At 39.9% G+C, this 72089-nt stretch overlaps 1 protein-coding gene and 1 long non-coding RNA gene across 3 annotated transcripts; one reads left to right on the top strand and one right to left on the bottom strand.

Moving 5' to 3' along the window:
* Positions 1 to 29678: 29678 nt before the first annotated feature.
* On the bottom strand, positions 29679 to 47090 carry CXCL13 (C-X-C motif chemokine ligand 13; the record flags this gene model as incomplete). The annotated part of the gene is made up of 4 exons (XM_047092266.1): positions 29679 to 30513; positions 31040 to 31120; positions 34648 to 34780; positions 47057 to 47090. Coding segments are annotated over 4 exons (273 nt in total), but the record flags the coding sequence as incomplete, so codon positions are not given.
* A 3002-nt stretch (positions 47091 to 50092) lies between these two features.
* On the top strand, positions 50093 to 68360 carry LOC124520616 (uncharacterized). Of its 2 annotated transcripts, none has more exons than XR_006964347.1 (3): positions 50093 to 50223; positions 54070 to 54150; positions 66692 to 68360. It is a non-coding gene; the product is annotated as an uncharacterized LOC124520616 (long non-coding RNA). The 2 variants fall into 2 exon arrangements; XR_006964346.1 differs by having other exon boundaries at positions 66607 to 68360.
* Positions 68361 to 72089: the final 3729 nt, after the last annotated feature.

Here is a 72089-nt window from a genome sequence, read left to right as displayed (position 1 = left end):
TACAGAGTTTCAGTAATGTAGCTAAGGTCATAGAGCTGTTGAGTGGCAGAGCTGATATTTGAGGCCCAGTTTTTCTGGGGAAGCAAAGTGGCCCCCAAACCTATGACATTCTTCCACATCAAACATGAGTAAGACAGTTCCTTTCCTCAAGAGCTATGTCTGCCCTTCAACCCAGGAACCAGTGAAATGCTTGTGGGTTTGTAAAATATTGTCCTGATGGGCCTTTCCCCACAGCAACCCTATCACACCCATCCATACTATCTCCCAGTGCTATCTCATATACTCCATACCAAGAATATTATTATCACAAGGAATCATTATCTCATGGCCTCAAACTGTGCTGCTTTATTCCAACAATCTTCTTGGGTCCATTTCTATTATTATTCACAAACATAATTTAGCCTTTCTCCCCATCAATAGAAATAACCCATATGGCTCCGTATGATCTCTGTTGCCAACGATGGCAATGTTCCTCTTGTAACCTCTACACTACTGGCAGTCCACTTTTAGGCTAATGGCTTCTGAGATGTTTTACCTGATGGTGTTCTCTAGCTGCAGGAGCTTCCTCAGCCTATATACAGAGAAGGAAGAAAGTGCGGGAGTGTTAAAACCCCCAGAATAACCCCAGTGAAGGGTAAGAGTTGGTGGATAAATACTCTGACCAGTTTCTCAATGGAAAAATTCTGAGGCATGTTCAATATAGTCTCTGAGAGGGACCCTCAGGAGACGGAGCCCTAGTTGTCCGCAGTAGTAATGTGCTTGTCAGTACAACTTCCTTCCCTGTTCTTTGCAGGTTGGGACCCCCAGGAAACTGACTCTGAGAAGATTAGTGTCAAGGAGATTTACTAGAAAGTGCTCTCAGGATTAATCAGTGTAAAGAGAAGGGAAGGCAGGAGGGCAGGTTGGACCAAGAGAGAAATTGAACAGTAATGTAATTATATAAAAAGCATCAACTGACTCCACAAGGGGATCTGAAGCTGGGATGGCTCATCATAGTTATCTGAGCTGGGACAAGGGGCTAGGCCATAATATCCCTGCACTGACAAGTTATTATCAAATTCAGTCTGTCCTTGGGAAAGAGGAGTAGTTTTGTGAGGTAGATCTCTTCTTACACTGAAGGCAATATTTGCAGATGGCTAAGGGCAAAACAGATCTGGGGGCGGAGGGGGAAGGTGCAGTGTTCAGCAGCACTCCTAGCACCTCATTTAGCCATGGAGAGGGATCTGAGCAGTGCATCAAAGCATTCACTACACCTATCCTGGGGACTGTCCATTATAAGTTAATGGCTTGCTCTGCCCTTGCTCCACTCAGATTCACTTTATCTAAGTTGTAGAGCAGCTCTTCCAGGATTCTAATGGGCCTCTTTTCCTAGGGTAAATTTATAAGAGGAAAGTTAGAGGGATGAACCACAGCCCCTATAGTGCTAATATCAAGGCCATGAATGATGCCCGTTTTCTCTTTCCTCTACTCTCCATTGTGGTTTTTCTCATTCTTGAGGGCTCTTAGCCTGTTCGCCATTCTGTTCTCAAGCTATAGCTATCGCAGTTGTTTATTTATAGGCAAAATTGGGCAAAGGAATACCAAGAAATGCCTAAGTGAATTGATTGGGTGTCAGAAATATTTCTAATATGCCTCTTTGCATGTGTAAAGGAACCCTGACTTCTCTGACTCCCTTCACCCCTACCTCCCCAAGATAGTGACTCTTCTTGCTTGCTTGTCCTTTGAAATGAGTATTTTAAAGATCCCAGAAGTTGCCATAGCTGAAATCTAATTCTATTCCTGCTTTATCCCCAAGTAGAAACATTTTTCTTTTGGGGAACCATTATATCTAAACACACAGGGCATAGAGATGCAAGAATGGGAAGCAAAACATCCCTAAGAGGGTCACAGGGAATAATGATAAGTAGCACCCTGCCTACTCCTACCCTTTGGTTTCTAGAACCAGATATACTCTTAATGCTGGAGACACAGCACCATATAGTGGTAATATACTTAGGCTGTGTACTGAATCCTTGAGTGTGCCTCATTCTCAGAGTCTGTTGTCTCTGAGCAGCATCTCAGATGTGCTGTCAAAGGCCTTCTATCACTGTATTAGACTAGCAGCATCTATGTGGCATGATATGGGATGGTACTAATAGATCCAGTGGTCATGCATTCAATGCCACATCTTGTTTTTTATAAAGGAGGCTCCTTATTCTGATGCAATGTTATGTGGATCACATATTCTATAATTCCTTGTTAGTGGTGCTGGTTAAGTCCCCATGGGCAGTAAAGGAGAAGCCTCACCAAAATAAGTGTTGATTCCAGTCAAAATGAATTTCTGCCTCTTCTAGGATAGAGAGGGTCAAATGTAGTTACTTTGGCACCATGCAGCTTCTCAAGGGATGGCGTTGAATCAGGAGTTCAAGATTGGTTTTTGTTGCTGTTGGGATAGTCATTTGGTAGCAGCAATATCTATATCAGCATTGTTGAATGGGAGGCCAGGCCATTGATCCCATGGAGATTATGCCAGTTCCTTCATGTACTCACTGTGCCAGCACTCAAGTGGCCAATGACAGAAGATGGATGATGTCATCTGACTAAATCATTCCATGTACTTGGTTGTTTAGTGCCTCTCCTGTAGTGGATGTGCTTTGATGGGTATTAACATGTGATGCAGAGTTCTTCACTGTCTGTGCTCACTCCCATAGATCTACATGCTCCAAACCCAGACCTTCATGTATCCTGTCTTCTACTTTTCTCCTTCCCGACCTCTGACAAACTGTTAAACCAGTCATCATGAGTCCATGTCATAGTTCAGGCTGCTATGACAAAATACAATAGATTGTCTTAACAACAAACATTTATTTCTCACAGTTCTAGAGGCTAGGAAATCCAAGATCAAAGTGCCAGCAGATTTGCAGTCGGGTGAAGGCCCTCTGCCTGGTTTACAGATGTCTGTTGTCTTGTAACATGGCCTTTCTTGATGTGTGCATGTGGAGGGGGATGGTGGGGGGAAGGAGGGAGAGAGGGATCTTGTGTCTCTTCCTCCTTTTATAAGGGCATTCATCCCATCAAGAGGGCCCCACCCTCATGACCATTGTGTGCCAGTCTCAGCCTATTGATAACCCTATTGATAACCAATGTTGTGGTTGTTCCAGCTCTTGTAGTTCCTGTTAGGATTGCAAGACACCCTTCAACAATAACCTTTAGGAAATTGAAAAAATACATGTTTATTACTGGACCTGGAAACTACACAGCACACCTGGACCCACACAGTGAGGTTGCAGGGAGAGAGAGAGAGAGAGAGAGAGAGAGAGAGAGAGAGATGGTGCTGTGGGGGCTTGGGATTCTGTTTTTGATGGGGTTGAGGGTGGGGGACCTAGGGTTTCTTGAGCAAAAGAACAACAAAACAAAAAACAAAAACCCCATAAAACAACTGTCAGGGTTAATGTGACAATGGCCAAATCTAGTGTTTATTACTTCCCAAAGGCCCATATCCAAATACCATCACATTGGAGACTAGGGCCTCACCATATTAATTGTGGGTGGACATATTCAGTCCACATATATTCTAACTTTGGGCTACTTTTCCTTCCACATGAAGTGAATGATCAAGGACACCATTCAAAACTCTGTTCACTGGGACATTGGGAGGCTTTCCCTTTATTCCTGTCTTTCAAGGCCACCGATGGACGGAGCTATAGTGCAGCCCCTGTCAATTTTCGGCATATTTAGTTGACATATGTATGAAGCAACTTCAGCTTTTATCTTCCTCCATAAGTTGTTTATGAGGAATCTCCCTCAACCCATACATGAACACCCAGACATGGCCATAGGTGTGAGTTGAGGGAGAGGTACTGGTGCAATATCAGTGGATAACAAGAGGGCCTGGGACACCTGATTATGTAGCTTCTCCCCTCCAAGCTCTGCTCATGCCTGGTCTTGGATGTGCCACTCCCATCTTATAATGGATTGCTTCTGGTCTTCCTTGACCTTACAATGTATGTGTCTGACAGAACCTAACTAATGATGGTAGCTCTGGCCGCATGGTTACTTGTTTTGCTCCATTGCTAACAGGGTTCCAATGCATTTCAGGAATTTTTTTTTTTCAAAAGTATATAATTTTCTACTGCAGATGGCATGACCTTGCTCCTGAACTTGCCTATACGTCTACATTATGATCACCTGTGAAGGCTTGCCATAAACTCCATAAGGTATTTTTTTCCACTACAGATACCACTAACACCATAAAGTCTTCTGGGTCATATGGGTCACATGTATTGCCGTTGTTGAATGTATTCATGCTCAGCTGACATCCATCCATTCAACTAATATATTGGCTGGAGTGATGTTCTCAGATATGGAATATTCTCCGCCCAGAGACCTTAGAAGCCCACTTAGAAGCATTGCTCTTCCTTCTTCATGGTGGGAAGTGCATGATGCAATCTTTATCCTTTACTTTGGAGAAGTGCTGGCATGTCCCAGACCACAGGATTACTAAACATTTCATTGGTAAGGTTGACTCCTAAATCTCCATGTTTTGTCTTACCCTTTCTGGAGCACATGTGTCTTAGTAAGGTTTTTAACATATTTGCCACTTGTCACTCATTTAGTCAGATTAGCATGACGTCATTAATATAGTGGGCCAGGGCAAAATTCTAGGGGAATGTTAGATTATATTATGACAGAGGATGGGAAAGTAAACCTAGTACTGAAGCTAATTTATAAATATAGTATTTATAGTATATGGTAGTCTGTTCCAAGTGAATGCTGTTTCTGAATCTCCTTTCTGTTGGGAATGGAAAAGAAACAATTCATCAGATTAATGACTGTATACCATGTGGCTGAGGCCTTGTTAATCTGCTGTCAGAGATACCACACCTGGCCCAGTGTACAATTAGTGTAAATATTTGAGCAAACTTGCAGAAGCTATTTTAAGGACCCATCTGGCTTCTGTATAGGCCAGATTGGTGAAGGAAATGAAGATATGAGGGGCTATAACTCCTGCATCCTTTAGGTCTTTAAAAGTGGTACCAATCTTGCTTCCAATTCTGTCTCTCTCTCTCTCTGCCCCTCTCCTGCTTGTGCTCTGTCTCTCAAAAAATAGACGTTAAGTTAAAAAAAAAGAGTGGTACTAATCTTTAATATTTTCCTCATGATGCTGTACTTTTTGATTTATTGTATTGCTGGATTGTATTAGGTGGGGATAGTAGGGGAGTTTCCACTTGATCTTTCATGCTATAATAGCCCTTATACCACAGGCCAAGGAACCAATGTGGGGATTTTGCCAACCTCCAAGTATGTCTGTTTCAATTATATATTTAGTAACTGGGAAAATAACTACTGGGTAGGTCTGTAAACTCAGTGAACTCACTGACTGGATCTGGGCCGTGATGGTGTTTCACATGCCTGGGTATCAATGCCACTCCCGGTATCTAAGAGTTCCCCAAATATGTGGGTGTTATTCTTCCTCCTGTATACAGTTTTCTTAGTAAATGGTCTGTTTGGAGTCCTCTTGGGAAAATCATTTCCATGTGCACATCTTATGATGTTGCTGCGTCTTTTTCCCTGGGGAAATGACCTTCTTCGGCCAGCAATTCATGGGGCCAAAAATGGGCTCAGAGCCAAAAACTGGGCAAGAGATTATAACTCTTTATTGTGACATCTGACCTGAGCCCCCTGTCTGTCCTTCTTGATTTTTTTTTTTTGTAATATAGATTGAACAATACCTTTGTTGGCAGCCCATCTATCGTGCCCATATGAATGACATGTTCTATGAACTATCTCCTTAGGTCCTATAATTCAGCCCCGAGGGCACAACAGTGTCCTTACTGCATGTTATAACTTTGCCCTCCTTGTTTCTGGTGGTTAAGTGCTACCACCTCACTTCTATTATTTCTGAAAGCTATCATCCCTGTTTTTTGTCAGGGAGCCCAGTTCTGTCACAGCCTCTGTTACAAGTGCCTGGCCTACAGTGCAGAGAATCTCAGGGATGCTAGAGGCCTTCTCAGCTGCATCCCTTACTGTTTTCATAAACTGAACACTCTCCAGCCCTCCCACCACACATAACTGTGAGGCAGGGTTTCCTGTATTACAGTGTATCCAGTCTAGCATGGCCACCTTTCCAAAACATTTGATCCCTTCTTGCATTGTCTGCCACAGCTTATTTAGCAGTTCTACTTCATTTAGGAGTTAGAGAAAGTGACAACCCAGACTCAAAACCATCCAGAAATGTGCCTGCCTTGGGGTCTTTGCCATGGTGTTAAATCCTTTATCTCAAGAAAGCGTTTCCATATAGATAAACTCTGCCTTATTTCACTTTATGTCCTACCAGCCCTTGATCTGACACTTTCAGAATTTACTTTCATATATGCTCTCTCATGTTTTAATGGCACATGTTAACTAGGTCCTGCAGGTCCTCCAGGGTATAGTTCCTTTTCTCCCTTAGCAAACCTTACATCTGTGTTGTGATCTATTCTAGCTACTGATCTGGTCCAAGAAGAAGTGGTGGGGCAGAGACCAAAGGAGGCACACATTATCTTGCAAAGCCAGGAGAATATGATGATTCCAACAGTGCTATCCATCTCTGCAGGTTCAAGACCCCAGTATATTCTGAGGATTTAATGTTTCAAGCACATCAACCCTAAAGTTCCCATCTCAATTTTTAGGATCCCATTATTGCAGGCTCCATGTTGCTAGATTGAGAGTTCAACTTTCTCTGGAATTCTGCTATTATGATTAAGTCCTGGACTGGGTCCTCAGATTTCCCTACTGTTTGCCAGCAGGGCAGGAGAATCTCTTAATGTGCTCCAAAAAGGCCTTCTGGTTTTCTTATCTAAACTTTAATTGCTGGTAATCATTTTGTGCCTTCTGTCAACTTTTTCCAAGTCATCTAATGCTTCCAGCAATAGCCATCCAATTCCATTTGTCTTAGAACTATGAATCCCCTCTTATTTCTTAAGTGCCTGATATATTGCACTTCCTAGTTCATATTCTTTAACCATTTTGCCAGCTGTTGGTGATGAGAAGTATTCACAGTTCCGTTACTACCTTGTTCAGGGGCTGGTGGGTTCCCTGTGTGACCAGTAATGTGATTTTCATTGACAGATGGCTGGACATGATTCAGCTCTAGAATCTCTTTTTTAGACTCCACTTCTAACAACTTCTGGCACCTACCTTTGCAGATCAGGCTCCCTGGCTAAGTATACTGATAGGGAGATTAGAAAGCAGAACATTTATTTGGGAGTATTTTGGGATTTAAACCTAAAGGGGAAGAGAAGTGAGTAGGATTATCAGAGGGTGAAGTTGAATGGGAGGCAGTTGCAGCAAAGGTGTCCATGACCCCATAGGAAGTTCTGAAGCTGGGATGACCATTCAGATTTGTTGGGAGTTAGGGAGATAGGGGTGGTATATAGACTCTCTTGCATCAACCAGTCCTTGGATACAGGCTGCTCCCAGGAAGGGAGCATGACTGTGGTTAAAAGCAGTTCACAGACACTGCCTGCTGCATACCCAACAGCTGAAGGGAATAAATGCTTCAGTTCTGAAGGTGGATCTGGTGGCTCAGCACAGCCTCCATACTGTATCACTTCCCCAGTCTCACCACACTGCCTGGGTCACTGCTAGAATAAAGTACTTTCACCCAAATGCTTGATCAGACACAATTTCTGGTGAACCCTTGAACTAAAATGGCCTTTCATGAGGCTGAGTAATTTTAAGACAGATATTGTAGTAATAAACATAAAAATTACTAGTTATCATAGTAATAGCTAACATTTAGAGTATGTTTTATAGATCATGATTCATAATCCCACTTTCTTCATCTCTAAAGTGAGGGTGTTTGACTAGATGATTATTAAGATACCTTCCAACTCAAATGTTCTACCATCTTCTCTTCAAATTTATTTTGGTTTTTGCTTTATTTTAGAGAAAGAAAGTATGAGCAGACAAGAAGGGCAGAGGGAGAGAGAGAGAAATAATCTTTTTTTTTTTTTTGAGAGACAGAATGTTAATCAGGCTCCATGCTCAGTGCAGAGCCTGACTTGGGGCTCAATCCCACCACCCTGGGATCATGACCTGAGTTGAAATCAAGGGTCGGCAGCTCAGCCCATTGAGCCACCCAGGCATCCCTACCATCTCCTTTTCTGCTCAAGCTCATATCACAACATAAACTCCCTGCTCCTGGGGCTCTGTGCCTAATGGCAGAAAGGTAGGGTAGGAATGTCTGCAAAGTTTGGCTTCCAGGCTTCATTTCTTTCCAAGACCACTTATACTGTTAAAGCAGAGACATGGAAAAAAACTTCCCCCCTCCCCGTCCTCCCCTTCCTGCAGAATTCAAGGGGTTGAAATAGTGCTGGAAAATCTTCTCTGTTCTACTGAGGTCAGTGGTTCTTGGGGAGGAGGTAGAAGTGCCTTATAGGTGGGATGTTGGTGACAAATATGCTCCCACAAATTTCCAATTATTAGTGGTATTTAGTGGCTTGGGGCTAGAGATGAGAAGCATCTCCTAATGTGCAACAAAATACTCATTCCAGCAATAAGAATGCTAGCAGTGCTCCTGTTGAGAAACCACAGGAAGATAATCTGTAAGTCTTCACTTTCTACCTTCTATAAAGGAAAAGCATCTCACATACATACAATCAGCTGTTAGGGACGTTGTGGGGTGGCGGGGGGGAGGTAGCAGAGATGATCCACCTTGTGGATTTCTATATACGTAGACTCATGTTTGATTTATTCACATTCAGTTCAGCACATAGAGGACGCTGTGAAGACACAGCTCTGGAATTCTCCCCACAAACTTTCCCCACTCTGTAAGGTTGTGCACAGCTATGAGTTAGCATGCAGCAAGCTGGGTGTCTTCCAAAATGTCTTAAGGCAAAAGAAGAGATGATTTATAAAGTAGAAGAGTCCTTCATTCAGTTCTCACTGCTCCTTTGAGGTTAAAATAATAAAACATACTAATTGGAAGGACAGTAAACGTTGATGGCATGGATGGAGATATTAGTAGTGAATACAGAGAAGCTTTTTTATTATGCCAGAGACTTGGTGAACTTCCTTCTTCTGGTTAACTTAGTTTGCATTTACAGATTTTATCAATCCTTATCAGCTGTGTTTTAAAGAATATCACCCAACTAATAACAAATCCCAGCCAGATAAAGAAGGAGCCAAGGTGCTGCTCTAGTTATATAGAACCAATGACAGACTTTTAGTAAAGCCTGGGTCATGATTTGGAGAAAATCAAGTTGCCAAGACATTTTCTCTGTTTCTGAAGTACATTTGGAGTAGTGCAGCATTTCAATAGGATCCTAAGAGATCACATGTGGCTCTTCTCTACACTAATCACAAAAAGTTATACTGGAATCAAAGTATTTAAATTGTTGTATGCTCTAAAACTTGGTTTGACTCTGCACTCATTGTATTTAATTAAGAGACAAGACACATATTAAAGTGTTCCTGACTAAATCTTGATATCACATTAGCAGCTCCATGATAAAAGGGAGCTGCTTTTTACCATAGTCAGTAAAGTTAATGTCTGGAGGGGAATTTTTGAGTATAGAAAGGACAATTAGTGGTTGCTTAGGTTTAAAATTAATATTGTTTTCAAGTTTTTGTTTTTACCAAGTTTGTCTATAAACATTATTCTAATATTTATGTAAATATTAATAATTTCTTTCAAGTGATGTTTAATTAATGCTTAACTCAGTCCAGCAAACATAACTTACCTTAAACAGGCTTATTTACTAACTTGGTTGGAAATTGAAATATAGTCCATTTTTTCCCTAGGTATTTAAAATGCTTGGCAAGGCAAAATCACAACTGTAACAAGTCTTCCTGACTATTTAAGAACATCTTGTAAATCAAATACATAAAATTATAAATTTCTTCATATTGAATTTTCTTACATACTCTAAAATGCTTAAAATTAAAATTAAATAAATATTCAGCTTAAAATCACAGAATTAAATTAGTTATATACTTTAAGTTGAAGTCTTGTTTCCATGAGAGGCCAGATTCTTTTACTTTATAAATACATGAGTTTGATTTATTCTGTCATCTCTAAAAATATAGTTCTAAAACTTCTTGGCTTGTAAAATCACTTCCCTAAATAAGAAGAGCTCATTCAGAAGGCCAAATGCCGTGGTGGAAATAAAGTGGATGGATCCCAGAGATGTCATGGAGGTGGGGACAATCTGCTCTTGATGAATGGTTTAAAGAGGAAAGTTAGGGGGACGGGGGGTCAAAGCTGACACGTAAGTTTAGTGTTAGTGGATAGTAGTGCCAAACTTTACTGAGATAGGAAGTATCAGAGGAGGAAAGGAAGTGGGAAGGGGTAGCAATATGAATTTTAGGACTGAAAGGTACTTTAGCAGTTGTCTAAATCACTCTTCTAATTTACAGGTAAGGAAACAGACTTGGAAATCAAGAGATTTCTTTTTCTTTTGTAAAAAAATTAATTCAAGTATAGTTAACATACAGTATTAGTTTCAGGTGTGCAATACAGTGATTTGACAATTTTATACATTATCCAAGACTCATAACCTAGTGTACTCTTTTTTTATTAATTTTTTTTAATGTTTATTCATTTCTGAGAGACAGGGTACGAGTGGGGGAGGGGCAGAGAGAGGGAGACACAGAATCTGAAGAAGCAAGCAGGAAGCAGGTTCCAGGCTCTGAGCTGTCAGCACAGAGCCCATCACGGGGCTTGAACTTACAAACTGCGAGATCATGACCTGAGCCAAAGTCGGACACTTAACCATCTGCGCCACTCAGTTGCCCTGACATAAGTGTCCTCTTATTCTCCATCATCTATTTAACCCATCTCCTCCCCCATCAACACTGGTAACCATATGTTTGTTCTCTATAGTTAAGAGTCTGTTTTTTGGTTTGTCTATTTCACTCTCTCTGTTTCCTTTGTTCGTTTGTTATGTTTATTAAATTTCATGTATGAGGGAAATCATACGGTATTTTTCCTTCTCTAATTTCACCTAGGTTCATACCTTCTTTCTTTACCCTTGTTGCAAATGACAATATTTCATTCTTATTTTTTATGACTGAGTAACATTCCAGTGTGTGTGTGTGTGTGTGTGTGTGTGTACCACATTTTATTTATCCATTCATCTATCAAAGAATACTTGGGTTGCTTCCATAATTTGGCTGTTATGAATAATGCTCCTATAAACATTGGGGTGCATGTATCCCTTTGAATGAGTATTTTCGTATTCTTTGGGTAAATACTCAGTAATGGAATTACTGGGTCATATGGTAATTCTATTTTTAATTTTCAGAACCCTCCATATTGTTTTCCACAGTGGATGCACCACTTTGTGTTCCCATTAATAGCGCACAAAGGTTCCTTTTTCTCCATATCCTTGCTAATACATGTTGTTTCTTGTGATTTTGATTTTAGCCATTCTGACAGGTGTGAGGTGATATCTCATTGTGGTTTTGATTTGCATTTCCCTGATGATGAGTGATGTTGAGTATCTTTTCATTTGTCAACTGTATATCTTCTTTCAAAAAATTTCTATTTAGATCCTCTGCCCATTTTTTTTTAATTTTTTTTCAACGTTTATTTATTTTTGGGACAGAGAGAGACAGCATGAACGGGGGAGGGGCAGAGAGAGAGGGAGACACAGAATCGGAAACAGGCTCCAGGCTCTGAGCCATCAGCCCAGAGCCTGACGCGGGGCTCGAACTCACGCACCGCGAGATCGTGACCTGGCTGAAGTCGGATGCTTAACCGACTGCGCCACCCAGGCGCCCCCCTCTGCCCATTTTTAAATGTAATTATATGTGTGTGTGTGTGTGTGTGTGTGTGTGTTGAGTTATAGAAGTTCTTTATATATTTTGAATACTAAACTTTTATCAGATGTGTCTTATAAAGGTTTGCAAATATCTTCTCCCATTCAGTAGGTTTGCTTTTAGTTTTGTTGATGGCTTCCTTTGCCTACAGAGGCTTTTTATTTTGATATGGTTCCAGTAATTTATTTTTGCTTTTGTTTCCCTTGCCACAGGAGGCGTATCTAGAGAGGCTTGCTACAACTAATGTCAGAGAAATTACTGGCTGTGCTTTTTTCTAGGATTTTTTTTTATGCTTTCAGTCTCACATTTAGGCCCTTAATCCATTTTGAATTGATTTTTATGTATGGTGTAAGAAAGTGGTTCAGTTTCATTCTTCTACATGTAGCTGTTCAGTTTTCCCAATACCATTTGTTGAAGAGACTGTCCTTGTCCCATTGCATATTCTTGCTCCCTTTGTCAAAGATTAATTGATCACATAATTGTGGGTTTATTTCTGAGTTTTCTATTCTTTTCCATTGACCTATGTGTCTATTTTTGTGCCAGTACCATACTTTTCTGATTACTGCAGCTTCATAGTATACCTTGAAATCTGAAATTATGATATCTCCAATTTTGTTCTTCTTTTTAAAAATTGCTTTGGGTATTTGAGGTCTTTTGTGAGTCCATGCAAATTTTAAGATTATTTGTTCTATCCTGTGAAAAAATGCTATTGGTATTTTGATATGGATTGCCTTAAATCTGTAGATTGCTTTGGGTAGAATGGACATTTTAACAATACTTGTTCTCCCAATCCATGAACATGGAATATCTTTCCATTTGTTTGTGTCATCTTCAAGTTCTTTCATTAATGTCTTATAGTTTTCAGAGTACATGTCTTTTCCTTCCTTGGTTAAGTTTATTTCTAGGCATTTTATTATTTTTGGTGCAATTGTAAATGGGATTGTTTTCTTTATTTCTCTTTCTGCGCTTCATTATTAGTGTATAGAAACACAATGGATTTCTATAAGTTGATTATGTATCCTGTGGCCTTGCTAAATTCATTTATCAGTTTTCATAGTTTTTCGGTGGAGTCTTTAGGGTTTTTGACATATAGTATCATGTCATCTGCAAACAGTGAAAGTTTTACTTCTTCCTTACCAGTTTGGATGCCTTTATTTCTCTTTGTTGTCTGATTGCTGTGGCTAGGACTTTGAGTACTACATTGTATAAAAGTGGTGAGAGTGGACATCCTTGTCTTGTTCCTGACCTTGGGGGAAAAGCTGTCAGTTTTCACCACTGAGTATAACGTTATTTGTAGGTTTTTCATAGATAGACTTTAATATGTTGAGGTATGTTTCCTCTAAATCTACTTCGTTGAGAAATTTTATCATGAATGGATGTTGTACTTTGTCAAATGCTTTTTTCTGCATCTATTGAAATGATCATATGGTTTTTTTCCTTTCTCTTGTTAATGTGATATATTACTCTGGTTGATTTGTGAATACTGAGCCACTCTTGCATCTTGGGGATGAATCCCACTTAATCATGGTGAATGATTTTTTAAATATATTGTTGAATTTGGTTTGTTATATTTTGTTGAGGATTTTTGCATGTATTTTCATCAGAGATATTGGCCTGTAGTTCTCTCTTTTTTGTAGAGTCTTTATCTGGTTTTGGTATTGGGGTAATGCTGGCCTCATAGAATGAGTTTAGAAGCTTTTCTTCCTCATCTATTTTTTGGAATAGTTGAGAAGAATAGGTATTAACTCTTTTAAATGGTTGGTAGAATTCACCTGTGAAGCCATCTAATCCTAGAATTTTGTTTGTTGGGAGATTTTTGGTTAGTGATTCAATTTTGTTATAGGTGATTGGTCTGTTTAAATTTCCTATTCCATTCTGATTCAGTTATCAGAGATTATATGTTTCTAGGAATATATCCATTTTTTCTATGATGTCCAATTTGTTGGCATATAGTTTTTCATAATATTCTCTTATAATCCTTTGCATTTATGTGATGTCAGTTGTGATTTCTCCTCCTGCATTTCTGATTTTATTTATTTCAGTCCCCCCCCCTCCCCGCTCTGTCTTTTTGATGAGTTTGGCTAAAGGTTTATCAATTTTGTTGATATTGCAAAGAACCACCACCTGGTTTCATTGATCTATTCTATTGTTTTTTAGTTTCTATTTCATTTACTTTGCTCTGCTGCTTTTAGATTTTGTTTGTTCTTTTCTAGCTCCTTTAGGCATAAGGTTAGCTTGTTTATCTGAAATTTTTCTTGCTTCTTGAGATAGACCTGTATCACTGGAAACTTTCATCTTAGAACAGCTTTTGCTGCCTCCCAAAGATTTTGAACCATTGTGTTTTTATTTTCATCTGGATCCCTGTATACTTTGATTTTCTCTTTGATTTCTTGGTTTACCCATTCATTGTTTAGTAGCATGTTATTTAATTCCCATGTATTTGTGTTCTTTCCAGATTTTTTTTCTTATGGCTGATTTCTAGTTTCATAGTGCTGTGCTCAGAAATAGTGCATGTTATGACTTTAGTCTTTTTTAATTTGTTGAGACATCTTTTATGGCCCAACATGTGATCTATTCTGGAGAATATTCCATGTGCACTTGAAAAGAATGTGTTTTCTACAATTTGGGTTGGAATGTTCTGAATATATCTTTTAGATCCATCTGGTCCACTGTGTCATTCAAAGCCACTGTTTTGCTGTTGATTTTCTGTTTGGATGACCTACACATTGATGTAAATGGAGTGTTAAAGTCCCCTGCTATTATTATATTACTATTAATATTAATATATTACTATTGATTAGTTCCTTTATGTTTGTTAATAGGTGCTTTATGTATGTACCGAACTTCTTTGTTGGGTACAGAATTATTTACAATTGTTATATCTTGTTGGATTGTTCCCTTTATGATTATGTAGCGTCCTTGTTTGTTTCCAAGATTTCACTCACAATTTGATATGATACAAAATAAGGACTTTAAAAAAAACTGTAAGTCAAGCAGGTACAGTGTATGAACAACAAGCAAGCTGTCATTTTCCCTCTAGTAAAATGCCACACTCTGCCACCAACTCCACAGGTTGTATATGAATATGAATGCTAAATGTCAAAATCTACAGCTTGTCCCAGGATTTGAGGATACAAAGAAGCATTTGTGTTGTTAATATATTTTGACTTTAGCATTGCCAAAAACCAACCTCAGATTTTGGCCAAGGTTTTCTGAAAGTTACATAAATTTTTCACTTTGAATTGGCTGGATGATCTTATTAGTCACAGACTAACACCAAGTTTCCAGTTCTGTTCTGAGGAAATCAAGAATGCAGAGCTGGACCTAAAGGACAATTGAAGAGGCCAAAAAAAAAAAAAGAGTTAAGAGACTTCCTCAATTTTAATCTTCCTTAGAATTTTAGCTTTTGCTGGGGGGAAAAATTCTGCCTGGTTCTTCTCATTGAGACAAGAGACCTAGAGGGATCTTCAAAGTCCCTTCCAGCCAGTAGAGTTTAGAACTGGCCACTCTCCCTGCCTTTCCCGCAGTAGCACCACAACTGGAGGTAGACCCAACTACCTGCCTCACCCAGCCTCAAGGTGGGCTCCTTCAAGGAGTCAATACACAAGAGCACCTGGGTGGCTCATTTGGTTAAGCAGCCAACTGTACCCTAGGAATAAGCGATTCTTCAACAGTAGACTATATGATGAAAATATATGTATTTAGACTTCATTAACTTTCGTTATAATGAGTCGTAATTGAGACAGTCCTTCACTGCACATGTAAAATAATTAAATGAGATTATGGTATTTGGAGTCTGCCTGCTAGGATTCAAATACCAGAACTGATATTTAGTAGCTATGTGACTCTGGGCAAACTTTTTAACCTCTTTGAACGATTTTTTTCTCATCTGACCCCTGCTGGATGTGTTTGGTCAATAAGGGTGTGGGGTATGGAGAGGAGATTGGAGGATGGAAGCAAACAGAGGTAGAAGAATTTATTTCCTCCACTCCTTTTTAAAACCCAGTTCTTGTTGTGGCTGATCCTCAATGCCTATAGTTCTTATCAAGTAATCTAGTTTTCCAAGCTGTAGTTCTCCAAAGTCCTTCCATAACACCATTTCCTTCCTTTCCTCCTTCTCATTCCTACCTCTTGGCTTAGAGTGGAGTAAAAATGGGGTGGTTACTAGTCCTTGGATTTCTCAACATTTGTTATTGGTTCCCTTAATCCTGTCCACACCTCTGAAATACTTAATTTATTGTATTCTCTTCAAAGTTCTAGCTAAGCGTACTGTTTCCTAATGGGACCCTAAATGACACAGCAAGTAAGAATTTAATAAATGTTAGTCATCTTATTTTTTAATTTTTTATTTTATTTTATTTATTTATTTATTTATTTATTTATTTATTTATTTATTTATAATATGAAATTTATTGTCAAATTGGTTTCCATACAACACCCAGTGCTCATCCCAACAGGTGCCCTCCTCAATGCCCATCACCCACCCTCCCCTCCCTCCCACTCCCCATCAACCCTCAATTTATTTTCAATTTTTAAGAGTCTCTTATGGTTTGGCTGTCTCCCTCTCTTTTTTTTTTTCTTCCCCTCCCCCATGGTCTTCTGTTAACTTTCTCAGGATCCACATAAGAGTGAAAACATATGGTATCTGTCTTTCTCTGTATGACTTCTCTCACTTAGCATAACACTCTCCAGTTCCATCCATGTTGCTACAAAAGGCCACATTTCATTCTTTCTCATTGCCACGTAGTATTCCATTGTGTATATAAACCACAATTTCTTTATTCATTCATCATTTGATGGACATTTAGGCTCTTTCCATAATATGGCTATTGTTGAAAGTGCTGCTATAAACATAGGGATACAAGTGCCCCTATGCATCAGCACTCCTGTACCCCTTGGGTAAATTCCTAGCAGTGCTATTGCTGGGTCATAGGGTAGATCTATTTTTAATTTTTTGAGGAACCTCCGCACTGTTTTCCAGAGTGGCTGCACCAGTTTGCATTCCCACCAACAGTGCAAGAGGGTTTCCGTTTCTCCACATCCTCGCCAGCATCTATAGTCTCCTGATTTGTTCATTTTAGCCACTCTGATTGGCGTGAGGTGGTATCTCAGTGTGGTTTTGATTTGTATTTCTCTGATGAAGAGTGACGTTGAGCATCTTTTCATGTGCCTATTGGCCATCTGGATGTCTTCTTTAGAGAAGTGTCTATTCATGTTTTCTGCCCATTTCTTCACTGGATTATTTGTTTTTCGGGTGTGGAGTTTGGTGAGTTCTTTATAGATTTTGGATACTAGCCCTTTGTCCGGTATGTCATTTGTTAATATCTTTTCCCATTCCGTTGGTTGCCTTTTAGTTTTGTTGATTGTTTCTTTTGCAGTGAAGAAGCTTTTTATCTTCACGAGGTCCCAATAGTTCATTTTTGCTTTTAATTCCCTTGCCTTTGGAGATGTATCAAGCAAGAAATTGCTGCAGCTGAGGTCAGAGAGGTTTTTTTCTTGCTTTCTCCTCTAGGGTTTTGATGGTTTCCTGTCTCACATTCAGGTCCTTTATCCATTTTGAGTTTATTTTTGTGAATGGTGTGAGAAAGTGGTCTAGTTTCAACCTTCTGTATGTTGCTGTCCAGTTCTCCCAGCACCATTTGTTAAAGAGACTGTCTTTTTTCCATTGGATGTTCTTTCCTGCTTTGTCAAAATTAGTTGGCCATACGTTTGTGGGTCTAGTTCTGGGGTTTCTATTCTATTCCATTGGTCTATGTGTCTGTTTTTGTGCCAATACCATGCTGTCTTGATGATTACAGCTTTGTAGTAGAGGCTAAAGAATTGAGATCATACCATGCACAATTTCAGACCACAATGCTATGAAACTTGAAATCAACCACAGGAAAAAGTCTGGAAAACCTCCAAAAGCATGGAGGTTAAAGAACATCTACTAAAGAATGCATGGTTCAACCAGGCAATTAGAGAAGAAATTTTAAAATATATGGAAACCAATGAAAATGAAAATACAACAATCCAAATGCTTTGGGATGTAGCGAAGGCAGTCCTGAGAGGAAAATACATTGCAATCCATGCCTATCTCAAGAAACAAGAAAAATCCCAAATACAAAATCTAACAGCACACCTAAAGGAGATAGAAGCAGAACAGCAAAGGCACTTCAAACCCAGCAGAAGAAGAGAAATAATAAATATCAGAGCAGAAATAAACAATATAGAATCTAAAAAAACTGTAGAGCAGATCAATGCAACCAAGAGTTGGGTTTTTTGAAAAAATAAACAAAATTGATAAACCTCTAGCCAGGCTTCTCAAAAAGAAAAAGGAGATGACCCAAATAGATAAAATCATGAGTGAAAATGGAATTATTACAACCAACCCCTCAGAAATACAAAGCAATTATCAGGGAATACTACAAAAAATTATATGGACAACCTGGAAGAAATGGACAAATTCCTAAACCCACACATTTCCAAAACTCAAACAGGAAGAAATCGAAAACTTGAACAGACCTGTAACCAGGGAAGAAATTGAATCAGTTATCAAAAATCTCCCAACAAATATGAGTCCAGGACCACATGGCTTCCCTGGGGAATTCTGCCAACATTTAAAGCAGAGATAATACCTATTCTTCTCAAGCTGTTCCAAAAAATAGAAAGGGAAGGAAAACTTCCAGACTCATTCTATGAAGCCAGCATTACTTTGATTCCTAAACCAGACAGAGACCCATCAAAAAAAGAGAACTACAGGCAAATATCCCTGATGAATATGGATGCAAAAATTTTCAATAAGATAATAGCAAATCGAATTCAACAGCATATAAAAAGAATTATACACCATGATCAAGTGGGATTCATTCCTGGACTGCAGGGCTGATTCAACATTCACAAATCAATCAATGTGATACATCACATTAATAAAAAGAAAAGAAAAGAACCATATGATCCTGTCAATCAATGCAGAAAAAGCATTTGACAAAATTCAGCATTCTTTATTCACAAAAACCCTTGAGAAAGTTGGGATAGAAGGAACATACTTAAACATCATAAAAGCCATTTATGAAAAGCCCACAGCTAATATAATTCTCAATGGGGAAAAACTGAGAGTTTTCCCCCTGAGATCAGGAACACAACAGGGATGTCCACTCTCACTGCTGTTGTTTAACATAGTGTTGGAAGTTCTAGCATCAGCAGACAACACAAGGAAATCAAAGGCATCAAAATTGGCAAAGATGAAGTCAAGCTTTCACTTTTTGCAGATGACTTGATACTATACATGGAAAACCCGATAGATTCCACCAAAAGTCTAGAACTGATACATGAATTCAGCAAAGTTGCAGGATACAAAATTAATGTACAGAAATCAGTTACATTCTTATACATTAATAATGAAGCAACAGAAAGACAAACAAAGAAACTGATCCCATTCACAATTGCACCAAGAATCCTAAAATACCTAGGAATAAACCTAACCAAAGATGTAAAAGATCTGTATGCTGAAAACTATGGAAAGCTTATGAAGGAAATTGAAGATACAAAGAAATGGAAAAACATTCCATGCTCATGGATTGGAAGAACAAATATTGTTAAAATGTCAATACTACCCAAAGCTATCTACACACTCAATGCAATCCCAATCAAAATTGCACCAGCATTCTCCTCAAAGCTAGAACAAGCAATCCTAAAATTTGTATGGAACTGCAAAAGACCCCGAATAACTAAAGTAACATTGAAGAAGAAGACCAAAGCGGGAGGCATCACAATCCCAGACTTTAGCCTCTAATGTTAGTCACCTTAAATTTGTAGTGAGAATGTACTCATTATTACTTTTGCTTTTTCCAGTAACATCCTGGAAAAATACTAGTGTCCTAATATCATGATATAATTTTATTATTTAAAATTCACAAATTCACTGAAATTTAAGTGGAAAATATTTTTTTTAATTTTATTTTTTAAATTTACATCCAAATTAGTTAGCATATAGTGCAACAATGATTTCAGGAGTAGATTCTTTAATTCCTCTTACCCATTTAGCCCATCCCCCCTCCTACAACCCCTCCAATAACCCTCTGTTTGTTCTCCATATTTACGAATCTCTTATGTTGTGTCTCCCTCCTTGTTTTCATATTATTTTTGCTTCCCTTCCCTTATGTTAATCTGTTTTGTTTCTTAAAGTCCTCATATGAGTAAAGTCTTGTGATATTTGTCTTTCTCTGACTAACTTTGCTTAGCATAATATCTTCTAGTTCTATCCATGTAGTTGCAAATGGCAAGATTTCATTCTTTTTGATTGCCAAGTAATACTCCATTGTATATATATACCACATCTTCTTTATCCACTCCTCCATCGATGGATATTTGGGCTCTTTGCATACTTTGGCTATTGTTACTAGTGCTGCTATAAACATTGGGGTGCATGTGCCCCTTTGAAACGACATACCTGTATCTCTTGGATAAACACCTAATAGTGCAATTGCTGGGTCATAGAGTAGTTCTATTTTTAATTTTTTGAGGAAAAAAAAATGTTTTTTCCAGAGTGGCTGCACCAGCTTGCATTGCCACCAACAATGCAAAAGAGATCCTCTTTCTCCGCATCCTCGCCAACATGTTGTTGCCTGAGTTGTTAATGTTAGCCATTCTGACAGGTGTGAGGTGGTATCTCATTGTGGTTTCGATTTGTATTTCCCTGATGATGAGTGATGTTGAGCATTTTTTCATGTGTTGGTTGGCCATCTGTATGTCTTCCTTGGAGAAGTGTCTATTCATGTCTTTTGACCATTTTTTCACTGGATTATTTGCTTTTTGGGTGTTGAGTTTCATAAGTTCTTTATAGATTTTTGATACTAACATATCTGATATGTTGTTTGCAAATATCTTCTCCCATTCCGTCAGTTGCCTTTTAGTTTGCTGATTGTTTGCTTTGCTGTGCAGAAGGTTTTTATTTTGATGAGGTCTCAATAGTTCATTTTTGCTTTTGTTTCCCTTGCCTCTGGAGATGTGTTGAGTAAGAAGTTGTTGTGGCCAAGATCAAAGAGGTTTTTGCCTGCTTTCTCCTGGAGGATTTTGATGGCTTCCTGTCTTACATTGAGCTCTTTCATCCATTTTGAGTTTATTTTTGAGTATGGTGTAAGAAAGTGGTCCAGGTTCATTCTTCTGCATGTTGCTGTCCAGTTTTCCCAGCACCACTTGCTGAAGAGACTGTCTTTATTCCATTGGATATTCTTTCCTGCTTTGTCAAAGATTAGTTGGCCATACATTTGTGGGTCCGTTTCTGGGTTCTCTATTCTGTTCCATTGATCTGAGTGTCTGTTTTGTGTCAGTACCATACTGTCTTGATGACTACAGCTTTGTAGTACAGCTTGAAGTCCGGGATTGTGATGCCTCCTGCTTTGGTTTTCTTTTTTCAAGATTGCTTTGGCTATCTGGGTCTTCTCTAATTCCATACAAATTTTAGAATTATTTTTCTCGCTATGTGAAGAATTCTGGTGTTACTTTGATAGGGATTGCATTGAATATGTAGATTGCTTTGGGTACTATTGAAACTTCAGCAATATTTGTTCTTCCTATCCAGGTGCATGGAATATTTTTCCATTTTTTTGTGTCTTCTTCAATTTCTTTCATAAGCTTTCTGTAGTTTTCAGTGTATTGATTTTTCGCCTCTTTGGTTAGATTTATTCCTAGGTATTTTTATGTTTTTTGGTGCAATTGTAAATGGGATTGGTTCCTTGATTTCTCTTTCTGTTGCTTCATTGTTGGTGTATAGGAATGCAACTGATTTTTGTGCAATGATTTTATATCCTGCAACTTTGCTGAATTCATGAATCAGTTCTAGCAGTTTTTTGGTGGAATCTTTAGGGTTTTCCATATAGAGTATCATGTCATCTGCAAAGAGTGAAAGTCTGACCTCCTCCTGGCTGATTTGGAGACTTTTTATTTCTTTGTGTTGTCTGATTGCAGAGGCTAAGACTTCCAATACTATGTTGAATAACAGTGGTGAGAGTGGACATCCCTGTCTTTTTCCTGATCTTAGGGGGAAAGCTCTCAGTTTTCCCTATTGAGGATGATATTAGCGTTGGGTTGTTCATATATGGCTTTTATGATCTTGAGGTATGATCTTTCTATCCCTACTTTCTTGAGGGTTTTTATCAAGAAAGGATGCTGTATTTTGTCAAATGCTTTCTCTGCATCTATTGAGAGGATCATATGGTTCTTGTCCTTTATTTTATTGATGTGATGAATCATGTAAATTGTTCTGCAGATATTGAACCAGCCCTGCATCCCAGGTATAAATCCCACTTGGTCATGGTAAATAACTTTTTTAATGTATTGTTGAATCCAGTTGGCTAATATCTTGTTGAGAATTTTTGCATCCATGTTCATCAGGGTGGAAAATCTTAATATTATACAATTATATTAGATTTCAATGACAATCATCAATTGGCTTATATCTGTCAGCATTTCCAGTGCACAATGGTAGTTATAAATATGGTGAGATTCTACCTTCTCCTAGTCATATGTTCTAGGTAATATGGTAAAGAAATATTTCCTAAATATTAGAAACAAATTATGTGCTATACAAGATCTCCTTCGTTTTGCACAAAAGTTGCTTACTGAATATCAGGGATGCTGTGTGGGAGACAAATACATGAAAATTGGATTCTCTGTCTCCAAGAAATTTATAATCCAATTAGAGAAATAGGATGAACATGTGAAAATTTATTTTTTGTACTATTATAATAGTAATAAATGAGATAATTACAAGGCATTCATCCATTCATTCACTCATTTATTCATTCAACAAATATTTCTTGAACTCCTACTATGTTCAAGGCCATAACTGATGCTAAGGATACAAGGATGAGCAAAACCAAACACAGTTCTTGATCTCATGGAGTTTATAGCCTAATAGAGAAACATATATTTATTACATGGTCACAATAACGAGTGTCTTATTAGTGATTGAGGTAAATGCTCTTAAGGATTTCTGTAAGAGCATATCACAAAGAGATCTAACCTAGGCTGGAAGGATATGGAAGGCTTTCTTGAGGAAGTGACTATTAAGCTTAGAAATGAAACAGGAGTGACATCATCTGAAATGCATGTTATAAGGATCACCTTAGTGCTTTAGAGAGAGATATCAGATGGGGTGTAGGATACACACAGCTTTAAGCTACTTAATTACTTCAGGTGAAAATTGATGGCATCTTGGTATAAGGTGTTGGTAAGGATGGAAGGTGGGGACAGATTAGGGGAGTATTTACAGAAATAGGTCAACAGAGTTTTGTTATGAATTGGTTGTGGAGCTGGTAGTCATTTACAATTAATTTTTAAATGAATCTTAGTTTTGTCTCTTATAAAATCGGACAATTGTGGACCTCTTACTGAGGAAGGTAGTGCTGGAATTGGACCATGAATTTTGGTCCTTGACATTGAGTTTTTGAAGTACCTTTGCAAGATCCAAAGTGGAGATATAGCAGAGTTATTTGGGTAGGATAGAATGAAATTCACAGGAGAATAGGGATGAAAAATTTAGAGTCATTAATGTTTACATGGTCACAAAAACTTGGTCTTAGATATATCTCAGAAAATAAATAGTGATAAAAGAGGAGCAGTCACCTCTCTATATTTGACTGGCCAGGGAGAGAAAGTTGAGCCTGAAAATAAGACTTGAGAAGGAATGGCCAGAAAGATAGAAGGAAATCTAGAAATGTGTTGTTCTGAGTGACAAAGGGAGTGATTGTAACTGCAGTAGTCCTCCTTTCCTGAAAAAAAAAATGAGTTCTGTAAGATGAGCATGAACCCTTGATCATTGTACTTGTCAACTATGGCAGATTTAACATTTTCCCCATTTTTTTTTACTCCTCTCTGTACTCATGTTCTTTGCCATATGGTTTTGCAGTTCCACTAAAGTGAAATAAACTTTCTGCCCACTGATACTGGGCCAAGACATATGACTTGCTTTGGCCAATAAAATGTGAGTGGAAGAAATAGATTCATAATTCTGAGCCTTGACCATAGAGGCATAGCATATTTTTGTTCACTTCCCTTCTGCATTTGCCTTCACCATGAGAAGAATATGCCCTGAATATCCTCTGATACCTCCAAAATAAGAGACGTATGGAGTAGACCTGAACCAAACAAATGGCCTGAATTGAATTAATTCCAAAGTCACTCTTGTCAGCTGAACCTCAGCTCAACTAAAGACACATGAACAAGAAATAAATGTTTTTGTTGTAAGCCACTGAGCTACATAGCACTTTTGCAGAAATAGCTGACTTAAATGGCTACAATGGTCATTGGTGACCTTACTGAGAGTTGTTTTGGGGTAGTGAGGAAGTGAAAGCCTCATCTTGAGGGTGCTACAGAGTGAGAGGACCTGCGGAAGTGGAGATGTTGAGTATAGACAACGCAAGAGGTTTGGCTGTGATGGAGGTGAAGAAAGGTAGGGATGATAGTCAGAAAAGGGCCAGGAAGAATTTTTTTGTTCGTTTTTGAAAGAGACTAAAATATGTTTAAATGGTATGCAGGTGGAACTGGGAGGAAGTGCTTGATTATAGGAGAGAACAAAAATATGGTTAATGACTCCTGAGATAGTGAAAGGGGATGAGATTTAAAACAGGTAGAGGGATTGGTCATGGAGGAATGAGGAGGAGAGTTACCTACTCTGATGTAGGAAAAGGGAATTGATAAGGGGGAGATTTGGGTAGACTTGTAGATCTGATGGGAGAGAATTAGAAGGTGTTCCATCATCATATCATTTCAAGTAATTTACTACTTTTCTGTCAAGGAGGGAGAAATACTGTCCAATTAAAGTTAAGCTAGAAGACACATCTGATCACTTCCTAAATTAAATGGATGATAAATAAAGAACACATCTGTTTGTCTTGCTCCTTCATATTACCGTCCTTTAAAGGTAACACCTCATGGTTTGGCTTGGCAGGGAGTACAGGATCTGAATGTGGACAACTACAAAACATTGCTGAGAGAAATTAAATAAGTTTTATATAAATGGAGAGATGTAGTGTGTTCATGTCTGGAAAGACTCAGTATTATTAAGATGCCAATTCTTTCCAAATTGATCTATAGATTCAATACAATCCCAGTCAAAATTGTTTTGGGGGGAAGGTAGAAATTGACAAGGTGATTCTAAAATTCATATGTTGTTTTCACTCTTATGTGGATCCTGAGAAACTTAACAGAAGGCCATGGAGGAGGAGAAGGAAAAAAAAAGGCTAGAGAGGGAGGGAGCCAAAACATAAGAGACTCTTAAAAACTGAGAACAAACTGAGGGTTGATGGCGGGCGGGAGGGAGGGGAGGGTGCGTGATGTATTGAGAAGGGCACCTGTTGGAAGGAGCACTGGGTGTTGTATGGAAACCAATGTGACAATAAATTTCATATTAAAAAAATAAATAAACATTAAAAAAAGAAAAAAATTCATATGTAAAAGCAAAGGGCATGGGTCCAAAATAATTTTGAAAAAGGACAATGTAGGAAGTCATGATACTGAATTTTAAGACTCACTATTAAGCTGTACTAATCAAGACCATATGGTGTTGGCATGAAGATAGACATATAGATCAATAAAACAAGTCCAGAAGTAGAATCATACATATATAATCAATTTCTTTTTGATAATTTTGCCAATGTAACTCAATGGGGAGAGTCTTTCACATAAGGTAGGTTTCTACTCTAAATGCATGGTTCTGATAAGCACATTAAAAATTGTTCAACATCATTAGCCATTTTAATTAATACAAATTAAGATCATAAGAGATTAAACATTTGCTAAAATATCTAAAGTTTAAAAGACTTTAAAGTTTAAAAGACTTTACATCTTTCTGTAAAGATGTAAACTGAAATTCTCATATATTGCTGGTGGGAATGCAAAATAGTAGAGATACTTTGGAAAACAGTCTAGCATCTTCTTATAAAGTTAAATACGCATCTACCATATGACCCAACAATCTCACTTCTAGGTATTTACTCAAGAGCAACAAAATCATATGTTCCTACAAAGACTTGTGTGTGAATGTTGAAAGCAGTTATATTCATAATAGTTGAAAACTGGAAACAATTCAAATGCCCATCAACTGGTGACTGAATCAACTGTGGTATATGCATACAATGGAATAGTAGTCAGCAACAACAAAAAAAATTAAACCACTGATATATTCAATAACATGATGAACCTCAAAAACTTTATGCAAAGTAAAAGTAGCCAGACAAAAAAGATGCATACTGTATATTTCCATTTATATGACATTCTGGAAAAGGCAAAATGATAAGAACACAACAGGGACTGGGGTTGTAATGAACTGAATGTTTGTGTCTCCTCAAAATTTGTATGCTGAAGCTCTACCCTCCAATGTGATGATATTAGGAGGTAGGGCCTTTGGGAGATAATTAGCATCAGATGGGGTCATAAGGGTGGAGTCTTCATGAACAGGATTGCCAGAGAGCTCACTTCCCTCTCTGTTCTCTTTTTTTGTGAGGCTACAAGGAAAAAATTATCAGTCTGCAACCCAGAGGAGGGATCTCACCAGAACCCAATCATGTTGGCATTCTGATCTTGGACTTCCAATCTCCAGACTGTGAGAGGTAACTTTCTGTTACTTATAAGTCACTCATCCTTTGGTACTTTTCAGTAGCAGTAGAAACTGACTAAGACAGGGGCAGTTTGAGCTAACTCACTGAACATTTAAAGAGGGTGAATTTTATTGTATATAAATCACAACAATTAACCTGATATTTAGAAGAAGAAAACTCCCCAGATAACTCTAATGTATTATGAGGGTTAGGGGCCCTTATCCTAGAACAATGTTTTTCAAACTTGAATCACCTGGAGGGATTGTGAAAGTTTTTCTTTTTTTCCCTCAAGTGTTTACTGACACCAACCAATTCTCCAATTCTCTGATGCCAACTGGGTGTCCAACAATTTAATTCAATTCTGTCACTATCTGTAGTTAGCATAGACCCCACAGGTTAAAGGCTCAGTCCCACAAAACTACTCCCACTTTAGATAATAGCTGCAAATGGGGTTCTCAGGCTATTTACATTTCTTCCTAGCTGATTACATGTTCTGAGTTTCCCACAATCCTGCTTCAAGTTTGATAATTTCCTGGAATGACTCATAGAATCCCAGAAAGTGGCTTACTATTACTGGTTTATTATAAAAGATACAACTCAGGAACAGCTGAGTGGAACAGATGCATAGGATGAGGCATGGGCAGGAGGGGGGGTGGGGGATATTGTTTCATGTCCTCTCCAGGTGTACCACCCTTCCAGCACCTCAAGGTATTTACCAACTCAGAAGCTCTCCAAACATTATTGTTTAGGGATTTTTAATGGATGTTCCATTACATAGGTGTGATTGATTAAATCATTGGCCATTGATGATTGAAAATCTCCAGCCCCTCTCCCCTCCCTGGAGGTCAGAGGTGAGGCTGAAAGGTCCAATTCTTTAATCACATGGTTGGTTCCTCTGGAAACCAGCCCCCATCCTGAAGCTATCTATGAGGTAACCAATGGTTACCTCACTAGCATAAACTCAGGTGTGGTTGAAAGGGGCTCATTCTGAACAAAAGACAATCCTATGAGTCAGGAAATTCCAAGGGGTTTTGGAGATCTATGCCAGGAAATACAGTTTTTGTTATATCACAGTTTATTACAACTCTGGGCCCAACCCCTGGGTTTCTGATTCAGTAGGCCTGGAGAGGGGCTTGAGAATATGTATTTTAACAAGTATCCAGATGCTGCCAATGGTGCTCTTCAGAGGGACTATGCATAGAGAACTTCTGTCCTTGAGGGTCACAAAATGATGTGATATCTCTTTCAAATATTACCCTTCTGACCCATGGGCTTCCTCTCCTTCTCAGTTCCACCAAGTTTTCTGTAAACCAACACATTCATTGTGTTTAAAAGTACCACCAAACTTTACCTCAGAGCAAAAAGCCTTGGGGAATGTACCAATCCTTACACAGAGTTGGAAGCAATAAAATGACACATCTCAGTGACAGGGAAGAGTTGTAAAAAGGAAGGCAATAGAAAATGGAAACCACTAAGGCAGAACTCATACAGCTGGGCAAGCCATGTCCAGGTGAGGTAGGGCTAAGCCCCTTCAGGGGTTAGAAAGGAGAATTCTGCTTCCCTTTGACATAGAGAATCTTTTCCTTTGGGCTTCTACCAGTAAGATGGGTTTGAGTAGAGCAATTGAGGCTTGGCTCACTTTGTGAGAGGTTCCCTGTGTTATGCTACCAAGAGCTCCCTGCATAGCTTGGCCTTCTAACTCCTGCACTTTGTTTCCCAGAGTTGAACGTCCTGCGTTGGCCAGCATTAGCTTGTGTTTTCCCTTCAGTTCTATTTCACTCTGGATTTTCGTTAATTTAATTATGTATGTTTGCATGTATGTGACCATGGATTACCTGAATTTTGCCTTACCATTTCATTATTCTCTCTTTCTGAACCCAAACACGCTCAGATCAGCTAATGATCACTTTTCCTCAGACACTCATTAAATGACTCAACAAGTTATCCTGCATTTAACTGTGGGTTAAGATCCCTGTCCCCAATCAGACTGAACACCTCCAAATCTACTGTGACTTTTGAGAAGCTGGTAGTTGTGTGGTAAGGAAAGCAAGTTTGAGAACCCTCCCTGGTCCTGTTGTTTCATTTCTAATCCCACATTTGCCCACTGTCTTCATGCTGTCTTCTCAACCCAAGGGAGGCTTGGATCTTCTGGAACTTTGATTGGCCCTGAAAAAATGGTGGACAAAGGGGCTGAGGTAAGAAATACATATATTTAGGAGTCAGGAGGCCCTGGGTTTGAATTCTGGTTTTGTCTTTTTACTAGTTATGTGATTTGGGGCAAGTAAATGTTCACTTGCATCAACTTCTCTTTCTGTAAAATGGAGCCGGTGACGTCTACTCCCTATAAAGTGTGGTCAGCATTGTGTGGTGATTAGAAGTATGCACTCTGCGTGAGTTTGAATTTTGATTTGTTGTTTAGTAGCTGTAAGGCCTCGAGCAAGTTATTAATCCCTGTGTGTCTCAGCTTCTGCCTCTGTAAAATGAGGGTGACATGAGTAGCTGCCTCATAGAAAATGGTAATAGTTCTTATTTGAGGATCCTAAATATTCATCTAGCTGCATTCTCAAAGACCAAAACAAAACTAAAGAGTGATGTGATTCCTGACCTCTAAAAGTAGAAGTCTGGAAAGGGCTAGAATGCAGGATTTTGATGGCATTTTATGATCCATTTTATGATTCCTGTTGTAGACAACAGAAAAAGTAGCATTAATAGGTTCTCTTTACTCCCATCCAAGAAATCTATTTAATAAAAATAAATCAAAAAATAAAAAAGAGAGAATTGAAAGCAGGAGCCAGATATAGCTTTAAACCTGGGTGTGCTTGGAGTGGGCCCCCCAAAGCGGCAAGGGGAATGAGGGGCACTAGGGCAGTGGAACCCAGCCTGCTGGGAAAGCCCAGCCCTGATGGGAGAGCCAGGCTGCCTCCAGGGAAGGAGGGGATGGGGGTTTAAGGGTCTACTTCTTCTGTTTGTCAAACCCAGTGAAAAACTTTGTCAAAGCAAACATTGGAGACTTTAAGAACCAATATAAGTGAAAATAGGTTTTGGTAAGAATTTGGAAATCTCTAGAGGAAATAATGATGAGTATATCAAGGAAAAGAAGCTCTCATAGTCAAGTATTTTCCCCCTGTGTTAATATCAGGAATAACTTCACTCACCCATTGCCACATAATTTAAAACAACTGTAAAAGGCAAGCATCATGCAAGCAAAAATTAACATGATGAAGTCCTACTTTTCATTGTGATGAGTCAGAGTGTCTAAATTTGAGCAAATGCTCTATTAAGAATGAGTTCCCCATAATTAAGTAAAACGTTTACTTGAGTTTATTGAATAGCATTAGATCAACAGGAAGCATTAAAGAATCAGGTACCAGGAACCAAGGGAAAAAAAAGTCTGTGCAAAAGATATGAGTAAGAAAAGTTCATCAAAGCAAATGTATAAAAGAAGACATCTGAATATCAGTTTTTAAATGCTTTTCCTGAATATTCTACGAATTTAAGTCTGGAGATTGTTGAATGTTATTAGTTTTTGTCCAGGACAGTAAATGTCGTAAAAGAACTCTTTCGAATGAAAAGGACTCCATTTTTTTCAATAGTGAGCTTTTAAGTGGAAGATAGCTACTATGAGAGCCCTCTGTCTCTTATGAAATTCCCTGGGTTTCCCAGGCAGGTTTCAGTCTCTTATGGAGGCCTGCTTTTCTTATGGTGTGAAATGATTGAAATGAATTCCATCATTTCCTTCTTAATTCAAGCCACATGTTCAGATTTGAGGTTTAAATTCTTGTTCCCCTAGTTTCTAGGAAAATTTAGTGTAAACAAGAGGTATACTATTCAAAGAAACTGATGTGATTTATTACTAAGTATCCTCAAGGAAACTTTCTTCCTGATAAAAATGCAAAGTCCAAGTGTATAAGGGTACTATAATTTTTAAAAAGCTCAAGTTGGCCACATCAGCTTCTGTAAGCTTATTTAACATATATTTTCATGCTTGCTTATATGGGGAAGTTCTTTTTCTTGGAAAGACTCAGCCAAATACAAAACTAAAACCCAGAGCAGGAGGAGGGGCATAGGCAGGTGTCCTTAGTAGGGATATTGGCATCAGTTGACTCTTTTCTTAAACGCTGGAGCTCATGGAGTTGAAACAGCACTTTTTCTGTGAAATAAAAACAAAAACAAGAGAGTCATATTCACAGAGAGACTTACTAAAAACTGGTTTTCCTTAAAGATATCAAACAAGGACTGTTGTGCATATTGACTTTCCATTTAGTTTATTGAGCTACTGAAATGAGTCACCCTTACTCATTTGAAAAGTAATAATAGTGAAGAATGGATATTTGTCTTGGGAATTTCTCATAAGTTTAAAATGGTCCCCATTTAGGGGCTTCTAGGTGGCTCAGTTGGTTAAGCATCTGACTCCGGCTCAGGTTATGATCTCACGGTTCGTGGGTTTGAGCCATGCACCGACCGGGCTGTCTGCTGTCAGTGCAGAACCCACTTCAGATCCTTTGTCCTCCTCTCTCTATGCCCCTGCCCCAGTCATGCACTCTGTCTCTCTCTCAAAAATAAATAAACATTAAAAATAAATAAATAATTAAAATGGTCCCCATTTTGACTACCCATGAAAGGGAAGCCCTTCAGTACAAATTGGAATCTGAAAACCCTTGGGATGTCTGACTTACCTCTGTAACATTTTTATTAATTTTAGTATCCATTTAGCTTGAGGGTTCAAGCATACAACTGACTTATTCTTCTTCCAAACTCTGGGGGGAAAGAAAAAATAATAAAAATAAGGCAGTGTTACATTTTAGTCAATCCTGCCCTTAAGGAGAGTGGAGTAGAAAAATATTCCCGGATGAAGTGGAATTGGAGGTAGGCAGTTTGGGATCTGTGTGTGAGCCAGTGGAGCTGAAGATGAGGTTAACAGAATCTTATGTGTCAGGGGTTAATGCTTTGCTGACAATCTTTACATGAATTGGAGGTGGACCAAATAGCTGACTCTAAGATTGGCTCACTTCTAAATCTATATCACATTATCTTTATGTCCCATAAAATAGATGGTTGTCTGTTGAGCTTGGGAGAACAAAATAAACGATAGGAAACACTCTCTTGAGAAAATTTTATTTGAAAAGCAGATCCAATGACATTTAATGTGGGAGAGGTTACAGAGCTGATCACTCCGAGTGCCCCTGGCATTTTGTTGAACCTCTAGTTAGTGAGGCTTTCACTGCTCTGAGAGATTCGATAACAACAAAAGCAGCAACAATAATAGCTAATATTGATCAAGCACTTACAATGCGCCAATCACTATCCTCAGCAGGTAACATGGATTATGTCAATCTCACACAAGTCCTTTGCTAGAGAACTATTATTTCCTTACATTTAGATGAGGAGCCTGAGGTTTAGAGAGTTTAAATAACTTGCCCAAGATGGCACGACAAATGCAAGGGCAGGGCAGCATTCGAATGAAGGTTATCTGCCTCCAGAACCCACACTTTTAGCCACCACTCTACATGGGCAGGATCTGAATAGTTATCAATAAGTGCCAGACACAGTGCTGAATGTTTTACCTGCAGTGAAAGATGTGAGGTCTCCCAGGTGATAGTGACCAGGGACACTCAACCCTCTATTGGGGTGGCCTCTGAGCAAAAACGATTTCTTCACCTTCACCTTAGCAAGAAGGATCTGTCCATCTAGCTTTGAAACTCCACCCTTGTAAATGAATCTTAGAGAGGTCAGAGGTCACAGCATTTTGGGGTTCTTGGGCAGAGTCTTCCAATTTGGTTTTTGAGTTCATGAGGGAAAATAGATTTCTGACCATCCGGACTCACAGCATTTTTACCCTGATTGCTACGTATTTCTCGTAATTTCCAGCTTTTGTTTCTATATCTGGTTAAAATTCAGAAATACAGAATTTGGTGACAAGATATAAAATCAAATTTTTGCCCCTTCAAAATGATTATTGTTAACGAAGAGAAAGTTGGGGTGCATTACTTCCTCAGGTTGAGAGGTAAGAGACTTGACTCATGACAGAGGAAATGTAATAAAAGAGAGAGAGAGAGAGAGAGAGAGAGGAGAGAATCTCAGGTTTCTATGCAGCCAGAGGAACTACTCTCAAGGTCATGGCTGGACTTGACATCTCTGAGTTTGAGGCCAATAATTGTGGGTTAGTTAGAACCTTCATCAGTGAATGCTGGAGAGGATGTGGAGAAACGGGAACCCTCTTGCACTGTTGGTGGGAATGCAAATTGGTGCAGCCACTCTGGAAAGCAGTGTGGAGGTTCCTCAGAAAATTAAAAATAGACCTACCCTATGACCCAGCAATAGCACTGCTAGGAATTTACCCAAGGGATACAGGAGTACTGATGCATAGGGGCACTTGTACCCCAATGTTCATAGCAGCACTCTCAACAATAGCCAAATTATGGAAAGAGCCTAAATGTTCATCAAATGATGAATGGATAAAGAAATTGGGGTATATATACACAATGGAATACTATGTGGCAATGAGAAAAAATGAAATATGGCCTTTTGTAGCAACGTGGATGGAACTGGAGAGTGTAATGCTAAGTGAAATAAGCCATACAGAGAAAGACAGATACCATATGGTTTCACTCTTATGTGGATCCTGAGAAACTTAACAGGAACCCATGGGGGAGGGGAAGAAAAAAAAAAAAAAGAGGTTAGAGTGGGAGAGAGCCAAAGCATAAGAGACTGTTAAAAACTGAGAACAAACTGAGGGTTGATGGGGGGTGGGAGGGAGGAGAGGGTGGGTGATGGGTATTGAGGAGGGCACCTTTTGGGATGAGCACTGGGTGTTGTATGGAAACCAATCTGACAATAAATTTCATATATTAAAAAACAACAACAACAAAAAAAAGGAATATTAGGTGGTAAATGCTAGACCTGCAATAAAAATCAATGGAAAAAAAAAAAAAAAGAACATCAGTGAAGACATTAGGAAAAGTATAATGCCTTTTTAATGAAAAATTTTTGCACACGTTTTTGATATCCCATATTTCTTTTTTACAAGTTGAACACAACTAGTGCGACACCCAAAGCCCATATCAAAATGGGACAAACAAAAAGTGGCTGATTACAAACATATCAAATGTCTAAAGAAGTACAGAGGCAGAGCTGCTAGTGAGAGTAAAGTCAGGAAAGGTGGACGAGCTGTGGATGCTTGGTTCATAAAGATAGATCTAGGAAGGAGAAATCAAAGTTCCAAGTAGTGATACACAAAAGATCTATAGGATTATTTAAAAAATGCAGTGTAACAATCCAACATTGCTTGTACCTCTGCTCTATGCCAGGTAAGGGATAAAGCATTGGGAGTAGAGAAACAAATAAATCTGATCCCTGTCTATAAGGACCTTAATTCTGGTGAGAGAGAGAATGGGAGAGAGAAAGAGAGCCACAAACCTGATTGCTTCAACACAGTGATGCTATAATAATCACAGCTAACATTTACTGAACATTTGTTACATTTACTGTTGTGCCAGGCACTATACTAGGGGCTTTGCATGCAATGTGTAAATTCTCATTTGATGTGCCATGGAAAATGTTATGATAGAAGTATCAACAGATTTCTCTGAAAGTACTGAAAAGGGTCACAGAAACAAGAGATCATGCTATTTCAGCTAAAGAAAATACCTATTAAACTTCTTGCAGCCACAACTGACTCCATAGCCTAACTCTTCAATCAGAGTAATGGTATCAACGTTGGTAGATCTTAAAGCTCAGGGACTGTCCCATAAAATAGATGTTCAGACCAAGGACTGTAGTGGGTACTTATTTTCTTGCTCTTTAACTTCTGGGGAACAAAGTGTCTGCTTCTGCTGGTGATTTGAATTTGGTAGGAGAGAAGAGGCTTGGAGGGGGAACACCTGGGTGGAGTCCTGGTTCTGTCCCTTTCTAAGGGTTTGCCTCAGGGCAGTTGGTTAACCTCCCTAAGCCTCAGTTTCTGCACCTGCAGATCAGTGATAACACTAGACGTAACTTAATGTCTGTTAAAGGAATATGATGAATGAATGTGAATAAAGCACTTAACTCAGGGCCGCTGCAAAGTAGGTACTTAACAAATATTATTGAGTCCCATTATTAGCTTGAGAGTTGTTAGCAACTCTCAAAATCAATCCCTTTGAGATTCTTGAATAAGAATACTATGCTGTACATATGAAATTAATGCAACATTGTATGCCAACAATACTAAAAAAATACTATATGGCAACATTTGATCTGATTTTCATTGGGAGAAAAGAATCACATAAATTTTTCTCCTGCAACTTACATGATTTCTTTGTTTGGGCACCCATTCCCAGGAGGCAAGACTTGAAGCTTTTCAATGAGTTGGATGGGGATAAAGGCTGAGGTTTCTTGGACGCATTTACACTTTAAGTTTGTGTTAAAGGCCTCCAGAACACCTGTAAACACAATCAGTTATTTTAATCCCTTTGACATATAATTCATAACTTGAATTTAATTACTGATCTTTCATATGGTTTATTTGAAGATTTAAAAATTTCAAGTTGGCGCTTTTACCCAGATGCTTTTAGTTTGTGTATTTCTGCTTGTCTTGGCTTATTTTTGAACATTTTCTACCAAAACCTTAAAAATAAAATTAGCTTTCTAAAAGTACGACACCTATTGAAATTTGTGATAGCATTATATTGGTGCTCAGGTGATTGTATAATAAAATTTGAGAACCACTGCTCTGGGGACTTAAAACTCACTTATAATTCATACAGTGTAAAATCAACTGATTTGATCTTCCCTCCAAACACATAAAAACCAAAGACATGAATCCCTTACAGTGTCCCCAGAGTAGTAATAAGCTGCTCTCATCATGCTCACCACCCCCTTCCTTGTCTCTCCAAGGAAACACCACGGGAGATATATATACATATATATATATTTATGTATGTATTTTAATACGAGATATATATATATATGTATGTATTTTAATACGCTCGTCCTTCATCTCGGTTGCAAATTATTACCAACGAAAGCTGATAATAAAAATTCAAGACTATTTTTATTCAATAACAGAAGTCATTAGTACTAGATACTTTTATAAGCTACTCTATCTCATGTATTTTAATGAAGTCTACCCTCTTAAGCCCAGTGCCTAACACAATGCTTGACACATATTTGCAAATAAAAGGACCCTGGTTCTCAAGGCATTTACAATTTGGTGGACGAAACAAATGAACAAAAACTAAAATGTCACAGAATGTTGTATTTCACACCCAGGATCCAAGCTACATGATGGGAACAGAGGACTTTGCCAGGGCAATGGGACAGCTTTATGGAGGAGGTGAGAGATGAAGTTCTTGAAGAATAAAAATAGCATGTGAAGCAAAATAATTGAAAAACAATGCCTTACACTTTAAGAGCAAAAATTTGTTTTTTATACCTGAGCAGACTATATCATTCAGACTATATCATATCAATCCAAGGCACATGCCTTGGATTTCCTCAGCTGTATAAAAACTTACAGCTTCAACTAGATGTTTATCTATTTATACAATCGTCACCCCATTTAGACTTGGAAGTCTATGTCTTTGCAGAAAGCATGTACTTAAGTACCCATGTTGTGCTTACAGTGGCTCGTGTCAGAGCTAGCCAAATAGAATTGCACCAAACGTTCTCTGCAGGAGACCAACCTGTTGAGGTCAATTATCTTTAAACCCTATAAAGGGTTTAGTCGGAAGGGGTAGCACTGAAAGGCAGAGCCAAGAAGACATATACATGGGAAGAATTAGTTATAGCAGAGCTGAATCTGAAAAAGACCAGGAATAGACAAACCAACGATAAGTCACACGGACGCTGAACTTCAGTATCTCTATCTATGGACAATAATCTTAACAACATAAGTGTCTTTAACCTCTAAGAGTTAAATCTCTAAGCATATTACTTTTAGAAACCTAGGAGTACTTAGGTAATCTCCCCCTTCCCATTTCAGTCATATTGCTCCCCATTTTTTAATTAAAAAAAAAAAAGGAAAGAAATGCTGAAGACTATTTCTGCTCAAAGCACAATGAGAAGATAAGTGAAAGTTCTCACCATGGACTGGAGTGATGCTGTAGACCAACAGCATGAGAAGCAGAAATCCCAGGGAGAACCTCATTCTGCCTCAAGGTGGAGTTCAGACTTCAGCTCTGAGTCTAAACTGTGGGTTCTGAGGACAGAGATTCCTATTTATTTATACCAGTGAGGGCCCTCCCACTGCCTGTGTCTCCAATAGGTCAGCTGTGTCATCAGTTTTAAAAGTCCCCAAATATTGCTGAGCTTGCTTTTTTTTTGAACTCCCCTTGCAAATTTTATGAATTGGCCTCAAAGCACTTTAAGTATAATGAAATATGTCTTACAAATATAGGTTATAAATGGCAGGGATGCTGCAGAAATTTGGGGTGGGGAGAGAGGGAAAAGACATCAGACTGGAGGTTCTACAGGTCACTGTGATTGTGGCTTTGATTGCTTCTCTCAGTGAAGGGTCAGCAGGCTTCCTCAATGACATTTGTTTTGTTAATTTTTATTTTTGTTAATGTTTATTTATTTTTGAAAGAGAGAGAGGGGGAGAGAGAAAGTGAGGAGGGGCAGGGAGAGAGGGAGACACAGAATCCAAAGCAGGCTCCAGGCTCTGAGCTGTCAGCACAGAGCCCAAGGCAGGGCTTGAACCCACGAAACACGAGATCATGACCTGAGCCAAAGTCAGACACTTGTCCGACTGAGCCACCCAGGCGCCCCTCTCAATGACATTTGAAAGCATGCGCCAGGAAATCAGGGAACTCTGTGGAGCACATCCTTGGGCCCTTGGCCCCTGTAAGAAAGTCTAACCTTTGGCAGATGCTTAGTAAATATTTGCACACCTAATGAATGTCTCCTTATATACAGATTTCTATGCTGACTAGGTTACTGTTTTCCTGTCAGACTTTCCCACCTTTTATTTCATCATCTGAAATATATAATTACTTATGTAATTTGGTCATTGTGGAAATGCTGGAAGGGGGCAAGTATGTGTCTCCTCATTGGTGTGCCCGTGTCTCGATGAAGGGAGGGAGGCAACAACTTTGAGGAAGAGAATCTTTCAGTCTCAAGTATGCAGGTTATTGAGCTTTAGAACCAGGTGTCAGTGGAGGGTGTCATTAAAATTTTATCTGATACTGAACTCAGTATTACAGTATGTTTCACAAAACATATGCGCAGTTCGTTTTTGATCCTGCCAAATGAGCCCATGTGGACAATGAGCTTATAGCCTTAACTCACTTGCTAGGAGTTCTTTGACTAAATAAAAGAAATAAAAGCATGTGGACAATAGGTGGTCTGGCATAGAGTACCACTGGGCTGTCCTGGGAGTATACAAGTATGGATGTATGAAACCAGACTCATCAAACCACTGAAAACTCAAAGTTATGGTCTTCCTGGTGTGGTTTCCTAAACAATTTGGTTTTTGTACTCAGCATTGGGGATGTTTAGCATCTTAGATGTTCCATGGTGTATGGGGTGGGGGTTGTGGTAATGTCACACGACCTTACAAGTGGTTTTCCTCTTGGCCTGAATGACTGCAGTGGCTACTGAAAACTCATCAGTGTTGAGGCAGCCTATCCCCTTGTTTGTGCAGTTTTAGTTGTTAGAAAGTTCTTCCCTATGTATATGTGAAAGCTGCTTCCTTAGTAGTTCAGTCAGTTTCTCCTAATCCAATACTTCATCACTATATGAAAACAATTCTAAATGCCCTTTTATATGATAACATTCCGAATATTTGAAGACACGGTGTGTGTCCCTCAGGAAGCACAGTTGGGTCCCTCAGGAAGCAGACAATGAGATGGATGTTGGAGTGAAAGAAGTTTCTTTTGCTGTTGTTTTCAGGATGACTCCTGTAGTAGGTAAAAGGGCAGGGAGCAGGAGTGGGCAGAGAGAGCCTCAGACTGCAGTGCTGATCCGACAAAGTCTGTGACAACTTCATGGACATACCCTGAGAAAAGACTATCTATTAGAGGAGCCCATAATGCAGAAATATCCAGGTCCTGCAACCCCTGCCATACTCAGTCACTGGGGCTTCTCAGAAACAGTACGGTCTCTGGTAGAAGGCACAAGGAGATCCCGGAGATATTAACAGCTGGAGGCTGTCAGCTGACTGTACTTTTCACAGCCGGCCAGCAAGTTATTTCTTTAAGGGACATCTGAGTAGTGAACTTCCATAGCTGTCACATAGGGCTATTAAATAGAGGTTAAGAGCACAAGCTATGGAATCACCCGGTCAATGACTTTGGACAGGGCACTTAATTTATCTCTGCCTTATATTTAGTAGTTTTCACATGGGGATAATACTAATTTTAAAGGATTTTTTGGAGAATGAAATCATTCAGTACATGTGGAGTTCTTGGTAGAGCGCCTGACACATATAATATATTCAATAGATAGCCTGTCTGTCTGTTCATCCGTCTATCCATTCATCCGTCCATCCACCCATTAACGGGTCTTAAGTAACTTCTGCTCTAAAACCCGCATAGACACACTTCGAAGGCAAATATCTCTAGGTCCTTTAACTTATAACACAGTTTGAAATTCTCTCAACTTCTTTCCACCACTTATCTTCAAAAAGAGAAAGGTTATCTTTTTGAAATCTGTTGGGTCTTTTTCATTGTTTCTCCTAAATCATGACTGCTCTTCCTTTTGCCTTCCCATACTTTCACTGAGTCACACACACACACACACACACTCCCGTGTACACACATATCTGAACGCCATAGTACCCCAAGTATGGCTTGGCCAGTGCAAACTAGAGGAGGCCCATTACCTCCTTTGTCCTAGGCACTATTCTATTAATGCCTTCCTAGACTGAATAACATTATTCTGGTCACTTATACTGAGTAGACAGGCAATGAATTTTTTTTTCTTTTGAAAATGGCCAATTTCTATGTCTCACTCATTTCACTCTTGTGTCATTTGATCTTGGGAACTAAGTGTAGCAGTTTTACACTTGCCTCTGTTATATGTACTGTATATCTCCTTGTTAGAGCAAAAATGAGTGATGCTGACAATAACAGGAAGAATATAGGGACAAAAGTACCTGAAAGAGGACTCTGAATAAACCCAGGAAATTCCACAATTGTTAAAATAGGACCACTGGGTCAGGGAGCTAATTCCAGAGCAATTCTAAAGTTTGATTTTGGTCTTTTTAATGCCCAGAGTTCTGGATTTAGCTTATACTGACAATAGGAGCCTTATGCCTGCTTGCCCCAAGATAGGACTGGAGGTTGGGCAGCTCTCGGGTAGCCCAATTGTTCTAGAAATTTCCAGAATGACTCTCCATGATCTCATTTATGGTAGGGGTATAAATTGCAAAGACTCTGAATCCAAGAAGAAAAGTTTGAACCAATGGATTTAGGGCCCAAATGGATTTTATTTTTAAAATAGCTTTTATGGATACCTTTGTTTAAAAATATAAAAATACATGACTTGATTTATACCCTGATTTTTATGATTGGATACATAAAAACAGGAAAAATGAGAAAATTATGGGGAAGGTTTTCCTCCCTGACTTCGGAAATAAGCCAGATTTTCTCCTCAGACCCAAGAAAAACTGAGGAGTTTTGAGCACCTTAATACTCATGGTCCATGGACCAGCACCATCAGCTTCATCTGAGAAGTTGTTAAAAATGCAAAATCTCAGGTCCTGCACTTTAACAAGATTCCTAGGTGATTTGAATGCACCTTAAAGTCTGAGAAGCACCTGTAGCAGAGCATGAGCCACACACACATTCAAATTGTCTTCAGAGACATGCTTGCCCAAGTAATCTCCTCAGGGTATGATGTACAGATATCCCTGAGTGAGAACATCCAGGACAAACGTGTCCACTGAGAGCTAAGTGCAGAGCAGTGATATCAACAAGAAAGACACTCCTTCCCAAGACATGAAGAAATGAAATGTCACTAAAATAGAGAGGTGGCAAAACTGGCCAAAGTATCTACCAATCTAGCAGGCCAGTAGTCATTGAACAGGGGAGCTCTGGTAGAGTTAAAAATTCTTACAATGTTTAGTAGTTTGTAACAAAACAGGAGATAAGACAAAGGTCACTCTGACCAAACTGAGAACATTTTCTTTCATGCCATTTAAAAAGCAACCCAGGTAGAAAATAGAAACTTACTCCGTTCTGTTAAGTGTTTTAACCTGCTGAAAATCTGGCATCTATTTGCTTCTGATAGATTGCTGGTAGGTAAGAGCCCAAGTTCTGAAATCAGACCATCTGGGTTTGTAACCCCCTCCAACACTCACTTGCCTTGTCACCATCCCCAAGGCTCAGGTCCTCCTGTATTAATAGGATTATTTACCGTAATACCTTCTTAGAGATTTGTGTAGGGAACACAGTACCAAGAAAGTGCTTTGCTTGGTGTTTGGGCAAATAGCAAACATTCAATAAATGTTAGATTTTTTTTTACCTTTGTGAAAACATAAACATTTATGAGATTGTATTGTATTGTATTGTATTTTGATAAGAATACAACATGAGATCTATCCTCTTAAAAAATTTTTTAAGTGTACCATACAATATTGTTGACTATAAGCATAATCATGTACAACAGATCTCTAGACCTTATTCATCTTTTTTAAAAAGCAACTTTGGCTTACTTTGTGAGTCAAGCTCTTGATGTGAATTAAAATGTCTCTTAGGTTTCCGTTGGACATTTATGATTCCTTCAGTTTGAAGGTCCTCTGGTCAAAAAGCTGTTCCTTATTGAGACTGATCACCCACACTTCATATCTACCCACTTTCAACAAAAAATATTGATCTATTTCCCCTAAGGAGATAGACATGGAGGTTTGTATTAGTTATAAATGTACTGAAGTCTTTTTTAAATTTTTTTTTCAACGTTTATTAATTTTTGGGACAGAGAGAGACAGAGCATGAACGGGGGAGGGGCAGAGAGAGAGAGGGAGACACAGAATCGGAAACAGGCTCCAGGCTCCGAGCCATCAGCCCAGAGCCTGACGCGGGGCTCGAACTCACGGACCGCGAGATCGTGACCTGGCTGAAGTCGGACGCTTAACCGACTGCGCCACCCAGGCGCCCCTGAAGTCTTTTTTAAAAAAAATTTTAATTTTTATTTATTTTCAACAGAGAGAGAGCACAAGCAAGGGAGGAAGGGCAGAGAGAGAGAGAGAGGGAGACACAGAATACGAAACAGGCTCCAGGCTCTGCACTATCAGCACAGAGCCCAATGCAGGGCTCAAACCCACAAACTGTGAGATCATGGCCTGAGCCCAATTCAGATGCCTAACCAACTGAGCCACCCAGGTTCCCCTAAACGTACTAAAGTCTTACCTAGAAGGTGTTTTACCTTTTGCCATCAATTTCATCTCAACTGAATTGCTTACAACAGTCTGTTGTTTTCCAGATAATGGTTTCAAGACCAGTATTTGTGGAAAAGGTATTTTTCAAAGATAGTTAAATTTATATTTCAAGTTTTGCTCAAGTTCAACTCAAATACGGTGAACCCGAGACAAAGCTAAAATGTGCCTTCAATTCAAAACGGTGATTTGCAAGAAGACTGCTAGGTGGCAGCATTACTTATGAAAACAGCTTGCTGAAAGGGAAAAAGGCCAGTCCTCAGGTAAAGACCCCGGAGTGCTGATAAGAGTGCTGTGCTGCGTATTCTTTCAACGTTCAAATCATTTATTTGATTTAGTTTGTTGCTTTCTAAAGCTTTATTGTGAGATTTGAGATTTTTTGATTAGGCTGAAATGTTCATCAAAGAGGGGAGAAAAACCCCTAAAAATCTGAAGTAATCCAACAAATTCTGGGCCAAATCCAACTTCCTGGCCCCAAGATTGCAAAATCAGATGCCTCAGTGCTCTGGCATGCAATCACATTTGGCCTCAGCAGAGCTGGGTGTGAACCTTCTACGATTAGAAAGTTTTCAGAGAACAGTGAAGCTACCACATACCAATGTCAAAGTGTAGTAAAGTTTTCCAGCCTTTTAAAGCACACCACCACGAACATTAGCAAAACAGTCACCTTGTTTCTTTCATTGATTCCCTAATCTATATGTTATTTTCTCATCTGCTTTTCTCACCGAGCATACATATCTTTATGTTATAACCACGTATGGAGTCCTGGATGTTATAAATATAAATCAATGGTTTAATTTTCCAGCAAGAGCACCCCTATTTACTTTTGAAAGTTTTTGACATATCACTCTGTCCTTTTAACAACTGCTGATCCTCAGCCCTCAGGTGTCTCCAGGCAGTCCTTTTGGCCTTATATTCCTTTTCCAGCGTGTCCCCTTTGTCTAACCAGACACTAAGCTCCTCTTCTCACTGGATACTCTTTCCCCAGGCAAGCATGTCTTTCCCCTGCTTCAAATTGAGATATAAGTCCACTCACATTGGTATCTATCCAATAGCCTACTGGTCATTACTTCATAGAGGCCTTTAGGGTCTCTCCAACCCATCATATTCAAAAATGAACTTAGTCTCTCCAAAATCTGCTCTACCTCCAATATTTTCAGTCTTAGTGAATGGTGTCATCATCCACCTAGTTGCTCAGAAGCCAGGAAGTCATCTTTCCTTCATTTCCCTTAATCTTGGTCTCCAATAGTTGCCACTTATATCTGTTACAGTGTCTTGGCTTTGTCCACTTTTCTCCACTCTCACTGCCACTTCCTATTCCAAGCCACCATTGTTTGTTGTTGGAACTACCACGGCAACAGCCTCTCTTCCCATCCCTATTTTCACCCTGCTGCCAGTCATCTTTTCAAAACACAAACCTGATCATCTCACTGCTCTGCTTCAAAAGCTTCTCACTGTCCTTAGGTGGCTAAATCCTTACATGGATCTTGGCCTCCTCTCCAATTTCATCTCCCCTTACTCCCTTGCTCTCTACTCAACTTTTCAGGTGGATTTGGGAACCCTGTGTAATCCCTCTGCCTTCCACTAGGGGTCTGAAGTTCACAGGTTGAGCATCTTCTGCAAGGACTCCAATGTTGTGTTCTAAATGGATACTTTCTTCCTCATTGTCAGTACCTTGATATTTTACATGTTTCCTTCTAGCTCTACTGCTATGGCTTTATTTATATTTATTCTCAATAACAGGGTGTTGTAGGTGGGCTAGAAACGGAACATGGATATTTTTGAAGCTTATAATTAGGTAATACCTTACCTTCCTCCTGAGTAGAACATGTTTACTTTGGACTCTCAACTTGTTGGTGTATAATGAAGAATATTTCCTCCAATAACCTTGACTCTAGTATATTGACACTTGCTTTCCTGCTATGTAAGGCCTCTTTCGCTTAGCTTAATACCTTCTAGGTCCATCCATGTTGTTGCAAATGGCAAGATCTCATTCTTTTTTTTATGGCTGAGTAATACTCCATTGTATGTATGTGTGTTTATATCTCTATATCTGTATCTATATATCTATATCTATACCTATAATCTATATATCACGCCTTTATCCATCTATGGATGGACACTTAGGTTACTTCCATATATTGGCTATTGTAAATAACACTGCAATAAACATAGGGGTGCATATATCTTTCTGGATTTGTGTTTTCATATTCTTTGGGTAAATACTTAGTAGTCGAATTACTGGGTCATATATTATTTCTGTTTTTAAGTTTTTGAGAAACCTCCATACTATTTTCCACAGTGGCTGCACCAGTTTGCATCCCCACTAACAGAGCTCCAGCTTTCCCTTGTCTCCACATCCTTGTCAATGCTTGTTATTTCTTGTCTCTTGGATACTAGCCACCCAGAGGAGTGTGAGGTGATATCTCATTGTAGTTTTGATTTGTATTTCCCTAATGATGAATGATGTTGAGCATCTTTTCAAGTGTCTGTTGCCCATCTGTGTGTCTTCTTTGGAAAGAGAAGGTCCTTTTTCAGGTCCTCTACCCATGTCTAATTGGAATTTTTTTTTTTTTTGGCATTGAGTTTTTATAAGTTCTTTACATATTTTGTATATTAATCCCCTTAACTGATATATGATTTACAAATATGTTCTCCCATTCAGTGGGTTGTTTTGTTGATGGTTTCCTTCACTGTGCAAAAGCTTTTTATTTTGGTGTAGTCCCAATAGTTTATTTTTGTTTTTGTTTCCCATGCCTCAGGAGACCATTCTAGAAAAATACTGTGAAGGCCAATGTCAAAGAGATTACTGCCTAAGTTTTCTTTTAAGATTTTTATGGTTTTAGGTCTCACTTTTAGGTCCTAAACCATTTTGAAATTATTTTTGTATATGGTATGAGAAACTGGTCCAGTTTCATTCTTTTGCATGTAGCTGTCTGGTTTTCCCAGGACGATTTATTTAAGAGACTGTCTTTCCCCATTGTATATTCTTTCTCCCTTTGTTGTTGACTAGTTGACCATATAAGTGTGGGTTTATTTCAGGCTCTCTGCCCAATGGAACATTTCTGTCCTGTTGACCTATGTGTACATTTTTATGCCAGTACTATAGCTTGGTAGTATATCTTGAAATCTGGGACTGTGATACTTCCAGGTTTGTTCTTTTTTTCTCAAGATTGCTTTGGCTATTCAGTGTCTTTTGTGGTTCCAAACAAATTTTAGGATTATTTGTTCCAGTTCTGTGAAGGCAACATTTTTTTTTTTTTTTTTTTTTTTTTAGTATGACAAGGTCCATTAAGAAGTATCATGGGGTATGGCTTCATTTAGTCAATTCTCTATCCCCACGCAAACTGAAAGACTATTTGGGACCATTGATAGATGATTGGAATGCCAAGCTGAAGACACTCTGTGTGATAACATCTCTGGACAGAAGCATGCTTATTTGAAGTCCAGAACTTATTGTCTTAGGAAGTGGGACAGAGAACTGGGTAGAGGTCATTTCCCCTAACTGTGCTACAGATGATAGTAAAGCTCCGAGACTATGAAGGCTCAGGGTGATAGAGCAGCATCCTCAGAAGGCCCCTACAGTGCAGCTGTGATGCATCCTGGCAAAGAAGCTAGAGCAAAAATCACTGACAGTCTTATTACATATTTCCCAGAAATCAGTAGGGTGCTTCTTGGGGGCGGTGGACAGAAGTCCTATAGACAAGCAAGTCAAAGTCTTAGAAGTGCAATATCAATACATACATGGCTATGTTTATAGTCAAACGCTGTGGCTTTCACACTTTTTTGCTGCATTCCTCTGTGAGTCATGAACAAAGAAAGGCTTATTAAATTTCCTTCTATGGTTCAGTTTTATTTAGGGTCCATGCGTGAACTAAATCACTATCATTGCTCTGTTCTTGCTTTCAAATGCACAGACAATTGAGTGTCTACTATATGTCAGGCATGCAATATGCATTAAAAAAAAAAAAGGTGTGGCCCATGCTGTGTGAGAATCAGCCAAAAATTTAGTACGTTTACTGCATGCACTTGGGTTTCTAAGTGCAACACATGCTGGCCCAGAGTTTAAAAGCACAAATTAGCATTACTTTTACTCAGGGTGATTGAAATGTTCTAGTACAATTTTCTTTCTTTCTTTCTTTCTTTCTTTCTTTCTTTCTTTCTTTCTATTTATTTTTGAGAGAGAGAGAAAGAGAGAGAGAGAGCACAAGAGAGTGAGGGCAGAGAGGGGGAGACACAGAATCTGAAACAGGCTTCAGGCTCCGAGAGCTGTCAGCACAGAGCCCAGTGTGGCGCTTGAACCCACAAGCCACAAGATCATGCCCTGAGCTGAAGTTGGACACCTGACCAACTGAGCCACCCAGGCTCCCCAACACATTTTTTCCCCTTAATTATGAAACATAAGAGGTCTTAGTAGAGAACTCAAAAGCAGCAGCTGCCCATACTAAATGAACAGAAATATGAGTCATGTCCATAGACCTTCTATCTACTTCAGTGATACGCAGAAAGTTTTTGTTTCGTTGGTTAAAAAAAAGTACTGGTAAATGTTTTATTTGTTTGTTTTGTAAATATTTAATTATTTTTGAGAGAGTACAAACCGGGGAGGGAGAGAGAGATGGACTGAGGACCCAAAGCAGGCTCTGCGCTGATAGCAGCCGTTTGTGGGGCTTGAATTCACCAACCGTGAAATCATGACGTGAGCCGAAGTGGGACACTCAACAGATGAGCCACCCAGGTGCCCCTGTGCTGGCGAATGTTTCTGGAAATAGTTCTGACGTGTGGCATTTGCTACCCACCTGAGTTCACTGAATGTGGAGTTGGGGATTGATGAGAGAAATCGGAGCTCACTGGCACTGGCACACCACGGGACCTGCCTGTCAATACAGCCAGAGCAGTGTCCCCGGGATCCATGACATGAAGTGTTTATTCTGTGCCTTGACACTCATCTTAGCGGAGGCCTGGGCAGGCTGTGCTGCTGTCTACAGGTGAATGTCCGCAAGGAAGTTTTTGAGCTATTTTGCTACCCACAGCTCTAATGACAAAGCTGACAAAATGGATGATTTTGATTCAAGTATCAGTAAACAATCCCTATTTGTGGAGGAGACAAACTGGTTCTAACAACCTTGTCCTCCACAGAAGTAGTGCTACAAGGGCCTTTGCCGTGGCCTCAGGGCATTGGGAGTAGCTCTGAGCACCAGGGTTTCCAGGCAGAGGAGAAGCTGGGCCTCTGTGGGCCAAAAGCCAGTTGTCTAAGAGCTCATCCCCCTTCCCTTCGTTGACTTGCTCTAGTAGTCTCCTGAGATACTCAAACTAGCCCTTCTGACTCAAAATCTGGTATTCTTACCGTTAAGCTGAGCCTCAAGCACTTGCACTGCGGTTCAGTGTTGCCAGGAAGCAGATGTCACGTCTTAAGGAAAAGCAGCCTTGCCTCTATGACACGGCTTGCAGTGCGCATGCACGTCGAACAGGAGCACTGCCGCCCTTCTGCTCGTGCACAGAGTGACACTGCTCTTCCTAGTCCCTTCAGCCAGCCCCATCTCTGGGTTCAGCCCCAGATACCTGTTAGGAAAACCTCTGGCAGCTGTCTGTCTGCTCCCATGCTGGGGCAGTACTGGCCTCCCCTCCCCTCCACTGGTTGAAGGCAGAGCTCTCTATCCGGGTGCTGATACCACTGTGGCACGCCCTCCTTCGTACAAAAACAACCTCTGTCTTCAAACACTCTCACCTTTTCCCTGGAATCAGGAGACCTAGATTTGGAAGCTCACTGTTCTTGAGCTGACTACTTAAACTCTGAGCTCCAAACTTTCTCATCTGTGAGAAGGAAATAACAGCTGTCTACATGAGGGTGACATAGGAAATTAATGTATGTGAAAGTATTTCATAAAATATAAAATGATTTTGAAATTCAAGGTATTTTACTATCTCTCCATTACTCTGTTTTTGTGTTTCCATTGGCTTTAGTTCCTGAGATCAACTTCCTGAAAGCCACATGAATTTATCAGCTTGGCTTTGGAAGGCTACGTCTCCAGGGAATGCCACTCCGTCATCATGTCAGCACCAGTGACGCATCTCCAACTCTGGCGTGACTCCCAACAGGGGGCACATATGGGAGATGACATGAGGCAATGATTATTGCTCCTTCTTACTGTAAATTGGAGGTGATTCTCTCTACTCCTTGAAGCTTAGTTGGCTCTTAAAATGTTTAATTGGTGCTTTGACAGTTTTGTTTTAACAGAAAGTGATTCATAATAGCACACAATCGGGGAAATGGAGCAAACTTTCAGTTTCTACTCATCTCCTCTGGTCAAAAATTTATCTTGTTGGTTTGAAGAAGAGTGCCCAAGACCACCCAAATCCCAGGGAATGATGGAAGAATAGAGCCTAAAGAGAGGGGTCTAGAGGGAGAGGAAAGAAAGATATGAGTTACAATTACAACTTTGCTCACTTGTTTGTAAGTCATTAACCTCTCTGGATTACTTAAAGTGAAGCTGAGCATAACATAATGTACATTTAGGTGCTCAGAATTCAAAATTTCTTGTTTTGGAGAAATATCCCACTGTGTGTCTTGGGGGACAGTAAGTTCTCATTTCCACTATGGAATCTGAAAAGGCTCCTAGTGGTCAGGACATAAGAGCCAGGATGGCAACCTTAGTGATCTCACCCACAGCTTTGAATCTCGAGTGATTCAATGTCTGTGTTTTAACTGGCCTGCCCGTGGCATGACCTCAGCATGGTTCCTGCTGCCCAGTTCCCATGGCCTCCCCTGATTTTGCAGCCTCCCTCTGGATTCCATGGCTTGTCCAATATGCTTCCAATTATTTCTTTAGGTAGCCAGAATTGTTTTTGTTGCTCCTGTATGTCACTGACAACCTTGAACTCTGTATAGAAGGACATGATTCTGTTTTTTGTAGAGATGAAAATTTAGAGCTCAGAGTCTAAGTGGTCAGTTAAAGATGAATGAGCTCTCTGATTTAGGTGCCTTGATTTTAAAGTCCATCATTCAGCAGTATTTGCTGCACATCGACTGTGTGCCAGGCTCTTTGCTGGCATGAAGAACATTGTGGTGAATGACATGAATAGAGCAGAGCAGGGCCATGTGAACTGTGGCCTGGGTTCTCTAGGTATCAATCAATACCATTTGGAGCACTTATACACAAGTGGATTTCACAGTCCCACTGACAGAATCCAAATTTATGGGGGTCAGACTAGAAAAGCTGCATGGTTAATAAGCTCCCCAGGTTCTGAGGATCTAATAATGTGCAACATAGCGAGTGTAGTTAACAGTACTGTATTATATACTTGAAGGGTGTTAAGAGACTAGATCTTAAATGTTCTCACCACAAAATAAGATATGGTAACTATGTGATGTGTTGGAGGTGTTATCCAGTGCTATGGTGGTGATAATCATTTTGCAATATACAAATGGATCAAATCAACACATTGTACATTTTAAAGTTGTACAATGTTACAGGGCACCTGGGTTGGTCAAGTGTCTGACTCTTGATTTCCGCTCAGGTCGTGATCCCATGGTTGGTGGGACTGAGCCCGTGTTGGGCTCTGTGCTGACAGTGTACAGCATGCTTGGGATTCTCCCTCTTTTGTCTCTCTGCTCTTCCCCCTGCACACACACTCTCTCTTTCTCAAAATAAATAAATAAAAATTAAAAAAAATAAATTTATACAATGTTTTATGTCAATTACATCTCGATTGAAGAAAAGAAAAAGCTCCCCAGGGGATTCTGATTCTTGGCAAAGTTAGAGAACCATTCCTAATATGGTGATATCAGACATAAATAGTCTGAGTGCATATACACAGTAAATAGTATGAGATAGGTAGGATTGCTTACAGATGAACTTTATATAGCATTAAAATCTTTTAACAAACTCTTTCTAGTCACAAAACAAAAGGACCAGCCCTGTCCTGGGGTTTGGAAAATAGAAGCACACTCGTTCTAAGCCCCCTGAATTTATAATGCTCTCAGTCCTGCCCCACAGAATTAATATGGGGTATGGCTATTGAAGAGGGGCTAATTCATGGGTTACTGTCATGCCAACAGGCCTTATCTTAGCTGTTTGGTTTCAAAGCAAGCAGTAGAAAAAGGAAGGAATTGCAATGTTACTTGTGTCCATGGAATGTGCATTCTTTAGGCCTTTTGGAGGTAAGCTAACGATCAATATTTTGGTACTGTGTTTAGCTTTATTAAATTATTATGCCAAGTGCACTTCTATTTAAAACCATTTATTTTTTTAAAAAAAGGAATAATACTTGTATTGGCTGAAATTAGTGAAGAGTTCAAACTTCCCGTAAATTGCCTCTGTGATTCCCCCACAGCCATCAGCTTCTTTGAAGTGGAATGGTAACTTGAATAAGCACTTTTGACCTTGGCCCACACATTGTTCTGCTGGAAGGACAGACTCTGCTTTACCTTTGACTGTTTCTTTCTCCTGTGGAAACTGGTTTCTAAAGACAAAGAAGAGACATTTCTCTAAAAGGACATTTTGGACACACGTGGTAAGTTGTTAGCAATTTATATATAAATTTGGAAGGTGATTCTGGTTCTGAATTAAAAAATATATCTTACCATCTCCTGGAGCCACTCAATGTAAAGGTCTCTGACTTGGAAGTTCCCTGCAAACCCCAAGGGGCTGTGACCACACTTTAATAAAAACCGTCTTCTATGCACTTCAATCATACAGCAAATTTACATGGGCCATGAACTTCTGCTACGCGGGAGATGTGAGTGTGGGGAACGTATACGTAGGTGTTGAGGGGGATGAAAGAGTGAAGAGCGGTATCCTTCTTGTGATGCAAGCACAGGCGGTATGTCTGTGTGTTGTCTACTGAATTGAATGAACCTTCTACAAACTTCCTACACTGAATTGATAGAAAAGGAACATTCGATAGGTGAGGCCTTTCAAAAGTTTTCAGTTGAAAACGCCAACATCTTTCAAAGTCTCTCTATGACTCCGGCAAAGCAAACAGCCTTTCTCAAATATTTGCCAATGCCAACTCCATGCCAAACCCTCGGTGTTTGGCCCTGGGGTCAGGAAGTAAAACTTTGACACAACTTTCAAAAATTTCCTCTACCCCTCCTACCATCAAAGCAAGATCCTTGCAAGCACTTCTGTAAATTACAAAATGTACATGGCCCATAATAATCTGTAGCCTTTCCAGCCACAGGAGCCTGAAATAGAAACTTAGACAGATTGAAAATAGAAGTGTCTCAGAAGAAATTGCTTCAACCTTGGGGGGGGGGATATTTTCATTTCTGGTAGTTGTAAAAGGGAACCTTCTAACTTCATCTCCTTGGGTTTGATTTACCTACATTACTTCATTTAGTGGTTTTAAGGGCAGTGTGCAGTGATTGCTATGGGAGTGTTCAGTTTGGCTCTCATTTTTTGAGGTTGTTGTCTTGGGGGTGAGCAGAACCTGTGAAGTTAACCCAGGAAAAAACCTGAAGAAAGAGGGTCCATAAGGGCAGATGAAGACAATGGAGGTGAGAACCAGATCCTCTCTCTCGGTCTAAAGTAAACTCATAGTTTAAAGGACAGAAACCCTAGTGACACAGACACATGCCAAAGACAAATAAGTAAAGAACACAGGTTTAAAAAAAAAAACAACAACTATATTTTAAAGTAGGTTCCACACCCAACGTGGGGCTTGAACTCATGACCCTGAGATCAAGAGTTGCATGCTCTACCGACTGAGCAAGCCAGGCTCCCCAAAAGATTACAGGTTTTAAATAATTTTTCTCGTGTGCTCTTTTGGCTGGCATCAGCACTGTCAGTAATGAGTAAAGCTAAACATCTTTAAAGGCTGAACTAAGCTGACTGGAGTACAAAAACACTAATGATGCTTAACTGCTGGAACAGTGACTCTCAGAGGTGGGTAGCAGGTTTGGTACCAGAATCGCTGAGGGTCGGGACCAATCTTCTGTGCCTGCCCCAATTGTAGTGATCCAGTTTTCTGAGTTGCAGTTTGTCTTATACCCCGGGGGTGTTAAGAATCAGTAGAATAAAATATGTATCCAAATTCAAAGTAACATATGATTGTTCATTGGAGCTTTTTCTATGAAGAACACAGTGGTGGAGATGGGGGAACAGCCCTCTTGGAAAATTAATGTAGGAGTCACAACATTTAACTGAAGAGACTTTCTCTTTCCTGAGTCTACCAAGGGTAAAAAGAGGAAATAAAGATCATACAAAGGAAGCAAGACAGAAATCCCCTTGGCCACCGATGCTAGGGCCCTACTTCGTTCCAAAGGCCTTTACGGAATGGTTATGAGGCTGTGAAGGTGGGTACAGCATTCCTTGAAAGCAGCTGAAAAGGATGGAGAGGTGAAGAATGCTGTTAAAAGTCCATGCCAGTCGTGAGGGCCAGCTCCTCTAACCTGTTCCCTCTGCAGTCAGGAGTGGAAGTTGGCCTTGGCTTCAACTTGTCCACACTACCACCATCCCTTACATGACCCTACAACTCCAGCCAAATGGACCGGGCAGTTCCATGCTCACTGTCCTTGCCATCGCTGGGCAAGGAGTGCCAGAGAACTGAAAAGACAGACCTGGACTTGAATCCTGTCTCTGCCTCTTATTAGATAGCTTTGGGTGTGTTACTTGCTTTCTTTGGAGACTTAGTTTTCTGATCTTTCAAATGATGGCCATTGGACAATTAAATGAACTGAAGGAGGTAAAGTATTTGACACAGCACCTGGAACAGATAACAGCCTTTGTGAAGATTCCAATTAAGTAGATTCTTTGTCTCACTCCTTTGAGCCACTGTTCTACCAAGTACCCACCCACATTATTGCATTCACCCCTGAGGAAGGCAACCATTTGTTTTTATACATCATTTGTATACATTATCCTTAGCTAGACTGTGAGTTCCTGCAGGAAGAAGTCAAACCTTACAGTTTTGTATTCCTCACACTGTAATTAGAACATGCTCAATGAAAGTTCATGGGATCCCCTGGTTCCTCTGCTGACTGAATGCATAAGTGAATGAATGGGATGGGGGATGGGGGAGAGGAGAAATGAAACTGGAGGTTTTCATTAATAGAGGGGAATGTTCCAACATAGCATCCTTTTCTTGTTTTGACGGGTTCAGCAAATAAGGCAGCAGATTTACCGGATTTTATTCTGAGCACTGTTGACAAGTTTGCGAATAAAGGAAGTCTAGGCTGTATTTACTTTTAAAGAGCCACGCAGGGAAGCCTCCTCAGACTTTCAATACTAGGCTGCTGAGTTGGTTGTGACTAAGAAGAAGAAACCTCAAGCTGCCAGGACACACTGTGGTTTCTCATTATCTGTCACCTGCTGGAGAGGGCAGCGTCCCCCGCCTCTCACATTTCAGCAGTGCCTTGCCGCAGTGGGTCTGCAGTCGTCTATGAGAGCTGTGCTAGCTAACCAGCCTTCATTCTTGCCCAGTTTTCAACTGATGTCTAGATCCTTTACTTCCCTGGACTTTCTCCTGACATACAATTATCCCTCAAAGTGTTCCTGGCCAACACTCTGCTCACACGAAGCTAACGGCTCTGTCTTCTAACAGTTGAGAAAATGAATTATTTCTCTGAAACCAGGAAAATATGGCTGCTAAGCAATGAGCGAAAAAGCTATTCTTTCTCCACTGTCAGAGACCCTGTTCTGAATATGCACCTCTGGTGAGCCACTTTGTGTAGGTAATTGCCTAGTCTCTTGCCCAGGGCACTTGGTCTTGCAGTCCCTGTGGACAGAGGGGAATTTTAGATCATTGATACATATTGCCCATTAAATTCTCTTAAGCTCATATTCAGCTGCCTTGGCATGAGATACACAGTAAGCCATGTATAAAAACTAGACCATGATATTCCATATTATTGCCCAGCCAGAGATACTGAAACCTTACCAAGATGTAAAAAAAAAAAAAAAAAAGAGAAAGAAAGAAAGAAAGAAAGAAAGAATCCTGCCAACATCTTGATTTAAAGAATAGCCCTCTCTTACTAACCTTAGTAATCTTGTTCCTTTAAAAAAATTAAAAAATGATTTCATTGTGTCCCTTTGAAGGAGGAAGAGCAAAGTCTAGCCCAGGATGACCACTGGTATAGTCTCAGGCCTTATGTCAGCAAATGCGCCAAATTTAGACTTTAACCTTCACTTCAAATGGGGTTTTACACACTGACACAGAGACCCAAGATGGGAGTGAAAGGTTTTTTTTTTTTCATCCAACTATAAAATTGTCTCATTATAATACTACACAACCTGAAGTAATTTTTATAAGTTACTTTGTAACAGCACAATTGTGTTAAGCTTATATATTTTACAAGTGTTAATTTATTAAATGCAGACACTTAAAATACACTCTATTTTTATCACCTTGTTTTGACAGGTCCTTGTTAAATATACCGGGGCTCAACCTCTGGGAAGTGCTGCATGTGAGTGGCATCTGAGGCCTCGGGAAAACTTCCAGGTATGGATTTCATGTGTCATGATCCTACTTGCTGCATGGCCTTATGGAGGTGGAAAGGCTCTCAGCCAACTGCGGGCTTATTACATAGAGCTTCTCAAATGTTTCGTGCCAAAGTATACGTGGCCAGTTATTTTACCATAGAAGTCTAGTTCTAAAAAAATATCCTTTAAGCGAGTATTGTTACCTAATAACAACAATTTTTTTTTTTTAACGTTTATTCAATGTTGAGAGACAAAGACAGGGGCAGAGAGAGAGGGAGACACAGAATCCTAAGCAGGCTCCAGGCTCTGAGCTGTCAGCACAGAGCCCGATGTGGGGCTCAAACTCACAAACCACGAGGTCATGACCTGAGCTGAAGATGGACTCTTAACCAACTGAGCCACTGTGGGGCCCCAATGGTTAGCTAATAATTAAGAATTTGTCATGAACGAGGTGTAAAATGCCACAGACTTGGTGTTTACTGGATGGAGCAGCTTCTCTTTCCCTGACCTCATGTATTTGAATAGAAAGGAAACGGAGTGTCAAAGGCTGCTCACCAGACTGCCTAATTACCTTTTCTGTGTGTATTATGGGAAAATATCGTGTGGGTGAGGAAGTTTAGGAATCAGTACTGCAGCTTCCTGGACAGTAAATAGCAGCCAATGGCATCAGCACCAAAGTGCTCTGCTGACCTTGAGATTTATCATAATTTAAACATTTTTTGAAACTTAATTTGTCCTTAAGTTCAATATTCCTGACCCGCGTCATCCAAGTCCCCCCGCCCCTGAGCATCCACACTTGGAGAGAAATTTTATTTTTTATGTTATTATTTTATGTATTTTTTAATCATTGAAGTATAGGTGATATACAATGTTGTATTAGTTTCAGTTGTACAACATAGTAATTTGACAATTCTATACATTATTTAGGGTTCACCACGCTAATTGTAGTCACCATCTGTCACTATACCATGTTATTATAATATTCTTGACTAGATTCCCTATACTGTGCATTTCATCTCCATCATTTATTTATTTTATAGCTGGAAGTTTGTAACTTTTAATCCCCTTCACCAATTTCTCCTAACTCCCCATCCCGCTCCCCTCTGGCAACCACGTGTATTCTGTTGTTGTTGTTTTTTTTAATGTTTATTTATTTTTGAAACAGAGAGAGACAGAGTGCAAGTGGGGGGTGGGGCAGAGAGAGAGGGAGACACAGAATCCGAAACAGGCTCCAGGCTTTGAGCTGTCAGCACAGAGACCGATGCGGGGCTCAAACCCACGAACCGTGAGATCATGACCTGAGCCAAAGTTGGACACTTAACCGACTGAGCCACCCAGGCGCCCCTATTCTCTGTTTTTAAGAGTCTGTTTTGCTTGTTTGTTCATTTTTTTTGTTTTTTAGATACTGCATATAAGCAAGAGAGACTTTGAATAATCCAAATAGTAAGATTGAGACTTTTATTAAATAAAGTAACCACCAGCTTTGGTAAAGCCTCTACTTTCAGTGGCCTGACAAGGGTTCTGAGATAACAACGATGCTGCAGGATGGTGGTGTGATTCAGGACACTCCTTTAGAAAAGCTTGCAAGGGGTTCTGGGCTTATTACAACATCGTGTGCTCAGCCAGCTGTGTGTCTTTTCATTCTGCAGTCTTTGGAGAAGGAAGAATCTTTAGAGCGTATAATAGGTTCTGCAAAGGTGTAAGTTATAGCTGTCATTAAGGCAGCTTTAGGATTGAGGATAATTGGATTTTAAATGCCTCCTATATCTCCTGTCTTTTGCCATTAAGCAAAGCCTAGGGTAAAGACAGCAGATCAGAGTATCCCACTTCTCTCCTACCTCTTGCCTAAGGGGTGGAAGTCCTTTACTGGATTTTCCATCTCCTTTCAGGCAATTATTTTCTTGCCACAACTCTCCCAGACAGTCAATGAGCTGGATGTTCTGGGCCAATAATAAACTTCATCTCTCTGAGCTAATTCCTTGCCATTCCTATGCCCCAGAAAGTCCAATTCAGTCAGGGCTGTCTTCAGTGAATTTCTCCACACTGTTAAAAATCTATCTTCTAAAGATAATTCACATTTTTAGAAGGCTTTGGAATGATCTGGAATGACTTTTTTGTTTTTGGTCAAGTTCTGAGATTATTTTGAGTTCAGGTGGTAATTAACAAGAGAGTATTTTCTCTCTTCTCTGCATATTGGAACAATGTCAGCATAAAATGATAAAAGGCTTGGAATGGTCTTCTTTCTTGTTCTGAGCACATATTGGTTTTATCAACTATCTTAATGAAGACAGGGCATGTTGGGGAATGGCAAGTAGACCAAGGTGATTTGAACAGAATTGGGTGGTGGGAAGAGCTGGATAGGTAAGGGTTAACCAGTGGTTGGGCTACAAACCCTGGGTATCATCTATTGTGGCCACACCACAGTTTTTGAAGAATAATATTTAACGACTATTTTAGGCCATTCATCTGTGTGTTGGCCCTAACCTTGAATGCAGTGTCCTAAATCAGTGACATGGGATGGACCTACACCATGAAGCCCCTCTTGCCCCTCTACTTTAGGACCTCAACTAGATCAATTTCAATGGCATCCTTGGCCCATTTCCCCAGGGTCCTACCTTGGCTGTCACTTATTTTGTTTTAAAGGGTGAAAGGGGGTATGGAGGGAGAGGATGTACCATCTGTTCTTTAGAAGGGCTCACTGAAATCTAAAACAACAGTAACAAAAAACAAAAACTAACAAACATGACAAAGCAGATAAACAATAACAACAGGTACCAAATAAGCCCACCTAGTCTCTCTGAAGAGTACATTTCAGATAGATGGTTATCCTCAATGCCTTCATTACTTCTACCAGGTACTTTCCCCTGTGGCCTACAAAGGGCCTTAATGGAGATGAGCATATCGTGCTTTCTCTGCGAGTCAGAGGGCACAGTCAGTGTAACATCATAATTTATATGCTGTTCAATCTGGTGAAGTAACAACAAAGCCTTATAGCTTTTTATATCCTTACTGCAAATGCATCTGGGATCCAGGGAAAGGACAACTCAGTACCACCAGGTATGTAAGAAGTGCTGTACGAAGAGGCCCTAATTGAAATACAAAAGGAACTGCAAGGGAAGGAGTAGTACATTCTGAAAAGGTTGAGGGAAATTACTTCTCCATCCTTTACTTTTCTGTCTTCAGTATCTGAAGCAATGGATTCAACAGTGGTCATGATTGAATGCTATTTGTCAAACCATAGGGTGGCAGGAACTAGGGAGGAAGGAGAAAATTCTGTCAGCAGATAAAGACTGGGAAGATATCTCTGAGGGATTTTGCATTTGCACTGAACTCTTTTCAATTCCCAAAGGGCTGAGGTTTGGGACTAAACCTAACCAGGTGGTCCAGATGGACAAAGAGTGAACCACAAGGGCAACTTTTGTTCTTCTAGCTCAAGGCTTCAGGTATCTTTTCTAACAGCCTCCTCCACCTAGCTCTAGTTCTTGCATGGTCTCCTGACCTGAGGGAGGGGAGAGGGGGGAACCTGTCTCAGCCGGATTACTCTGTTTAACTGAAAGAAAGTGTTTCAAGCCTCTGTTCCTTAACGTAAAAAACTCCAACCCTGACAATACAAGGCCAACAGTATCCTCAGCCATCACCTTGATATGAGTACTTTCTTCTTGAGTTTGGAGGAAGGGGGAGAAAGCCTTGAGATTTTCTGATGATTAGATGGTATTCCAAAAGTCTACATGCCTCCTGTTGACTTAAATCTCTGTGGAATCCGTCAGCCATTAACTCTCACCTATCCTACATTAATAGATGACTCACTGCAATCTCTCTCTCTCTCTCTCTCTCTCTCTCTCTCTCTTCTCTGGCTCTTGTGCTAATTCTCTATAAAATGCAGCAGGATCATTTTTTTAAAAATTGATGTGATGGTGTCCTTTCCCTTGCTTATAACTTTCCATGCCTCCCTATTGCTTTTAGGATAAAGAACAAAACTCTTACCATGACTTAGAAGATCCTATCAAATCTCTCTAGCCTTACCTTGTATTCTCTTTGTCCTTCCTGCATGCTGCTTGCTGTTGTTTTGCCTGAAATGCCTTCTCTCTCTCTCTCTCTCTCTCTCTCTCTCTCATTCTCTCATTCTCTCCCTGTCTCTCTCCCCCCTTATTTTCTATGAGAGGAGAAGCACAGGATAAGTAGAAGTTAACTGGACAAACAACTTGCCCATGAACATCTTCCCTGATCCCACTACCCATCTCATCAAGGTCACCTTCCTTGTCATTGTGTGGTTTCTAAGAATTATGCTCTTTCTTTTGGAGTTCTGCCCAGTTGAAAAGTGTACATCCATGTAATTCTCCACCAGACTATAAACTCTATGAGGACAGGGTCTTGTTTGTACCCAGGGCCCATGTGGTATAGTGGTTTGTTATGATTTCAAATCCACTTGTTTGTGACTCAAGTGAAGTTGCTTTTGTCTAAAGGTGAAAGTGTTTACACTGAGGAAGCTGTTTCAGGATGTTGTCATCTATTGTTGATAAGCACTCAGTAGCTCAACTGTTGTCAGGTGCCTCTGGGGACTTATAAGTAGAACATATGGAAGAGTGGGTATGATGTAATACTCATTTAAACTTTAAATACCAAGAATTTGTGGGGACTTACCAAGAGTGTCAGGTCTGGGACAGGCTACCCTTTGCTGATCTAAATAGCTCTCCAGGGACCTTGAGGCAGTAACTCCTGCTGTGGCAAGGAGATCCTTTGCCTTCAGTGGTAAAAGCCATGCAGCAGCATGGTGAAGGAGATAATCTTGTCTGCCAACACCAGAGCCTTCATTCCCTTAGGATTGTGCTCTAGCAATAAGGGACGTTTGCTTTGTGCTGGCAGCTGGATGTCATCTCTTGGTTGGCTAAGCTGACTCCTCCAAGAACCAACTTGTAGAAAGGTACACCTCACCTAAATTTGGACTTCATTTCTTTCATCTACCTTTTATCTGGAACAATAGTGTAATTAATCTGTCATTGGTTTGGAGTATGTTATTTCTTTATTGGCTTATTAAGAAACACTTTCCTGTATGCTATTGGTTTATGAAATGTTATTATAAATTATAATTCCTGAAGTGAAACTGTGTTAAATAAATTATTGACAGAGATAATCTCAGTGTCTAAGCATAATTTTCTCTGAATACAACAGCCCATCTTAGTTAATTATTTGTTGAACAGCCTAATATATATAGGGAGGGGAGTAGTCCTTGTGGAAGATCCACGAAATGTCAGAACTCTGGTGAAATCAAAAGGAAACCCATTTTCTTAGAGTTTTAAAATGCTGGGGCCCCTGGGTGGCCAACTCTTGATTTCAGCTCAGGTCATGATCTCACAGTTCATGAGTTTGAGCCCCGCATCAGACTCTGCGTTGATGGTGCAGAGCCTGCTTGGGATTCTCTCTCTCCCTCTCTCTCTCTGCCCCTGTCCTACTCACATACTCTCTCTCTCTTTCTCAAAATAAATAAATAAAGCAGAAATATTAAAAAAAAAGGGGGGGTGCCTGGGTGGCTCGTCAGTTAAGCCTCAGACTTCGGCTCATGTCATGATCTCAGTTTTTGGGTTCATGCCTGGCATCGGTCTCTGTGCTGACAGCTCAGAGCCTGGAGCCTGCTTCAGATTCTGTGTCTCCCTCTCTCTCTGCCCCTCCCCACTCATACTCTATCTCTCTCTCACTCTCAAAAATAAATAAAACATTATAATTGTTACGTTAGGGGAATAATGATGATTTTTTCCATTTCTATTTTTTTCTGTATTTTCTGGGCAGAACAATGGCAAAGCATTGAAGAAAGAATTAAGAAAAGGGCATTAGACTTCATGACTTACTGCCCTTTTCTAATGACCTTTAGTAGAAGCTTCAGTAGAGTAATGAAAACCAAAATTATCAGCAAAGGAGTAGGAAGGAAAGAAATGGTAGTGAATATAGATTATACCTAACAAGTTTGTAGGTAAAAATAAAGCGGAAAGATAAAACAGCTAACCTGAGAAAGTAGCAGGATCAACAGAAGGTTGTTTAGTTGCATGAAATTTTTTATGCTAATAGAGACCAGGAAAAGTCTATAGGCTGAAGGGGAAGAAGGTGGTGGAAAGAGACCATAGAGGTTTGTGAGGTTTTTGTCCTGAGAGAAGAGAGAAGAGAAAAAGTATATGATACCTAATGCATATTCAATAAATAATAACATGATGGACCAGTCAAGTTAGCAGGATGAGGTGCCTGGGAGAGCTCAGGTCTCATCTCAGGGGTTCTAAGCAGCTAAGAGCCAGCCACTTGTCCCTGTGCAGGAATATGGAGCTGTTGATCCTGGAGATTATGATCTCAAGACTGGATTTTTATTTAAGAACCCTTTTTTAAAAAATTTGATGACTGATTTAAACAGAAGTTAAACAAAAACACCAATATTCAACCAACTGGCAACCACTTGAAAACCTGTATTTTAGTACGTGTTTCTCCAGACCATAGTTGCTAGCATGGTATTTAACAGTTTTTAAGGACATAAAATTTACAAATACAGTTGACTCATTTAAAGTGCATGGTTTAGGGGCGCCTGGGTGCCTCAGTCGGTTAAGCGTCCGACTTCGGCTCGGGTCATGATCTCAAGGTTCGTGAGTTCAAGCCCCGCATCGGGCTCTGTGCTGACAGCTCAGAGCCTGGAGCCTGTTTCAGATTCTGTGTCTCCCTCTCTCTGACCCTCCCCCGTTCATGCTCTGTCTCTCTCTATCTCAAAAATAAGTAAACGTTAAAAAAATTAAAAAAAATAAAGTGCATGGTTTAGTTGTTTTAAGTAAATTCACAAACATATGCGATCATTACCACAGACAATCCTAACATATTTTCATCATTAAAAAGAAATCCTGGACCCTTTAGTTATCACTTTTCTATCCCCCTACTTTCTCACCCCTAAGCAACCACTGATCTACTTTGTGTCTCCATAGAATCACCTATGCTGGACACTTCATTTCAGTGGAGTTGTTTATTATGTGGTCTTTTGGGACTGGCTTCTTTCACTAGGAGATGGTTTTTTTTTTAATGTTTTATTCATTTTTGAGGAGGGAGGGAGAGAGAGAGATAGGCAGAGAGAGATGGGGAGAGAGAGAGGAGGACAGAGGATCCAAAATGAGCTCTGTGCTGACAGAAGTAAGCCCTATGCAGGGCTTGAACTCATGAACCACATGACCTGAGCCGAAGCCAGATGTTTAACCAACTGAGCCACCCAGGTGCCCCAGGAGATGGTATTTTTTAAGTGAAAAAGTAGGAACATGAAAAATTTGGAAAGCTTTTAATCTCAGTGAAAGGGAGAGCCAATTTGTCCTAATACCAAGGTGAGTAGGGAAGGGAAGAAAAGAGTTTAAAAAAACATCCTTTGGAAATGAAGGAAAAGCAAAGCCAGATAAAAGTCCTGAAGGTATTCTGCAGCTGCAGGTATAGGACACACACCTCAAGGATCAATCTGTGTGAAAACTTTGATTTTGATCATCTGTACCAGGGCTGAGAGACTGCTGGTATGCACAAGCTTGGCTGTATCAGTAGTTTGCACAGCTGAGGACTGGTTGGATTGTGCCTGTGCCCTGTTTGTGGCTAAAAGATATAAATATCACCCTGAGTTGCACAGATTTCTTCAGGATGTTAGCTTTGAGTAAGTCCTTGCTTCTAGTTACTAGCATTGCTTAGAACAAGCAAGAAAAGAGAGAGAGAGGGAGAGAGAGAGAGAATAATCTAAGGATCTTGGGTGCCTAACTCCAAGACCTCCAGGGTTATCTGCTTATAATAAAAGTAATCATCCAAAAGCATCCACTGCAAAGAAGCAGAGAGTTTCAGGCAGCTAACACACCATTCCCAAGGGAGCATAGTCTAATTTCAAGGGCTTGGCACTCATTGCAAAAAAATTCTTCCTCAACAGCCTACCAGGAGACATGACTCTGGAATTTTCAGTAAAACCACAAGAGCAAAGAAGCCTGTTTAAAATATGGGGTATGAGTTGGACACATTGCTAATAAAGATTGCAAGACTCCTGGGGGCTTCCAACAGCAAAATACACTGAGAGAAGATCAATGACTTTTTTAAAAATTTAAATCCAAATTAGTTAACATATAGTGTAGTAATGGTTTCAAGTGTAGAATTTAGTGATTCATCACTTACATATAACACCAAGTGCTCATCCCAGCAAGTGCCTTCCTTAATGTCCATCACCCATTTATCCCATCCCCCCATCCCCCACCCCTCTAACAACCCTCAGGGAAAGTAAGATAGATAAGGAGACAAACCGTTAGAGAGAGACAATTAAATACAGACAGCAAACCGAGACTTTCTGGTTAGTATCTGATGATGGTTGCTTCACCAGTGTCAGGACTGCCCTTGGACCCAGGGACAACCTTGTATAGGCAGAGGACCCGCAGTTTTGATGGGGTAACAACAGCAATACTTGCCTTATCACAGAAGTGGCCCCCCACTCTACCATTCCAAAATTATACCTAGACAGGAACTCCTTAAGAGCCTTCTGAACAAAAAAGTATTTTGTGTGGGTAAAACTCTATCAGTTAGGATGATGAGTATCTGAAAGCCAAAATAAGGGTGCCTTCAATGGGACAGAAGTGCATTTCCCATTTGGGGCCAGCTTGAAGGAGGGTGGCCCAGGGCCATCCAGAAGCTCTTCTTCACCATCTAGCCACTTTGGCCCATTTACCTCACTGCCCTGGGGAAATGAGTGTGGCCCATGCAGTGCTGCCATTCTGGCCTCACATTCTCAGCTTGAGGCAGCAGATGGAAGAAAAGATGATGAAATAAGTTCAAAGAGCATTCCCACAGCCCCATTAAGGAATGCTCAGAGACAGCCATCTAACACTTCTGTTTATATTTTGTGGGCCAGACTTAGTCATCTGGAGATATGCAACTGCAAGAGAGGTTAGGGACCACACATTTTTTTTCTGTACAATTACACACCAGCTAAACCTTGACAGTGTGATTATGCTGCTGGGAGAGGAGGGGAGTGCTGGTCCCTCGTTCCTGTGGCACACACTGCTAGTTGCTTCTCAACGTCCAGATTAAAAATGGGGAGAAAGTGTATTGGATTATCTGGCATCTATTAGTGACCAGGAACGTGAAGAAACGACATTTGTTGCCTAGGGAGAAGGGGAAGGAGGCAAGGAATGATCACATAATAGACATAGAGGGCATCCAGCCTTGTTTCCTGAGTTTGCATTTGAGAATAACAAGGCCCAGGAAAGCTGAGTGAATTTTCAAAGGTCATGCAACCTGCCAGTAACTAGCACCCAGCACTGATTCCCAACTAGCATCTTCTTGTGCCTCTTGGATACCCAGGGCCCCACAGATGTGGAATATTTCTCTACTCCATGGAGCCTGAGCATCCAAGAGGTTGCTCACACTATAGGTGGCAGATTCAAATAGGATGGACTGGAGACAAAAAGCAAAAAGAAAGAAATTCCTGTTTACTATTACTGCATCCCTTGTTAGTGCTGGCCATTGAAGTCCCCCAAGTCTATAAATCCTGACACTCTTCTACCTCTGGGCAACTTTCCCAGTAGCTTATTTTGCCTCTGCTTCAGTCTCTTCGGTGATGGTGGGACTACTTTGAGGTAGCCCACCCTAACTTTATGCTGTTTTAGTTGTTACATAAGTCCCGATACGGAGGAAAAAATAGCTTCCCTCCATTTTGTGAAGAGGTTCTGAATGGATTATAAACCATGCCAAGAATTTTTTGTGGGGAAAGTGGTTACTATTCTTAACTGACTATCAAAATTTGGAACATATACCGGAATCCTGAAATTTCCTTTAATAACTTCATTTGCAACCTAATTCTAGAGGTACAACTTGTCGAACATCTCAAACCATTCTTATGGTTGTGTTTATGAATTCATAGATGACTGGTTCACAAATTTGACATGTTGTTATTTAAAAGGCTGATTTAGGATAAAAGGAGAAAGGAAACACGCTAAAATTAAGAGAGGGAGGGACGGGAATTGTGAAGTATTTTGGTAGTTTATGTGCTTGTAGGAAAAACAGAAGCTATAAATTGAAGAAGAACCTTCAAGGGTCTCTCTTTTCTCATTTCACACTCTAAAAATTTATTTTTATAATTTAAAACAAAGTATATGGTAAATTTTATGGGTATTTATATTTATCACAATGATAATGTTCTTAAAAAGGGGGAAAGAAAGATGTGGTCTAGGGAATAGAAGCACAGCAATAGTTTTAGAGTTGATATGCCTTGAATTACACTTGGTCTCTTCTCTAACCCCTATTATTTGAAGGAACAGTGCAAATTCAGGAGTCAAAGTTTTGTGCAATGCTTTGCTTTTGTAACAGGTCTATCTTTTTTTTATTGAAGTATAATTAACATACAATGTTCTATTAGGTTCAGGTGTACAACACAGTGATTTGACAATTGTATACATTACTCAGTGCTCGCCATAAGTGTAGTTACCATCTGTCACATATGACATTGTTACAATATTATTGACTACATGCATGTCATATTCATGCACATTTCATCTCTGTGACTTATTTATAACTGGAATTTTGTACCTCTGAATTCCCTTCACCTATTTTGCCCATCTCCCCACCCACCTGCCTTCTGGCAACTGCCAGTTGTTCTCTGATAGGTGTACTTTTTTAAACCCTGGAATGGACTGGTAAAAAAGAGGTAGGGACATACGTTTCTAGCCCTGGATGTTTTAGAACATTTTAAGTATTTTTATTTTTATTTTATTTTATTATTTTTTTAAATCTTTATTTACCTTTGAGAGAAAGAGAGACAGAGTTCAAGTGCGGAGGAACAGAGAGAGAGAGGGAGACACAGAATCCAAAGCAGGCTCCAGGCTCTGAGATGTCATCACAGAGCCCAATGCAGAGCTTGAACCCAGGAACCGCGAGATCATGACCTGAGCCAAAGTCAGACACCCAACCGACTGAGCACCCCAAGTATATTTATTTTATAATAAATAATTAGATTACCCCAGAGGGCTGTACACATTTGACTCTCCACAAACACCACTTGCTGACACATTCTTATTAGAATTATATCAATAGAGGTGTCTGGGTGGCTTAGTTGGTCAAGCATCCCAACTCTTGAATTTGGCTCAGGTCATGATCTCATTGTTCGTGGGATCCAGCCCGAGTCAGGCTCTGCACTAACACCACAGAGCCTCCTTGGAATTCTCGCTTTCCCTCTCTCTCTGCCCCTCACTGGCTCGCACATACATACTTTGTCTCTCTCTCAAAAATAAATAAACATTAAAAAAAGAATTATGTCACTAAGGAAGGTGTGCTGTCATCGTCAACTATGAGCTGAATCATACAGAAGTCCATCTGGATCATAAACAAAAGTGTATGAAATTTGACACATAGGCTCAGATGTTGAAGAGTGTGTGGGATAGGAGAATCCTCCAGGAAAAGACATATTAAAAAGCCCAGTTCCTGCCTTCCAAGAAGGCTTTTCAAGGTCTGTGGGATTTGTTCCTGTTACTTGTGCTTCTACGAAGCAGTTATTTCATCTTCTTTTGGGAAACTAATTACATGTCCATTCAGTGGACTGAATTTCTTTAATGCCAAACCTGATTGCCATTATTGTATCAATTTTCTCACATCTCACAGCCATTGGCATGCTCTCCTTTCTTGGCAACAGGAGGTGGTAAGTGGCAATAACCATGACTGGCATAGATAATTACTTAGGTCCTCTTACCAATTAGATTGTGAGTCCTTTGACAGCAGGCTCCATTGTGTTTTATGCATGATCGATAGTCAAATAATTGTTGGATGCTGTAGAAAGCAGAAGGAACAGTTAATTCCAGGTTTGAATGGAAGGGTTGTCATTTGTAGATGCTTCTGAGATGGCCCTATAGAGATTTTTTTTTCTTTTTTTCTTTTTGGAAAGACCTGGTGCAAACAATTAAAAGAATCTTTCTTAAACTAGGAACAAACTTACAGCGAGCATTTGGCACAGAAAAGTTTCAATTACGTTCTGTCCAGTGCTCCACAAATACCAAATACCAATATCATCTTTTCTCTACTGACCCATATTGAACATGAGTTGTGTTTGGGGAGGAGGAGGGACATGTGATCTACCTACAGCTAACTCATTTTCTCCTGGTTGTTTTAAAATGACAGCCAGGGGCGCCTGGGTGGCGCAGTCGGTTAAGCGTCCGACTTCAGCCAGGTCACGATCTCGTGGTCCGTGAGTTCGAGCCCCGTGTCGGGCTCTGGGCTGATGGCTCAGAGCCTGGAGCCTGTTTCTGATTCTGTGTCTCCCTCTCTCTCTGCCCCTCCCCCGTTCATGCTTTGTCTCTCTCTGTCCCAAAAGAATAAATAAACGTTGAAAAAAAAATTTAAAAAAAAAATAAAATAAAATGACAGCCAGAACAATGATTTTTAAACATTTAATTTTAGTTGCAGAAACTCGTTTTCTTTTTGCAAGCTAATTCTTATTCATCATTCCTGTATTGAGACTAAAATGGGCGAAAGTACGGTTGCCCAAGTTGTAATCAGCAGGAGCCTGAGACCCTCAACTGAGTCCTGTCTCTCCCCACAAGACCTTTGAGTCTTTCAGCTGACCGGCAGACTCAGTGGAACAGTTTGAAGACCACTGACAACCTGACGTGGCCTGGTGGAAATCCATGGAAAATTGCTTGTGAAGCAAAATGGACCCAGGAAAACCCCACTTGGACTCCTCAAGGTCTGTGACTGTTTATTTGCTGCTGCCCCTATCCCATCCCCCACCCCTTGGGGAATGGGGAACTTTACTGCACTAAGGATTGCACCACTGGGGACTCGGCCTTTCCCCTTCAACTTCTCTAAGGGGGACTTTCAGCACAATATCTGCTTCATCCACCTCTGGGTGTACAAAGCTATTGCACTGGGGAGGGGGACTCTGTTGTAATTAAGAGTTTGGGCTCTAGAGTCTGCCTGCCAGGGTTCTTAACCCAGGTTCCAGGATTTGCTAGGTGCAAGAGCCTAGGGCAGTCACTCTCATTTTGTCCCCAAATTTCCTCACTGGTGATATAGGAACAGTAATAGCACCTGCCTCACAGGGTTGCTGTAAGGATTAGGGATGACTTTCAGTCCCTTAGAGCAACTCCAGGCACAGAGTAAATGTTTTGTAAATACTGGATGTCATTAGGAACACATATTTGCTTGCCTGATATAGAACAACTAGCTCAAGTGACTCACTTCTTTTGCTCCTAATTTTCTGGGTCACCTGAATTTTCCTTGCTAGCTTCACATCAAACATGTGGCCTCTGCAATCACATCCAGTACATGTATATGTAGGTTTGAGAAGTACCACCCAATTTCCAGATTACATTGCATTCCTTCTGCTCTCTATGCAGCAAAACTCTAATGACAATTCCCAGAAGCTTCTAGAAATTCCAACTTTGATTGGTGTTTGTTTTCCCAAAGATACTTTGTTTTTCAACTCCTGTAGTTCCTTTAGCTTGACTTCTCTTTCTTGTATCACGAAAATCTATATTTCAAACAATCTTTAATTAGTACAAAGAGGACAGGCTACATAATTTTCAGGACCCATTGCAAAATGAAAATGTAGGGTACCTTGTTCACAATGACTAAGAATTTCAAGGCAGTGACAGCAGAGCATTAAACCAAGTGCAGGGCCATGAAACTGGCCCTGAGTACAAACATATTTAAAGTCTTTACTTTCTTTATGCCACAGTCAGATAGGATATTCAATTTACACAATGAGATTTTGTAACCTGTGAGACCCAGAAACCTGGCCTTTACTGCCTACTTGCTTGTACTCACTAACCTTTGTCTTACATTTTTCCTTAAGTTCTTCTATATGGCTTGCCTCCTAACTCAGGCAATGAAACCTGAAACCACCACTCAGGTGATGGCAACCTGACCACCAAGGCCCTTTGAGTTAAAACCCCTGACTTGCACCTGCACAGATGGACCATGGAGTGACCACCTCACCACACCCATGACCAGAATTGCCTTTAGCCTATTTTAATACTAAAATCTCCACTCCAGACCTCAGCCTTATTTACATAACATACAATGTATGTATAGGCATGTTTCCTTAAAGTGCATGTGTGACCTTATGGCCCCCTTTACATATGATGACAAATATTCATCCTAACTCCAAACAAAAGGCACCCATTAACCCTCTCTCGGGGAGTCACCACTTTGGAAGCCATTCCCTGTGATCTTCTTACTTGCTGCAAATAAAGTTTTCTTTGTACAACAGACAACTCAGTGTGGTTTCTGTGACTCACCAAGGAGTGAACTCACATTGGCTCAGTTAAAATTTCTCTTACTTTCATGTATGAAGCCTCGAGGAACAGAAAGTATTTATGTTCCAAAGACATTTGTTTATTCTTCCCACAGATAATAGTTCTAAACCAAGGACAAGAGATTCTTTCTAAAGATCCATGTAACAGATACCTGTAGAAGAAAATCACATCTCTCTCTCCACTTGGAAAGGAGTTGACTCAGTTTTTTTTTTCTTGGATTTCCCAATGACACTTCATTTTCATAAATATCACAGAGTCCATCTTTCACCTGCCACCAGTCTTATAAAAAATTTCACTATTGCTAATGATGTTATACTCACTATAATCAAGATTATTCACTTCTACATGCTTCTTTTTTTGTGTGAGAAACCTCTACTAAGAACTGGGCTTTTTCTGCTGCCTTAATGCTGATTCCCTCCAGAAGCAGAGCCTGAAATAAGGGTTTAATTATCGATAGTTTGTTGGGAGGTGCAGGGAAATAGGAAAGCAGCCAAAAATGATGAATTATTAAGCCATCTATCACAGCAGTCAATTGGAAATTAATCCTGCAAATAAACTTTGAGATACTTTAAAACACCACAGAATTATCTCACCTGGAGGCTCAAGGGGGTAGGGCCTTTAGACATTAATTGAGAACTGCTGAGAGGGGCAGAGCTAAATCCAGGCAGTGCACGCTGGGATGGTATGGTCTCCGGGATGGGAAGACGCTGAGCTTGCCTGCTATATCTACAATAGAACATTGGAAAAAGAGTCTTCAAGCAGACAGCTCTGGGTTCCAAGATCAGCATAACTGATTTGAAGAATGATTTGGGGTGAGTTAACATCTGAGACTTATTTCTCATCTATAAAATAGAAATACCACCATTTACCTACCTTTGGTGGTGTTGGGATTATGAGAACCATATGAAACATCAGACATAACCATTTGTATATACAGCTACCATTAAATTGTTTTTTAAATTTTTATTTATTTATTTTGAGAGAGAGGAGAGAATGTGAACGAGAACAAACAGGAGAGGGGCAGAGAGAAGGAGAGACAGAATCCCAGGCTAGTTCTGTACCATCAGTGCAGTGCCCAATGTGGAGCTCAAACTCACAAACTGTGACATCATGACCTGAGCCGAGATCAAGAGTCAGACACTTAACCCAGTGAGCCACCCAGGCATCCCTAACTTGTTTTTTAAAACCAGTATTTCTGAAACCTAATATTCATGACAATCACTTGAAAATCTTGTTAGAAGGCAGATTCTGACTCAGCATACCTGGATGGGGTAGGAGGTTACGAGGTTCTGCAATTTATAATAAGCTCCCAGATGATACTGATCCTGCTGGTCCCTGGATTACACACAGCAAGATTTTAAACCATTCTAAAATTTCTCTTTAACCACCATATACAATAAGTCATAAAACATTTTCCCTAGGTCTGTTGAGTTTAATCATAGTAAAAAAAAAAAGTTTGAACACATCCACAAGAGCCTTATGTGTTAGCCTTATATGGAAAATAACCAGCTGTGTTAATCACTACTAATAAACTTAACTGCTTTGGAGTTCCCAGAACAGAGTTACACAAGAGACAAAGTGCAGAGTGAAAAATATATAGAATAGATAAGGATTTCGGCATTATGGGAAATGCAAGAAAAGATAAAAGTTGCATCATTATTAGAGAATGAGGAAAAAGAAGAGATCCCAAAACATATCTCTAAGCAATTCATGACACATGGCACTAATACAAAATTGATGTGATGTGCTTTGAGATGTCTCCTATGTGCAATACATTATGAAGGGTAGAGATGTAAAAGCATGTATGTGCTGTTTATAGTCTGTCGAGGGGAATAGAGCCAAACGTGAAGATGCTAAGCAGTAAAAACGTGAATAGTTCTTAGCGGGAGAGATTTGTTAGGTATAGGGAGGTTATTTTGGTCTGGAATACCTGGGGGAAAATATAGTTGGTGATTTCAGCTGAGCTTTCAGAGGACAGGTAAGTCTTGCTTTGAATATTGTGGAAATGTATAGGGAAATAGTCATGACTTTAGAGAAATGATTTTATAAAATGTGCCTCAAAAAGAGCCCTGTTTAGGAGTATGTGTGGCTCGGTTAAGAACAGTGGCACACAATGTACTTATTGACCCTTAGCTGAGGGAGAGGGAGGCAAAACAGCAGGTGGCCAATAGTATTGTAATCATTACAATCATGGAACTTGGAGGCAGATCTGGATTCACACAGATTTTTAACAAGAACTAGCTGTGGGATTTAGAAACACTTCGTCCTATTCACCTTAAATCTCTATTTTCTTATGCATAAAGTGATAATTTCATGATTTCTAAATAGGATTGAAGTGATGCTTAGGTAATTCATGAAAGGAAATCCATTGTATATTTCTTAGTACGGACCTGCTTCCTAAGTGGATAGTAAACATCAACTTCATTGATGGATAGTAAACATTAACATATTCAAAACAGAAAGGACAAAATCCTGCAGAGAGGCTATATATATATATATAATTATATATATATAGAGAGAGAGAGAGAGAGAGCGCGCGCGCGCGCGCACCTGTACCTCCTTTGGGAATTGTCCCTTTTTTCCCTTATCATGCCCAGCATGCCTCGGCTATGTGTGGGAAAACTTATAAGCCCAATGGCGAAGTGGGTGGTGGGGTCAGATCCTGAGGCAGGCACATGTTGTCTTTATATAATTATTATATATTATATAATATAATATATATATAATATATGTCTCAGTTTATACTGTCAATGACACATACACAGAGCAAATTTTAGTCCTTTCATAAAAGAGAAGGGTGTATGGTTATTAAGATGTGCTGTCCAAATTCCCCTCCAGGGGTAAAGAAGCTATTACCCTGATACTGGGAGTGCCTCTAGCTGAAGAGAGCCACCTTGCCAAAGTCATGCTCCTTCTTTGGGTTGTCCACATCAAGTGACTGTTGGTAGAGATTTAAAGGCCCAGCCTTCTCACTCCAGTTGTGAACAATTCTGAAGGGTTGTTTCATCGTCAAAAACCTCCACAGGATCAATAGAAGCTTTACTCAGACTGCATAACATCTCAATTTCTCCCTCTGCCTAATCATATATCCTCCCCTTCCCTCTGCACTTGTTGAACCTTCTGCAGAATAATTTCCATCTTAGAGTCTGCTTCCTGGAGAATCCAACTGTGACAGGTGGTGCTGCTGGTGGTGGGTGGAGGACAGCTAGCCATTGACACCAGGTGGTAGTGCAGGTGTTAAAATGATCACAGGTGATGAAGTTGGATGCTATACTGGTAAAAGAAAGTACATTAGCTGGTATTGATTTCGCCATTGGAGAAATAGGAAAATACTATAAAGACTGTGGAATTGAGTGCCTTTTCTAACTCATTTGAGGTTTTGGAGAAAAGATAAGCTAGAGGTGAAAGAGGAGATTCACCTTAATAGCATATAAAGAAACTCTCATCTCCCACAGCATGAAGGGGTGAAAATATTGAGGACCAGGAACTAATGTAAGAGTAGCTGAACTTCCGAGGAGGTTAAACTCTCAACCTAAGCAGATCTGTTATGCCAAGCTTGTAACATGTGGGATGGGGACACCTGGGTTGATCGTTGATTGCTCCTCTTCTCCTATAAAACCTTGAATCTCCAGATTCCCAGGAGCCCTACAGAAATAGTTTGCTCCTCCCTGTTAAGGGCCAG

The sequence above is a fragment of the Lynx rufus genome, unplaced genomic scaffold (assembly GCF_022079265.1).
Source record: "Lynx rufus isolate CCGP_SWC_20201006 ecotype Redwood Valley unplaced genomic scaffold, mLynRuf1.p SCAF_3, whole genome shotgun sequence".
NCBI classification, from domain to species: domain Eukaryota; kingdom Metazoa; phylum Chordata; class Mammalia; order Carnivora; family Felidae; genus Lynx; species Lynx rufus.
This window is presented reverse-complemented; position numbering and strand designations above follow the sequence as displayed.